At 39.0% G+C, this 72,089-nt stretch overlaps 2 pseudogenes; both read right to left on the bottom strand.

The window, feature by feature from the left end:
* Positions 1–37,531: 37,531 nt before the first annotated feature.
* LOC149228766 (elongator complex protein 1-like) lies at positions 37,532–38,929 on the bottom strand (annotated as a pseudogene).
* A 3,197-nt stretch (positions 38,930–42,126) lies between these two features.
* LOC149228765 (elongator complex protein 1-like) lies at positions 42,127–64,110 on the bottom strand (annotated as a pseudogene).
* Between the last annotated feature and the right edge of the window lie 7,979 nt (positions 64,111–72,089).

The following is a 72,089-nucleotide window of genomic DNA, read 5'->3' as shown; positions in this document are numbered from 1 at the left end:
AAAATTATAACTTCGAAATATTAATTTTATTATTTTTTTTAACTTTGCAAAAAAAATTGAAAATTCATTAAAAGAAAAAAATTAGAAAGAAAAACAAAAAATACAAACTTGAAATACTCTTAAAAAACAAATATTTCTAGAAGACAAAAGAAGAAGGCAACTTGAGAAATGGTTAAATAACCAACATTTAAAAAAACATGTGCATACTTAAGACATAAGAAAATTTAAAAGTGTCAAAAATATGCCCGCCCAAAAAAAAGTTGGTGTTGCATCAGCACTTTTCAAAGTGAGCATGAAAATCATCAACATTTAAAAAAAATATATCCATACTAAATACATTAGAAAAATTAAAGTGTCAAAAATAAGTCCCAAAAAAATGGGTTGATGTTGCATCAACAATTTTTGAAATTGACACGAAAATCTCTAAAATTATAAAAAAATGTTCATACTTAATACATAAGAAAATTTAAACTGTCAAAAATATGCTCCAAAAAAAATGTCGATGTTGCATCAACACTTTTCAAAATCAGCATGAAAATCATGTTTTTTTTCGACCTCTAAAAAAATGAAAACTTAATCCAATTCTCGTGAAGTTGGTAACTTTGTTATCCATGGAAACCCATATAAGAACATAAACATAATTGTTAAGAGATGGAAGAAATAGCCACCTCAATTGGGATTTGCTTTGAATAGTTGACACCATTGCAGCTTGTAGAGTTGAAGAGATGAGCTTTTAGCCTAGCTACCTCATCCCTTAGGTTAGCTTTCCCTTTCCCAATCTCATCCATAGACAATAGCATTTCATTATTGGCATCCTCCTTGTCTAGTTGAACCCAAGCTCACATGGATTTCATCCTCTAATACAAGTCTATGATTAGCAAGTATTGATTTTTCTTGCCTGGAGTGTGCTTCGGGTTGGGCTCTCATTGATGAACATCCTCCAAGAATTCATGACCCTACATGCATCCTTATTCACACACCACGCTATCTTCCAAGTCCTGCAATTTTTAATTGATTTCTGAGGGAGTCTAGTCCCTGAATTGTTGGGCAGATGCGGCTACATGCAACCTAACCCGAGCACCACCTATATCCCACAACTACCCCTACCTCAGTTGTTGCAAGTGCACTATCGAACCATTGTGACCAACCACCATCAATTGGGGATAATCCTTAACCCAACACTTAATGTTCCTAACTAGCATAAACCTTATTTCCTGCACAAGAAGCATAATATAAGGAGCCATCGTGGGTCTTTGCTACAAACAAACTTAGGCTAGCAAAACTTTGGGGAAATGTTATGGAAAAATTCCATCTTCCTTCCTATTTTATCAATGCTAATTCAAAAGTTCCCATACAACTCCTCTAAAACCACTTGTAACCTCAAGTATTTCACTCCAACCTGACTACAATTAAGTTTTTGTGTGTGTTGGGGTCCCACCCTAACCCCCTTATTTATGTAGTAGGATCGAGTCCTAGTTATAATTAAGTAAAGAGTCAATAAAGCCCATATTAATAATTGTAAGTGGTTAACCCGCATTGCAAATGGGCCATGGTATTAGATAGATGGTATTAATAAGAACCATGGTATTGATCCATGGTATTGCATGTATGAGTCATATATAAAGGATAGAGACTCCCTGCGAGGAGCATCGTGTCTTATTTTGTAATCGAGCTCTGCTCTATTGGAGGTTGCCCCCTCGAAGAGGCAAGTGAACATTGCTTTCTGAATAATAAAATACTTGTTGTTGTTTCTCACTATTCTATGTTCTGGGTATATTTCTTCGCATATTTGGTATTCTGGTATCGTCTTGCAGGTTAAGAGCATAACAAGTGGTATCAGAGCTCTTTCCAGGGCCGGTGGGATCTCCATTTCTTAGCAATTTTTTTTTTGGCTAGAGACGTGTTCCGGTGTCTTTAAACCACGGGATCTGTTGTTGAGCGCATAAACCTATGGATTTGGGGAGGCATGCACGTAGGAAATACAAGAGGTGGTCACGCTTGTTGGACTCCCTTATAACCCCTATGGGTACCCCTTCAAGTAGTAGCGCATTAAACAGAATCGCGCACGAACTGTCTTCCACGTACCCTCTGGGTATATTGGAAGCCCCCTAGCTCCTTTGAAACCTCGCCATAGATAAACTATCAGTCGTCTTGCTGCTACAGTACACTAAGAACAACACTCAGAGAGATTACTTGCCCGTACGATAGGGTAGTCAGGTTGTACAGCTAAGGGTATAGTTGATCCTCCTTAGTTAGAGCCTTGAAACATTGGGCCGAGTACTACTGTCAGACCCTTATGTATATTGCGATCTGTAGCACCTGAAACTCCTCGAGACCATAGTTCCCTTTTCTATCTCCGGATCACGCATAATCTCTGCCAGATCAGATCTCGCTAGTGGGGTTTGCAGCAGTAGCAGACATCAGTCCCGTAGTTCCGAGTTCATAGAACAACCATTCAGATCTATTAGATCCATCAAATCAGCAGCAGCAATCTGTTCCGCCACTCAGAGCTATTAGATCAACCATTCAGATCTCTCAGATCCACCAGATCAGCCATCCAGATCTGAGTAGTTGTGTGGGGTTCCTATACCAGGGCAGGATTTTCATAGGACTTTTGGCAGCATTGACCCCCCGGGGTGCTTATTGGTGATCTAGCCCATAAGAATCAGGACGACGAGCTGAGCAAGGTGGTACCATTCAATTGTTAGTGAAAAAAAAAAAATTCGGGCGGTCCCAAATTTCAAGTACATCGGATCGGTGCATGGTAGAAACTAGAGCTCAAGCTATGGCCAATGAGAAGATCGACAAACTTGAACAATCCTTGAAAGACATCCAAGATCAGCTTGACAAACTAACGAATGCACTCTCTAAGGGTAAGGCGGAATCCCGCGAGGAGGCGTGTATTGGCAATGAACACAGTGAGGGTGAGTCTAGCCACTCTCTTCACCTCTGGGGTACCCACAAACCATCCCGTCCGCGACCTCCCAAGCTAGATATGCATAAATTTGATGGTTCTCACCCGGCAGCATGGGTAGCACAAATGGAGTAGTATTTCAATCTGAATTACATCTTAGATAATGAGACTTAGCTTATGGTGGGGAGCATGTACTTGGACAATGAAAGATGGCAATGGTGGCAATGGCATCAACGTTGCAATGGAAGTTTTTTGACTTGGGACGCCTTCAAAAAAGCTCTTACAGAGTGCTTTGACCATGAATTTACTTTTTTGGGTCGTCTCACTAAGCTTCGACAGACTGGCACAGTGGATGAATATGTTACAGCCTTTGAAGCCTTAGCTTTCTGCACTAGGGGTCTCCTAGATGCGATCTACACAAAATGTTTTATCAATGGTCTTAAAGAGGCCATCCAAGCCCACGTCCGACTGCACCACCCTCCCACATGGTCGGAGGCTTGTAAGGTAGCTCGTAACATGGAACATGTGTTAGCGTCCCAGTCCATTCGCCCAAATTTCCCCGCCAAGGGTCGCCCCCCACAGGCTCACAGCACGACTCAAACACTTAAGGTTCAAAAGGTGTCACCTGCAGAAATGGCTGAAAGAAGAAAGTAGGGATTATGTTACTACTGTGATAAAAAATACTCCCTAGGTCATAAATGCAAGGAGCCCAAATTCTTTCAAATCGATGCCACTGATTATAGCTCATCGGAGGAAGCCCCACCACTTGAGGAACTTGAGGAAGCAAAAGAGGACAACAAAAAGGACAATGTCCTTGATGAACCAGTTATTTCGCTGCATGCTTTGGCAGGGATTTCTTCACCTCAAACTCTCAAAATCAGAGGTTTTATCAAGCATCGCCCAGTAGTAGTTTTGATTGATAGTGGAAGTACACATAATTTCATCCATCAAAGAGTCGCGAAAGCAGTACATTGTTTTGTACGAGCAGTTTCTAACTTCCAAGTCCAAATTGCGGATGGGGGAACAATGAAATGTGAAGGCCGTTGTGAAAATGTCAAACCTCAAATGGGGGATTATCAGTTGAAGACCCACATGTTTTCCATACACATGGGAGGGTGTGACATTGTCCTCAGTGCTGAATGGCTTCGCACTCTTGGGCCAATCACAATGGATTTCCAGGAGTTATATATGAGCTTTAACCAGAACAGCTCCACACATACCCTCCGCGGACTCCAAGCGGGAGCTCCCTCTATCATCAACTCACATAGGATGGAAAAATTGTTAAAAAAGGGCCATCATGGAGTTATAGCTCAATTTAATGCCATCCAGGCCATCGAACCTAATTCTCTGCCGATTCATCCTGAGATGCAACAGATCTTAAATAACCATCTGCCAGTCTTTGACAAGCCTCATGAGCTTCCACCCTTGAGAGGGGAACATGATCATAGCATCACCTTGGTTCCAGGGACCCAACCACCAAATGTGCGCCCATACAGATATTCGTTCACCCAAAAGAATGAAATAGAAAAAATAATCAAGGAACTTTTGGAAGCAGGCGTCATTCGTCCCAGCATTAGTCCTTATTCATCACCAGTGGTCATGGTGCTCAAGAAAGATGGGGGATGGCGTATGTGTCCAGACTTCAGGGCCCTCAATAAGTTGACAGTCAAAGATAAATCTCCCATCCCGGTTGTTGATGATTTGCTGGATGAACTCAATGGGGCTCAATTCTTCACTAAGCTGGATCTTCGCTCAAGCTACCACCAAGTTCACATGAAGGAAGTCGACATTCCAAAGACTACTTTCAGAACTCATGAAGACCATTATGAGGTCCTGGTCATGCCATTCGGTCTTTGTAATGCCCCATCTACTTTTCAGAGCCTTATGAACCACCTTCTCAAACCATATCTCAGGAAATTTGTCCTTGTTTTCTTTGATGACATCCTCATCTACAGTTGCACTTGGGCCGCACATCTTCAGCATGTAGATCTGCTCTTGCAACTGCTCCGCAAGCATAAATTATTTGTTAAGATGTCCAAGTGTTCTTTTGGCATGGAAGAAGTTGAGTATTTGGGCCACATTGTGGGGCGTGAAGGTGTCAAGGTGGACCCCAAAAAGATCTAGGCCATGCAGGATTGGCCTCAACCTAAGACCTTGAAGAGCCTGAGAGGATTTTTGGGTCTCACAGGCTACTATCACAAATTTGTCTACAATTATGGTCGCATTGCACAGCCCCTCACTCAACTCCTCAAGAAAAATTCATTCTTCTGGAATGATGAAGCACAATAGGCATTTACAGCTCTAAAAAATGCCATGTGTTCCACTCCAGTCTTAGCACTACCCGACTTCACCAAATCTTTTGTCATTGAATGTGATGCTTCAGGTACGGGTATTGGGGCAGTCTTAATGCAGGAAGGTCGACCCTTGGTCTTCACAAGCCAACAACTAAGTGGGAAGAATCTGGGACAATATACCTATGAGAAGGAAATGATGGCCATCTTACATGCGGTAGATACCTGGTGACCTTACTTATTAGGGCGATGTTTCCAAATCTGCACAGACCATCACAATCTTAAATATTTTTTGGAGCAACACCTATCCTCCCCACAACAAAATAAATGGCTCGCCAAAATGCTGGGATATGATTATGAGATCATTTACAAGAAAGGGCACGATAATATTGTAGCAGATGCATTATCTCGCCAATTTGAGGAGGAAAGTACCCTGCTCGCAATTTCCCTTCCCATTCCATAATGGATTGAAGAGGCTCATAGGGAATGGTTTTCACATCCCTGGCTCTCCCAACTCATTACTCAATTGCAGGTGGATCCAAATTCCACCAAGGGCTACTCGTGGTAGGATGAGATTCTTCGCTACAAGGACAAAGTCGTAATATCACCAACATCCACCCTCAAAAGCTGCATTTTGGCAGAATTGCACTCATCCCCCACTGCAGGACATTCAGGTTTTCAGAAGACGTATGCTCACACTAGAAGATCATTTTTTTGGACAGGCATGAAAAAGGAAATCCTTACTTTTGTAGCAAAATGCGATGTCTGTCAGCGCCACAAAGGGGAGACAGTCAAAGCACTAGGCACATTACAACCATTGCCCATCCCGGCATCAATATGGACGAAGGTTTCTATGGATTTCATTACAGGTCTTCCAAAGTCAGGAAACAAGTCAGTCATCATGGTGGTTGTGGACCGAATTTCTAAGTATGCTCATTTTTGCGCCCTACCCCACCCTTTTACACCGACTTTGGTCGCTCAATCTTTCATGGATCAGATCTTCAAATTACATGGCATGCCCACTTCTATTGTGTCTGATCGTGACCCGATCTTCACCAGTAATCTTTGGCAGGAACTCTTCAGGCTACAAGGCACCCAACTAAAACTCAGTACTTCCTAACACCCACAAACAGATGGTCAAATTGAAGCCGTCAACAAATGTCTGGAAACCTACCTTAGGTGTTTCACTTCAGAAAAGCAACATCTTTGGGTACAGTGGTTACCTCTAGCTAAATGGTGGTATAACACCAACTATCATGCCACCACCAAAGTGACTCCCTATGAAGCAGTTTATGGTCAACTCCCTCCTTCCCCTACTTCTTATATCAAGGGGTGCTCGAAGGTACAAGCAGTGGATCAACTCCTACAAAACCACACAACCATGCTCTCCCATCTTAGAGAGAATCTTCATCAAGCTCAAAACCGCATGAAGCAACAGGTAGATCAACATCGCTCAAAGTGCCAATTTCAAGAAGGGGATCAAGTATTTTTGAGGCTGCAACCATATAAGCAAACATCACTCAAAGACAAGGGTTTTCAGAAACTATCTCCAAAATTCTACGGACCATATCAAGTACTTCAGCGCATTGGAGAAGTGGCCTACAAGCTAGCTTTGCCACCCACTGCAAAAATCCATCCAATTTTCCATGTCTCATGCCTTAAGAAAGTGATTGGGAACAATTAAAAAATTCAAACCAGTCTACCTGAATTGGATGAAGAAGGGTCAATCTGGCTCCAACCTGAATAGGTCCTAGACACACGAGAACGGCACCTGCGTGGCCGCATGATCAAGTAAGTCCTCGTCAAGTGGAAAGACACCTTTTTGGAAGATGCAACCTAGGAACCAGCCACTATTCTTCAGCAGTTTCCGTAGCTTCAACATTGAGGACAAGGCTATTATGAAGGGGGAGGGCATGTTAGGGTCCCACCCTAACCCCCTTATTTATGAAGTAGGATCGAGTCCTAGTTATAGTTAAGTAAAGAGTCAATAAAGCCCATATTAATAATTGTAAGTGGTTAACCCGCATTGCAAATGGGCCATGGTATTAATAAGAACCATGGTATTGATCCATGGTATTGCATGTATGAGTCATATATAAAGGATAGAGACTCCCTGCGAGGAGCATCGTGTCTTATTTTGTAATCGAGCTCTGCTCTATCGGAGGTTTCCCCCTCGAAGAGGCAAGTGAACATCACTTTCTGAATAATAAAATACTTGTTGTTGTTTCTCACTATTATATGTTCTGGGTATATTTCTTCGTATATTTGGTATTCTGGTATCGTCTTGCAGGTTAAGAGCATAACCGTGTGACAAAGGATCTTGAGATACATTCCACTGAGCGCATTAACAACCTATTGTAGCAATTGCAATACCCTCCAAAATTTTGGCCTGCATCCAATTTTGGAGCCTTGGATTTTTCCTTGATGTTTGCAAGCATTCGGGTTCATCCCGTGAGCCCATGTTGAGTCTTTGCACCCTCCTTGCTTAACTGTTCACCATACATCTTTTTGCATGTTGGTCACAATGCCATGCTTGTAGTCATGTTCTGGCCATGCACTAAGTCTGCCTTTGTGTGTACACGTTGTATTTGCTATCTAAACATCTGTCGCACTCACACTTGAAGTTTTACACATTATCGCGCAAGTGTCGTCACTTTTGTTCAATGATCTATCACAAGTGTCGTGCTTGTAACTCACACCATCGGTCAGCCACACTGAGTGTATGTTGTCTTGATGGTTCGAGGTGTCTTATCGTCAATTCATGTCAAGTGTGTGTTCATAAGGTCATGCATGTATGAAGTCACTCTTTCACACACTTGGTCATTTTGTTGAAAATCTATTGATTGGACCATCCTCCAATAATCGGACATCCGCTTAGCTACATTGCGTAGTTTCAGCTCTCGGTGATCATGTACTGCTGCCTAGAATTGCGTAGATCTTGAGATTGCATCCAAGGCAATCTGAAATGCGCAATCATGGAATCAACTCAACCGATTGTCACTCAAAACAACGCAAAAGTTTCCCAGCAAGCCCTCTCAAACTGTGCTGCCCGTAAGCACATCAATCGAGCCTCTAGCTGGTCAACCGGAGAGTTTGACTGAGCAGTGACCCCGAGCCTCACTCCTCCAAAAATTACATAGAAGCTTCCAAGCATGCCTACTTCCGATGATTGAAGAAACTGTGCAGAAATGTCGAAAAGACACCCTGGGTTCATCACTGCACTGCTCTAAAAAATTGCACAATTTTTCCATCTAGTCGCCTAGTCAGTCGGTCTATTGTTCACATGGAAAAATACGCAGTTTTCATGAGTAGTCTCCCAACTGCCCAGCATCCCGCTCAGCTCAGAAACTGTGTATGGATATCCAACAAGCTATCCTCCCAGCTCTATGCAGCTTTTCCTAGCAGCCTCCCGCAACTCGCTGCCAGCTCCCCAGAAAAATTAAGCAATTTTTATAAGCAGCCTCCCACAACCCGCTACCAGATCCCGGAAGAAATTGCACAGTTTTTTCTCCCATTCTCCACCTACTACCTGCACTGTATCCCTGAAAAAATTGCGTAAATCCATCCCCCAACTGAGTCAGTTTCCGCAGATAGTCACTGTCGATCCAGATTTCCCATCTCAACCTCCTAGTGACCTCTGCACAATTTTCATGAATAGTGTCTGGAGCCTGCATCCCGGCTTGAAATATGCCTTGCATAGTTTCAGAGCCTTGCCCTCTCTCCTGGTTACGTGCATCCGAAAGTGAATGGCAATGCATCATGGTAGACTATGAGATTTCTGGATTTGATGTTGTCTCATCATGAGTGGTTACAGATACAAGTACATGAATGATACATGACGTGATGACGAACGGGATGAACAAGGAGCACATGCGGGGAGATTTTTTCGCGAACGGACGAACAAGGAATGCATGCGAGGAGATTTTTTCACAAATGGACAAACACATGGAGCATGCTAAAGTACAAGTGAAGGAGCGACATGCAAATGCAACATCAAGTGAACACCATGACCATCGAAGATTTCGCCCACCTTGCCATGAGAAGGTGAAGCTATGATACACCAAGATCACATCCATCACACAGTGGCACTACAACTCACCATGCACACCACCACTAGCTTGAACACACCAGCTTTGTTGTGTCGAGTCATGTCATGAGTCATCTCGACCACATCGATACTGTGGGCCACACTATTGTAATCAATGTAATGTAACGTGGAAGTCCAAGAGACCCACATATAAATCTGGAGAGTCATGTAAAGTTGAAGAGTCATGTAAGTCAAATAGTCATGAGGGAAGTCGGACAATCACAAGGGCCAGTTTTACCCTTCTCTATAAATACCCCTCATTTTTACATGCAAAGGACTTTTTCACCTTGGCTCCTCCTACATATCCTTAAGAGTCTGTAGTCTTTTCTTTGAGGAGTGAGCAGTGGCTCCAATGCCCCACTTTCGGGGTTAGTGATGTATCATGTACTGATGTGTCTTGGAAATTTCGCTTAATTCAGAAGCCTAATAACAGGCCAATACATTTTCACACATGTATTGTATTTGTTTGTAAGACTATTTTTTGGACACTTGTAATACATGTTGCTTTAACCTGTGTTAAAATAGTTGAACTATTTCGGTTGTTATAATACATATGCTTACGAAAATGTGTTGTATAAGTTGTTAACATTGTCTTGCCTATGTGGGATATCCCGCCGAGTACTGAACAAAACCATTCCCAAAAACTTGTTATAACCACTGTATCACTCATGTGGACTACTCCATTGGGTTTTGTACGTGTTATCCATTCATTGTGTGTTTTTTACTGCCGCATCCATGTGGACTACTCCACCAGAAGTTGTGCATGTCCTTTTATGTTGTTGTTACACAGTATTTTGTCACACCTCCCGCACTTCCCTGTGACATACCCTGAAGTGCCCGAAACATGACTATTATACAGTATACTCATCCATGTGTACAAATCAGATCCCTCCTAAGACTTTGATTGGAAAATGCTTTGAGCTTCCCTGAAGAAATAGCTCTTAAAACCATAAAATGAGAATCATTTCTTTTATAAGGCTTAAAAAAATGATCGTCGCCTGTTGCACTATACTTGACTAGCGAAGGCATTGCTCTATTCCCTTGCATACCCATGATGATCCCAAAAAGGTAACTTTCCCAATGAGGATGAGAAGCTTTGTGATAGATGAGGTCGAATTCTCCCAACTTGGCCTCTTTGTCTTACCCCTATGAGCTACCTCCTTGAGATGAGGGCCTAATCCTATCTTTGGAGAAGTCCTAGCTCCCTTTCCCAGCCTATAAATTCATCCTCTCCCATTCCCAAATGGTTGGTCTATGTCTATTTGCATCCTTATGCTAAGATTGTGCTTAAAGGCGATTCATTTAACTTGGAGAAGGAGTGCTTGGAGATTTCTTGGCTTGGATTAACACTCAAAGAGAGCCCTTCGACATCAAGGCTTTGGTTGTAAGATTCCCTTTATTTCTTAATAATATACAACTGCTAGTTCATCTTCCCAAAATGCAAATGTTGATGTATCATTTAGCTTGAAATTCCTTGATCAGTTAAGTAGGTTGTTATTGTATTTGCTATTTGTTTTGGAATGCTTCATTGTGTTTTGATCACTTGTGCAGAAGCATAAACACTGAGAGAAGCAAGAACAAGCCCGTGACATAAGCGATTCGGAGTCTTCAACAAAGGAAGTAAGAATAGCATCAGAACGTGATATGCCATCTCTTTCGTTCTTCTTTTCAATTGTAACCTAGGAAGATGTCTAGTTGATTGTCACTTCAGTTGCTAGTCCCACTCATTGGGCTAGAGGGATCGTTTATTTCCACAAAGAGGATTAACCTTGTCAACAAGGGCTACCTTTGCAATAGCAAGGGAAAACATTGCAGCAACAAAGGCAACTGTTAAAGCAGCAGGGGAAACCTTTGTCGCAGTTTCAACAGCCTTTGCAGCCGCAAACTCAGTTTGTTCAGTAGTCTACTCAACCTTTGTATTCTAAAGGCCAACCTTTGCAATAGTAAGGTCAACCCTTGCAAACACAAGGTCAACCCTTGCAACAACAGGGTCAATCTCCTTAGCCAAGGTCAACAAGTTCAACAACCTTATAACCCGTATGCCGTGTACAATGATTATCAACGGCCTATGGTAAGTCAATATCAAACCTACCCTAGGAAAAATCTACGTTATGGTTAGGGTAATCCTCAGTGGGGGAAAGATCAAATCCCGTATGGGAAAAATCTTCCACTGTGGGGGGAAAATCCTTACAAGCAAGGTTGGAACTTGCAATTTGGGTTTCCTCAAAGGCCCTATATGTTGTTTAACATGCAATTTCCTTTCTTGGCTATGTTGGAGCTACTTGATGTCTCGAGGCTTATGAATGGTCCCATTCTTCATTCACCTTACTAGCATCCAATGCCAACTAAAATTCCAAGCGATTGCCCCAAATTCGAAGGAAAATCTAAGGAGGACCCGCAAGGCCATTTGATAACATATCACCTATGGTGCTCGTCCAATTCATATGTCGATGATTCTATCTATCTTCTCCTCTTTCATAGAACCCTCATAGGTGCTACCGCAAAATGGTATATCGAGTTGCCTCGAGGTACCTATGTTGAATTCAACTCTCTAGATATGGCCTTCCTCACCCTCTTCCAATTGTCGGTTCGATGTGAAATTGACACTCATTTTCTTACATCCCTTAAGAAAGACACATTGACCCACATTCCCGATCATATCCATGAATGGAGACGTTAGTGTCGTCTCATCAAATTCGATATTGCTGATGATTTGTTAACTGAATGGTTTTCAAAATCATTTTTTAACAAGATTTCTAAGGATATAGCTATGGGTGGATACTGAAGAGCAAGTTATCATCCGTGCCCAGTATCTAGACTTAGTCTATTCACAATCTGGCATGTTGTATGAGTTGTTCCCTGATGCTCCGAGACTATCTTCAGATATGACATCATCAAAGTATCCTGATGTACCACCTGTTGATGGTGTAATTGCTTCCGTGTCTCAAACTTCCATGAAAGCTTCTTCAAAGCATAAATCTGTTTCAAACGCTAGTTCCAATAATCTTTTGAAAAATTCATCCATTCTCGGTAAAACCTCTAAGGTGCATGTTGTTCAGTCTACCACAGTAGATAAGGACTCTAAAGGTAAGAAAAAGGGCAAAGGAAATGCCAAAGCCGATGCCCTAAAACAGGATTCACCCAAATCATCTATTGATGATGTTTCTAAGAGGAAGCCGAAATATCCTTGCCTCATCTATGAGGAAGATCATTAAACCAAGGATTTTCCTCGATGTTCTGAAGTTAATCTCTTGTTGAAAGGGACTCCAGCTGTTTTAAAAGAAACTTCTCCATCTCATCAGACACAATTGGTAGATCAACCACAATCCTCTGCCTCTTCTGGTTCCCAATTTTTCATGATGCGAAGTTCATCACCTATTTTGATTGCTACTTGAACAAAGGACTATCAAACCACGCATAAGAAGATGGTGGAGAAAGAAGTCACCGATATCCCTTCTACTTCTACTCCATCTAGTTCCAATCTGTCCATATTGAGCACCCTAATAGTGAGTCTATAATCCAACCACCTCCCAAGGGTGTACTTCAGAAGTCATCTTATAATCTAAATGCTAGATCTGCACAACACTACAATATTGTTGAGGATTTAGCTCAAACACCTTTGGCGATGTCTGCCTTGGAGGTTCTCCAAACCTGTCCAACGCAGCGGATGTCACTATTGTCTGCTATAGGTGCTATTGATCCTTTCGATTTGAGTTTGATTACCTTTAATCTTGAAACCCATGTTCCTCATCTTCCTCATCAGATTTCCTTTCTCATACAGGTTCTTATTAAAGGAAATAAGATCCATCGAACTGTTATTGATGAAGGTGATTCTATCTGCATCATGTCTGTTTCGTGTTGGAAGGATATTGGGTCTCCTCTTAACCAGTCCCTGAACACCTTGGAATCCTTTGATGGTAGAGGCTCCCATCCATATGGTATTCTCACGAACTTTTTGATTACGTTGGAAGGCAAGCCTGTTGAATTAAAAGTGAAAATTGTAGATGAAAATCTAAACTACAACCTTCTTCTCGGGTGAAGATGGACCCATGCTATGTTTTGTGTGGTTTATTCTTTGTTCTAGGTGCTTCGTTTTCCTCTTGAAGGAAAAAGTATCACCGTCGATCAACTGTCTTTCTTCTCTTCTAGTTCATCGAACGACAATGTCCCTTACGTGGGAAATTTTGAGATTCCCTATGAAAGTGTGGTGGTAGGTCTCTTTAAAGACTTTGCTTGAATGGGTACTTTTACTCTCCCACCTCCGAATGTTACTGCAATCAATATGATCTTGGTTTCTACGGATCCTTGGATTATTCCTACTCTCGATCAAATTGATTCATTTGGCAATTCTATGCCTTTAAGTCCATTGGAGAAAAATTATCAAGAAATTGTCTTAGCTTCGATGGTCGCTTCCAAAAGTCATACTGTTTTCAGTCTGAACCTAGACACTTATGTGCCATCTCCTTGGCTTGGTTCTTGGGATTCTTCGGATCCTTTGAACGAGACATTCCCCACCAACAAGAGTATCATTGAGGTCATGTCTCTGGATGAAACTCCTTGGAACGGTCTCCATCATCATTCCTCCTTCCTTCCCAGCCTCAATGAGATGTCTTCCTGTCTTGAAGCATTTGTTTCTCATTGCCCCATGCCTCCACTTCAAACACTTGTCCTGGTGCATGAAGTCCCGCCGGAGGGTAACATGGGCAACATCACTACTACTATGCCTCTTGGCATTTCCATTAAACTTGGAATTGTCAAGAACATTCATATTGGGGTTTCCTGTTCTCCAGATGTGATCAGGGTTTACACTCAACTTTTTAAAGAATTTCAAGATGTCTTCACATGGTCATATGAGGAAATGCCTTGTATTGACCCAGAAATAGTGGTGCATAAAATACCGACTTATCCTGGTGCCAAGCGTGTTCACCAACGACTTCACCCCGTGCATCCTCGAAAGGCTGCTGCTATTAAAGCAAAAGTAGAGAAGCTTTTAAAATCTGGTTTTATTTATCCCATCCCATTGACAAATTAGGTGTCTAACATTATCCCTATTTCTAAAAGGCAGGGCATGATCCATGTTTGTGTTGATTACCATGATATCAATCACACATGTCCAAAAGACAATTATCCCACTCCATTTATCGATTATATCATCGACGCGTGCACTGGGAGTGAGATTTTCTCATTCATGGACGGTTTTTCTGGCTAAAACCATATCAACATTTCACTAGTTAATCAACATAAAATGACCTTTATCTATCCTTGGGGCACTTTTGCTTATAAAAATCTTCCTTTCAGTTTAAAAAATGTTGGCGCTACCTTCCAAAGAGCAATGTCTTATGCGTTTCATGACATTCGACACATTTTTCAGCCTTACCTTGACGACTTACCAGCTCATTCTACTAAGCGTCATGACCATCTGGATCACTTAAGATCCATATTTTTGTGATGTTGGCATTATAACATCCATCTCAATCTGCACAAGTGTGTGTTTTGCATTGAGTCTGGCTAACTCTTGGGTTTTGTGGTGTCCCACGAAGATATATGAATCAATCCTTTAAAACTTGAGGCCATTGTCAACTTACCCCCCCTACCTCATTGTTGCAATTGCAAAGTCTGCAAGGAAAGGTTAACTTTCTTTGTCGATTCATTCCTAATTATGCTGAACTCGCCAAGGGTTTTACTTGCTTACTTAAGAAGGGGATCCCTTCCATTTGGGATGAAGTTTCCCAGAAATCCTTCGATGATTTGAAAGACACGCTTATTAGTGCTCCTTTACTGCATCCCCCTTATTATCGGCACGATTATTTCCTATATTTGGCTGCAATTGATACTACTATTGCTATGGTGTTAGTTCAAGATGACGACGACATAAATGAGCATGTGGTTTATTACTTAAGTTGAAATCTTCTTGATAATGAGTCTCGATATGCCCATGTCGAGAAGCTTGCCTTGGCAGCAGTCCATGCTGTCCAAATATTTTGACACTATATCCTTTTATGGAAAACCACAATGATTTCTGATTGCAACCTGATGACCTATATACTGACTCGTTAGTTACTGAGGGGAAAATACTCCAAATGGATCATTATCCTGTAGGAGTTTGTTTTGGAGTTTACTACTTCCAAATCGAAGAAATTGCTCGTTTTTACTGAGTTGATATGTGCCCTTCCATCTGCAAGCACTACGACTGATTTTACTGAGTAGATTCGCCATGAAACTCTATTTCTAATTAGCACTCTCAACCCATGGTATGGAGATATTATTGTTTATATTCAAACCCAAACCTTCTGATCTGATTTGTCTCGATTCGACTGACGCCACATCTGGCATCAGTCCCAACCTTATCGGATCCTTGGTGATACATTGTATCGGTTTGGTGTGGACTCTGTTCTTAGTAGGTGTCTCATCCTAGAAAAGGCTGAACGGTTCTTGAATTATTGCTACTCTGGTGCCTGTGGTGGTCATATGTCACATTACACCACCGCTTAGAAAATCCTTTGCATCGGTTATTTATGGCCTTCTATCTTCAAATATTGTATTCTAGCTGTTTAAAAATTCCATGAATTGCAGATTTTCAACCGCAAAGAGCACGCCCCACCCGCACCCTTACACCCAGTAGTTACCACTGGCCCATTCGCTAAATGGGGCATTTATTTCATGACGTGTAACCCTTGCTCGTCCGAGGGGCATGGTTATATAATTTTCGTCGTCGATTATTTTACTAAATGGGCCAAGGTGATGCCTACATACAATGTTGATGGTATTATTGTAGCTCATTTCTTTTTTAACCATGTCATAGCACGTTTTGGTGTTCCTCAAGCCATTATAACTGACCTTGGATCACATTTTCATCAGTACATGATGGCAGAGTTGACTGCTCAGTTGGGCCTTCGTCATGATAGCTCAACTCCTTATTATCCATAGGCCAATGGCCAATTTGAGGCAGTTAATAAAGTTTTTATTACTATGCTTCAACGTACCGTTGGGAATCACAAAAAAGGATTGCCATTTTATGCTATTCTTAGCTCTCTGGGCTTATCGAACTTCTGTTAAGATGACCACTGGATTCACTCCATTCCAGTTGGTGTATGCTTTAGAGGCAACTCTTCCAATCGAATGCAAAATCCCTTCACTCAAATTAGCTATAGAACCTCTTCTGGATACCTTGCTTGAAGAGGAATGGCTACTGTATCTTAAGAGGCCTGACGAGACTCGTCACATTGCTGCGATGGTCATCGAAGCTCAAAAGAAATGTGTCAAAGCTCATTTTGACTAGATTGTTTCTCCCCACACTTTTGCTAGAGGCGACTTAGTCCTTCTTTATGATCAAGTCAACGATAAATTGGGAGCAGGAAAGTATGAGCCCATGTGGCATGTGCCCTACATCGTCAAGCGTGTCTGACAAAAAGGTGCCTACGAGCTATGTGATTGTGAGGGAAATGCATTATCACAACCCCACAATGGGTTGTATTTGAAGAAGTATTATGTGTGAAATTCGTGTAATGACTTTTGTACATCAGTGTGTCAATTCATTGGTGTGCATTTTTGAGTTTTGGTGTGTTTGTTTACTTTACAGACATGTGTTTTTCTGCTTACCCTGTGTTCCACTTGGTTTGCAGATGTCGTCAAGCCATTATGTTGGTTTTTCTTATGGTGCTTGTCGTAGCACATAGAACCTGTCTTCTGCAGCATGCGTACTCTATGACCCTAATGGCGCGCTGATTAACTTACAAGGTATATGCCTTGGTCAAACAACCAATAATATTGTTGAATATAGTGTATTTATTGAACTCTTGTGAGAAGCAGTTGCTCTTGACATTAGGGATTTAGTTGTCAAGTTGGATTCACAGATCGTTGTGTTATAGTTAAACAATCATTACTCAGTGAGAAATCCACAAATATTGCGTATGTATCTACATGTTAGATTACTGGAAAGAAATTTTGATTTCATCACATATCAACATATTCCACGTAATTTAAATACATTAACAGATGCATTAGAAAATTTTGTTCTTGATAGGAATTTGCATCATTTATAAAACTGATCATATTATGGACACATAAGTAGAAAATAAAACATGCATACATATATATATATATATATATATATCGTATCTATTAGAGTGTTTACATGAAGATATCAAAAATAGAGTGTTCTGGGACACTTGGCTTTCAAAGCCTACAAAATGTGTAAAAGAGCTAGAAAAGCTATCAGGCTGCACAGTTCTCATGATAGCATGAGACCGCTCTGATCACTCAGCCTAACAGCCGAGGCAGTCTCACAGATACTTCCACTGTGTGTCTTTTCTAATGTAGTGGAACATCGTCAATAGTGGCATACTCTAGGACTCTTGGAGTTATCGCCTCTACGTTGCGCTCCATCTTAGCTAAGGGGTCTGCCCATTCTTCATAGTCTGCGCCCACTATATGATGAGAAACTCACATGCTATTGGTGACATGCCAGGTGGTCTCTCTAGTCCCACATCTGCACAGTTATCACAAGTTGAGTCTCAGTTTACACTTTTACAAAAAATCATAAAACTTGAAAAAACACAAAAAAACATTTTTACCTGCATTGGTCAACTGTTCTCCCGGCGACAGAGGTAGATTTGGATCCCACTTTAAATCTATGACAACATAAGCATAGTCGCCAACCACGAGTAATTGGTGTTCTATCCAAGCGAAAAATTATTGTGGGTAATGCATACGCTGACCCGTTCCTCCTCGAGGCATGAGTTGACTCCATCTCACTAGTCTCGGATCTCGGGGGCTAGGATCTGGTACCTCTGCCCACTGATACCAAAATAAGGGCACTCGCTCTAAAAATAAGGTCACCAGTATCGAACCAAAATTGAATTTCTTCAGATGTCCATGCTTCCCCTTAGTCAGTTGTCTTTTCATATTTTCCAAAAGGCCTCCACACCAGTTAAATATGGTGGGAGTCAAACATGCAATAGCATACTGGAACTGGGATTTTGAAGCCTCATGCAAGGCTTGTGTGCCAGATACACGCACCATAGTGAACAAGATTGTTCTCAAGACAAGGTTGTTGGTGATTGTTGCTATCTTCACCTTCCCTCCATTGGTCATTTCAGCACCTGGACAATGCCTTTGGACTAGAGTTCTTGTACTTTCACCTCCTGGGCAAGATCCAAAGAGTTGGATCGCTTCCCCTTGTCGGGACAATCCCGTGATGAAGTAGATATCCATCTCCTCAAGTTCTAGTTCCTGGCCTTTTATGATGAAGATCTCTCTATCTACATCCCAGAGACTGATCAAATAGGGCAACAATTCCATCATGGCGCTTAACCCTGTGGTCTTGAAGAACTTTAACAGTCTGCAATTCCTCAGAGTGTTTATGCATTCAATATTTTGAGTTGCTTGGTGGTATTCAGCCTCATGGCCTCTTTATTTCCACTGCAAAACCATGATCTCCTGCAAAACATCATTTAGCACCAATTAATGCTTTTTTCATGGATTAAAATAAAAAAAAATTGCTTGAAAAAATGTTTTTTCTTCCAAAAACGCCTCGGTGCCATCGCATCTATTTTTACAAACATATCGATATCATCGCGCAAGCCTTTTGGCTTGAGCGCGATCATTTCTGGTCTGATGACCATACCTGCAATGATCATCGCGATCATTTCTGGTCTGATGACCATACCTGCAATGATCATCAGCGCCCTAAAAATTAAAAATCTTTCCTTATATCATATAAATTACCGTTTAAAATGAATAAAAAGGTGATAAAATGCAAGAGTAGGGATGGGCCTTTTACCTGTTGCAGACAGTTCGCAAAATGGAACTCTAGATCACTCATAACGACCACTTGAAAATCGAGAAAATTAGGGCACAAATGCACTTACAGAGCTTACTATGGTAAAATGGTAAAAAAATAAAATTACTTTTGGTTATTTATAAGTTTTGCAAGTCATTTTTGTCAATATTTTCATAATATTTTAATATTTTTTCTTGATATCGGTGATGGGTGCATTTCTTTGTGTAGTTATAGGTGCCTTCGTGTGAATAGTGATCATTACTGACTGATTCTTGTGATTTTTATTTTATCTCTTTTTCAGACTCATTAAATAAAGGAAAAAGGAACCCCCGAGAAGTCATCTTTGATCTCTTTTCTAACTCTCAAAAAATGAAAAGATTGCTGAGTACTTGTCATTTTGAACTCGTTAAAGTAAATGAATCGACATCACCTCAATATAAATTTACCCCTTTTCGAGCTAGGATCGACTATTTACGAAAAAGGTACACCTTGATCGACATCGTTAAGAGGTTCTCTTAGATATTGTTTTCTACCTTTTTGGATTCGAGAGACAAATTATGAAAAGGGACATGATGGAGTTTTTTTTTCATCTCTTTTTCAAACTCTCTAAATGTGAAAAATATACTAAGTTATTCTTACTTCCGACTTGTTAAAACTTTACGATGAAAGACTCATCACCATGATGAGACTGAGCTTCTCCTTCCTAAGGCTCGTAAAACTTACTAGGATGGATTCATTCGAAGAATGAACTTATATGACATGCATATGCTATCCCCTTCAAGCTTGTGATAAAAATAATTGGGGTACTTGCTAGAAATGGCAGGGGAAAAATGAAGATGAAACATCCTTTGTATAGGTAGCATGTTGCTCTTGAACATAACACTTTTCTGCTCTCGTGTTGGGTTTGGGATATCCTCACTCAGTCACTTTTCCTCTTGGGTTTGGGTGATCCATTTTTGCCTCTCATTTCACTATTCCATATTGTCATCATGACCTTTAGTCTTATGTCGAGTCAAATGCTGCCACACTCCGCAGTCATTTCACCAATGTTCAAGAGAAGTCCAATCTGCAGTTATATACCTATAAATTGTTTGATTCATTGTTATAGTCTTGAAAATTATTGCACTTTATTCCTTGTTTCGTTTCGATGATGGGGGATTCATCATTTCCCTCCTTCGACGGGTCACTTCCTATCGAATTCAGCTCATTATCCAAGAAGATGTCTTAGAAACTCCCCATTAGTACCTTAGAGCTTGCATGCCTTAATGGAAAGTTCTTCACATCCAACGACAGGTCTTCATCATTGGCTTTCAATCCGGTGATTCCACGAGGGTTTGACTTCAAATTAATTATCACATTCACGGATTGTACTATTGTACCTTAAGAGCCATTGTCATTATTGGTGGCTTCTCTTGTACCTGTTAACGATCAATATCATTGGTTGTAATCAGGTGGTTTTCTAGCATGTTCAACTTCAACACTTTTATTCGCATGTTAGGATTCGTATGTTGATTGGGTCGGGATGGAGCACAAGGCCCTGAGTCTTTTCTAGTATGACTCTAGTTGCATGGAGTTATATGTTGTTCATGATTGTATATATTTTTCTACTATACGAATGGGTTTGACCATACCGTCAGACTTTATATTCCTAATGATCCTTCTCATTCGGATGGCAGTACCCATAGCATGGATCTTTTCATATAGTCTTCATCATCCAAATGGCTACGTCCATGCTGTAGATTCATGTTTCTATCTCAGATTTGTATATGTATATGTGTCCTTGATTTGTAGGTCTCCTAATTGTTGTGTCCTCGTCCTTACCGAAAGCTCGTAAAGCATCTCAGCCATCACTCCTCCTTTTGCCTTCATGCTTTAGAGGGCATCTGTTACACATTATTTTGTCTCACCTCCTGCAATTCCCTGTGACATACCCCGAAGTGCTCGAAACATGACTATTATACAGTATACTCATCCATGTATACAACTCAAATCCCTCCTAAGACTTTGATTGGAAAATGATTTGAGCTTGAAGAAATAGCTCTTAAAACCATAAAATGAGAATCATCGCTTTATAAGGCTTAAAATAGTGATGGTTGCCTATTGCACTGTACTTGACCAGTGATGGCATCACTTTTTTCCCTTGCATACCCGCGATGATCCCAGAAAGGTAATTTTCCCAATGAGGATGAGAAGCTTTGTGATCTAGAAGCTTCTAGAGCAGTGAGGTGGAGGTTGTTTCGGATAGATGAGGTTAAATTATCCTAACTTGGCATATTTGTCTTATCCCATGAGGGCCTAATCGTATCTTTATAGAATTCCTAACTCCCTTTCCTAGCCTATAATTTCATCCTCTCCCATTCCCAAATGGTTGGTCTATGTCTATTTGCACCCTTATGCTAAGATTCTGCCTAAAGGTGATTCATTTGACTTGGAGAAGGAGTTCTTGGAGAGTTCTTGGCTTGGACTTGGATTACCACTCAAGGAGAGCCTTTCAACATCAAGGCTTTGGTTGCAATCTTCCCTTTATTCCTTAATAATATACAACTGCTGGTTCATCTTCCCAAAATGCATATGTTTGATGTATCATTTAGCTTGACATTCCTTGATCAGTTAAGTAGGTTGTTATTGGATTTTATATTTGTTTTCGAATGCTTCATTGTGTTTTGATCACTTGTGCAGGTGCATAAACATCGAGAGAAGCAGGAACAAGCCCATGATGCTAGCGGTTCAGAGTCTTCAACAAAAGAAGTCGGAATAGAATCAGAACAAGGTAGGCTATCTCTTTCGTTCTTATTTTCAATTGTAACCTAGGAATATGTATAGCTGATTGTCACTTCAGTTATTCGTCCCACTCATTGAGCTAGAGGGATCATCTCTGTCCACAGAGAGGATTAACCTTGTCAATAGTTGTGTGTCTTTGATAGAGTTGAGACTATTCCCTTTTGACCTGAGACTCACTTCCATCCTCTCCCTCTGCAGTGAAAGAACCTTGACACAAGTAACTTTAAGCACTCACAAAGCACATGAACCTCATTGTTCGAAGACAAAGAATACCACTACCATGTGCTGACAAGCAAGAACTAAGGCAAACATTTAAGATAATGGAAACCAGGCCATCATACCGGATGGGACTCCTACACTAAATGGTATGAGGTCTAGTTGGAACTTCATATCAGGGAGATCCCCTGAATGTTGGCGGGTCCAACACCATCAACACCACCAATCCTCAAGACTCATAAACATTGATTGCACTCCACATTTATGACTAAGGGGCATGTCACCTATGCTCATGGATCTATGTGACAGGTCCTATTATAGCTTCCCTCCTCACCCCATCCGGGGGAATGAGATCTTTGATGGCTATAGCTTGAAATTATTTCTTGTGTCCCAATGAAGGAAATCCTTGCCAACTATAGTTGAATTCTTGAAAGGAATCTAAGCAACCCATTTTTAGTTTTTTATCTACCAATTTATTTCCTTTATGTTTGACATGAGATAGAAATACCCCTATAATTTCCATTAGAAGGCTTAAAATGATATAAATGAGGTGTTATAATCTCCATCTCATGGCTACTTTGCTTGAGTGAGTTCCATTCAATATCTTCTTAATTATTGAAACAACTACGTGAGATTCTATTTTAATGAACAATTTTTGGAATCCCATATTTGTTAGCAATCTAGCCCTCGATGTAATGGCTGAAGTTTGAATAGATTATCAGTGTATATTCCTAGATTTCATACAAATAGAAGGAGCATGGAGGCTTGATCATCATATAAAACCCCTCCATAACCCATAGTAGTTGGATTGTCTTTTGAAGCTCCATTGATATTGAGTTTCATAAATCTTGTTAGAGTCAGTGACTAGAAGTCGGAAGAGGCTGGATTAGTATGTCATGTTGAGGGAGAGGGGGATCCTCTCCATGGAACCAAGTTAAGATGTTACATAATAGATGCCTCTAATGGGGCAGCTCTCCAATTCTCTTCTTTCTAGAGTTGCAAATGAATTTCCTCTCTGATGCTTTAAGTAAATTTATCACAATTGTACTTCTCTGAGGTGATGGCATTCTGAAATATCCTCTCATTCCATTCCTTTCAAATTTTCCAAAGTAAAAGGCATGGTAATATAATCCATGCTCTATTGAGGACTTAGTAGTTGAATTTAAACTATATGTTAGTATTATAGATAAAGCATCCAAAGAAATTAAAATCATATCTATTTTAGGATAGATTTATAAACAACCCAAATGAACCAAGAGTATGAAATAATCCTTTTGGTTAATGGTCCAACAAATATTCAGTGGGCTTTAAAAATTATTTCTATTATTTTTAGGTATTATATTTGTATAAGAATTAATGTAGGAAATAAACTAGCCTAATGAGTATGAAGAATTCTATCACTAATGGTGATCTACAAAAATAGTCAATGAAAAACAATCTATAGTTTTTAATTCCTTAAGAAATAATCATATTGAGAATTTATTATTGCTAGATAATATTTAGGAAACATAAAGTATCTAATTAAAGAAAGAGATGAAAATTATATGATTAAAATACATAGGAATAATTCTATAGTATTCCAAATAGAAAAATATGAGCTAATAAAGAAAACAACCGTTCACTAAAGAGACCCACTAATTCATTCAACCATATAATATAACTTAATAATATTGAAATTATTACTAGAATCTAGTGGCATTTAACGAAGAGTAAAATAATCCATAATAAACTCTGAGCGCATAGATATCTTCAACAAACCAAAATTTATTGACTGCAAATAGAGTTTCTGAGTTAATATTTGAAATATTTCACTAGTACAATCCTTGCAAAATCACCTTTGTGCCAAAAATCCCCCCTCGTCGAGGATAGTTCTTTAATTTATAAGAAAAAATTACATCTAAAAATGGTACAAGAAAAAAAAATAGAAAAGGCTAAAAATATTGCATACCAATTTACCTTTGATGGTCTCAACAAGTCAATGTATGTTTAGCATCATATGTATCCTATTTCTTGAACAATTCTTTGCACAGGAACAAGTATGGGAACAAATGGTGATCTATCAATAAACTAAGGCTCTCATTATCATTCTTAAGACACTTAACATACTTTTATATTTTTAGAATAATCAACTCTAGTCTAGCCATTGTATTAACTTCACCAATAAGATATTTCTAAATGTCGTCACACACTTTTTAAGTTATTCCCTTGATGTCATGCTCCCTTTTATCAACAATTTGTTTAAGCTCAACTAACACCTCCTCTACCATCCAAAACCCTTTAGGTTGACCAAAACTAGGTAAATGATTCTAAGAAATGATGTCATACACATAATTATATGTTTTAAGCATGATGACCATTCATTATTGACTTGATTTTGTTATATTATATCTAATTTTGTCAATATTACACTAACCTTAACATTTTGGCTAAATTCCCTTCTTTAACCTTAACATTTTGGCTAATCCCTTCTCTAACCTTAACATTCTGGCTAATCCCTTCAGGTTGACCAAAACTAGGTAAATGATTCTAAGAAATGATGCCATACACATAATTATATGTCTTAAGCATGATGACCATTCATCATTAGCTTTATTTTGTTATATTATATCTCATTTCCCAATATTACACAACCTTAAGATTTTGGCTAATCCCTTTTCTATCAAAATCCTATTGTCATGATATTCTTTATGAGAGGCTTTCTGGATCTCCTTGATATATTTAATTTGTTCCTATATAATAGCTTTATTTTCATTCCATCTTAGGATTTCTTTGTGTATCACTAACAATTGTAGGTTTTCTTCTTGAAGCTCCATCACCTTGGTTATAAAATCCACTTTAATCTTCTCATGCATCCTAACCTCCTCCAAAAAATCTTCAACAAAATTAGACACATTATTTTGGGACCCTTTGCATTAAATCATCTAGTTTCATCAAGATGTAATTTTCCTCTTCATACTTTCCACCTTTCTCTTATTAGCTTTGGATTTGGAATTAATGGCATGCAAAATCACCACTCTAGTAGAGAGTACATCATTGAGTTGTTCTGTCTTAAAATGTAGCAGATGCTCTTTTATAATACAAATTATTGCACTATATGCATCTCTCATCTTTCCCTTTTATGTTATTTTGGAAATGGCCTACTTCTATTGTCTATAAGAAGACTACTCTAGATCAATAATCTCATCTAGGGGATGTAGAATTGGTTAGCCACCCCATGATATAATATTCTTAGGGCTTCTCAAGGTATAAAACTTCTCAATTTCTAGTTAGTTGGTATTATCAATTGCTTTCTTTACCTCTAGCTTTTTAGTTTGATCAGTTGCTTTAGGGAAACTTTACTCAACCTTATTGTCCAAATTATTCACATCCTCTTCATTGATATCATTTGGTTTAGGAACAATATCTTCATCCTCAATCAAATCAATGACTTCCTTTACTGATCTTGTACATTTTTATACTTTTTTCTTCTAATGTCTACTTTATTCTGCTATATTCTTTTGCAGTTGTGTTTTGTTGCAAGTTTTTCTCATGTCTTTCCTTCATCTCCTCTTCTTCTAGCTTTCCTTTAGCTCTTCTCTTCTCGCAACTCTTGTAGTTTCATTCTTTGTTCCTTGAATATTACATGTTTCCAGTCTTCTTCTTTATTTTTAGATTCCTTTTATTATTGAACCTTTTTCACTTCCAATGTCATTTCTAACTCTTCCAATTCCCTTTGTCTCTACAAATATTTCTTTATATATTCTATCTCAATATCCTTCCTCTTGCAAAATATCTTCTTGTTGTTTCTTCTTAATTCTTCCAATGTTTTTCTCTAAAGTTCTTGCTCTCATTTTAGGCTAGCCTTCTCCTCTTGAGTAGACTTTAACTATACTTCTTCCTTTATTATTATTTTTTCCAACATCCCAACTTCTTCAACTTCCCTCCTAGCTCTCTCCATATCTAAGCCTATTTGTAGTTCTACAATCCATTCATCAACGGGAAAAGCCCTAAAATTTGCTATATGAGGGTTTTCTATATCTTTCTAAGAACCTAGTCACAAAAATTTTCAAAGTATAATTCAACTTCCGACTTCTCATCAATGTAAGGCCAAGCTCTAAACACTTGATTACAATGCTTAGCAATTGGGCCCTTCAGGTCATGCCTTCTTAATTGTCGCAATGGCAAGTTATATTCTATATCGTTGGCTACGTCTTACCTTACATGTTTAAAATCCTTTATGAAATAATGAATTAGCTTGAAACCATAAGGGATAAAGGTTATTTTATTTCCTTTCTTTAACAATGAAACAATGAACCCTTACATAATTGTTTGATAAGTTGCTTCACCTAAAAAATTCTTATTTCACACATACTTAGGAAAAATATGAGGCATTGAAGTTTCATCACAAATCCTTATGTAAGTTAGGACTTCTTGCAAATACCAATTACTAATAATAAGTTGTTTTGTATCAACGGTTAATCTAGAACACTCTTACCAAAAATTGATGCAATACAACTATGCCATTAAATAGTTACAAATGTTTGAATAGGACCTTCGTTATTTTAAGTTCCATAAAATATGAAAATAAACATGTAACATCGACCTATGAAACATCCTAATTGATTTTAAGGCCTAAAAATATATTTGTGGCACACATAACATCTTAAGAATCCATATAAAAGGAAGGTATAACACAATATTTTTCCTTTGCATTATAAACTCTCCCAATTATAATACAAGTTGGTTAGATAAAATGGCTACCTAATTGACCAATGCTCTTGGCATGGCTACTATGTAAGCTAGTGGAAACTTTGTATTTATGAACTATGAATAATCTTCCTCACTATACAATCAAATAACAATGCCATAACATATATGTATAGTTCTCTCAAGCCTATGATATTGTAAGTTCTGTTATCACTTAAGAATTCTGATTTCAAAACCGCTCACATTAGTTTGATGGTTGCAAGTTTCAAGAAGAGCCAGGTATTCACAGTCATAATGATAATTGTATTCATTGCATGAGAACAAATCTGCAAGCTTCCAATTTGAATTCATTAAACACCAAGCGAGGCAGCTATCAAGTGAGGTAGAGATCAAAGATTGAAACAGTTGCCACTCAAGAAGAAAATCAAAGATCTGAAGATACAGCTAAATCAGCCTGAAGGCCATCCTCAACCAAGAAAAACTACATAGCAAGTAAGGCTTAATCCTAAATTTGATATAGACTATCTTTGAAGTTTTCCTTGAAGAATGGTGTAAAGTTACTTAGTTTTGAACAGCCTCATGTCATATGGAAGAGTCATTTCAAGGACAAGAAAGCTCAAGAAAACTAAATTTCAGCATTAAACTGTGTTTTTGGAATTACACAGCAGTTTCGTAGCGCGCTACGAAACTGCTGTAGGTGATGCCTAATACACAGCAGTTTCGTAGCGCGCTACGAAACTGCTGTAGCTGCATATTATGACTTGATGGACCAATTTTGAGAGACAAAAAGCAAATATTTGTTAAGAATGATTTCTGAAAGGGAGTATTTACAAGGTTTAAACATCCAGCAAGGGCAAAATAGGTAGCAGAAGGTCGAAGACAAGAATAAAAAGAAACTCTAGAAAAGAGGAACTTTGTCTCCTAGTTTCTACCAGTCAACTTCTAGAAGAGTTTCTGAGCAGTGGAAAACTACTCTCTGAAAAGTGAAAGAGGTTTTCATTCCTAAGATACTAAAGTGAAAAAACCTCTTCCACTTTCTTCAAATTGATTATGAGCTGGGAGAAACGGGTGACCAAAGTTGCGCTACGAAACTGCTGTAGGTGCAGTTTTTCATCTCCTGTTTGACAACTGTTTTTCAAAGACTTATTTTGGGTGGTAGGAACGATGTTTAAAAAACCCAAGAGAGGTTTTTGTTCAAAATGGATTAATTCAAAAAATCCTCCTTCAGTTTCCTCAAATTCATTATGAGCTGGGAGAAACGGGTGACCAAAGTTGCGCTACAAAACTGCTGTAGGTGCAGTTTTTCAAAAAATCAAAATTTCTTGTTTTACACGTCTTCTTCAAGGATCGATTCTGGGCAGCTGGAGTAGTTTTTCAAAAAACCAAGAGATTTTTTTGTTCAAAATGGATTGGTTCACAAAAACCTCCTTCATTTTTTCCAAATACATTTTTTACGAGAAGTTATGAGCTCTGTCCCAAGACCTATTTTTCAGCCAGAACAGAGCAAGGGATAGTCTCCTAGTTTCTAGGAACAGTAAAAGGATGAGTCATCAGGGGCCAGATGGAAGGTTATGGGCTTCATAAAATTCGACTTCATGGATTTTTAGGTGTCAAATAATGTTTTAAATGTTTAGATAAGGTTTTTTTAGTCATAATAAGGAGTTACACTCCTAGTTGTATTAGGTCTCTAGGACTCCTAGTTAGCTGTCCTTTGTATTAAAAAGTTAGTTTTATGGTTAGAATAGGGGTCACTGATGGAAAATTAGAATTCCCCTCATGATGGAGGAAGGAATCCAAGCATGTAAAGAGCTCTATATATAGAAGAAGAGCTGATGTACACCAGGTTGGAAAACTTTATGGCAGAGCATTGTTTTGGCTTATGTAAAGATAGAGTTTCAGTAATATAATTTGGCTGCTTTACTTCTCAGGATTCATGAAGGATTTCTATGTTCAGAATGTGTGATTTTATCCTTTCCTTAATGTCTTTTACAGTTGCATAGATGTATAATCACTCAGAATTCACTGATTGTGCTCTGATTTACTGTATGCATTTATGAGCTGTGGTTCCATATGTGTTATGTTCTGAATACTCAAATGCTGAATGCCCTGATTTCTATGTAAAGGCAGTATCATTGTTTACTGAGGTGTTGTTGACTCCATAGGCCCAATGGAAACTTGTTTAATGTTTTTCCAGCATCCATATTTATCACAGATATATCACAAAGAGTTAGCCATCTTATCTTAAACAAAATCATTAACCCATTTAGAGAGAGCCCTCTCAGGTTGAGGAGGCTAAGCCTCAACCTAAAGTAGGTCTGAAATAGTTACTTGAAGTCTTCCTGGTCAGCAGCCTTCCAGGGCCTGATTTTGAGATAACATTTTGGTGCGTCTGCCGGGAGCCTGAAGTCTATTCATTCCCGAAATCATGAAGCTGAACTTCTGAAGGTAGCAGGAGCTCAGAAGGTTTTTTGAGGCTGCAAAACTACCTTGGCGACTCCACACATCAAATAAGAAATTGGAAGGTGACTCCACTGCTAGAAGATCAGTAACTTGATGAAGTTATAAGATGAGTTCCACTGCAAGAATGAATGCCAGGTATGCTCCTATGAGTCGGTCTCATATCCCTGGTTGGAGACCAAAAGTCACAATAAAGCATGAGTTCTCTAAAGATTTTATAATAAAAATAAATAGGCCTTTGGTGCATGAACCTATTACATTATTTGGATTTAATATCCATTATATAAAGAGGCCATGGGTCTACATTGAAAGGAGTTAACAAAATTCATAACCAAGTTATTATGGCAAATTCAATATTGAAAGCATTTTTTTACACCTACATAACAGGTAGAGAGAGAGATCCCAAAAAGGATCAATAAGGACCCTCTAGAGGAGATAGAGAATGAGTTAACCAATGGCCGGTTCTTCTGAGCATCTCATAATGGCCGGTTCTTCTGAGTATCTCATAAATTCCTTTGTACCTTGCCATTGGTAATAAATATATACTTTATTCATGTTCATTTTTTTGGTTTTTGTTTCTATTTTGTTTGGTATTATATTTTTTTTGCAATATGGCTAACCCACTAACCTTTTGATATATCTTTTTCCTAATTGTGAGTAGTGTTAAACCTTTCCACTACTTAATGTATATTTTTGCTCGCATTAGTGATAATTTTCTCTTAATAGACACCCCATGATATGATATTATTCAGGCTTCTCGGGTTGTAAAACCTATCCATTTCTAGTTATTTCCCTTATTAATTTCTTTCTTTACCTATGGCTTTTGAGGATGGTATTTTTCTTCAAGGGAACTTTCTTCAACCTTATTGTCTAACTTAGGAACATTTCCTTTATACTTAACATCTAATTTAGGCATGGTCTCCTTATCCTTAGTAAAATCAATGACTTCCTTCATTGGTCTTGTACAATGTTGATCTAGTTACTCTTTTGATGTCCACTATATTGTGCTTTTCTTCTTTGTAGTTGTCTCTTGTTGCAACTTATCTTCATACCTTTGTTTTAACTTGTCTCTTGTTACAACTATTCTAATTTTCTTCTTTGTTCCTTGACGACCACGCATTGTTATTATTCTTTTTTAATTTTGGTTTCCAATTATTAATGAACCTTCTCCTCTTCCAATATCCCTTTTAACTCTTCATTTTCTCTTTGTCTCTTTATTTTTGTACTCTTCTTCAACAACCTTCCACCTGGATTATAATTCATCCTTTTTTTTTTCTCTATAGTTCCCAGTCTTATTGTGGCCTAAGCTACTTCTTAAGAGTATCCTTTAACATTGCTTCTTCCTATAGTTTGATTTCTTATGGCCTCCTAGCTTCTTTAGCTTCCCTCTTATCTCTCTCCACAACTATTCCTCTCTCTATATTTATACCATATATTCCAAAATGGACAGAGCCTTAAAAATGATTATATGATTTTTTAATGTATTTATAACACCTCATACTAACAAAATCATTTTCAAAGGATTATTCATCTTCCCACTTCTCGTCACCATAAAATCAAGCTATAAAAACTTGATCATAATGCTTAGCAACTGGGCCCTTGGGGTCATGCCTTCTTCGTTGGCCTAATGAGAAGCTACACTTTAGATTGGTGGCTACTTATTTCCTTACATTGTTCATATATTTTATGAAATAATGACTTAACTTGTATGGAATAAAGGTCATTTTCGTTGCTTTCTTTAATAATGTGTTGTATCCTTGCATAATCGTCTCACAAGCTACTATTTGGCACACACTTGGTTAGAAGGTGAGGCATTCTAGTTGCACTGCAAAGTTAGGTATTCTTCCATATACCAATTAACAATATAGCCTATAATTTTATTTGCATCAACGGTTAATCTATGACACTCTTAATAAAAAATGATGCAATACAATTGTGTCAAGAAATAATGGAAAATGATTGTATATGACCTCTTATATTTATTATCCCATAAAATATTAAAATAGACATGTGCAATGGCCTCTAAAAAATTTTAATTTGGTTTAATGCCCAAAAATAAGCTTGTGTCATATGCAACATCTAATAAAGAAGAATCCATATAAAAGGAAGGTACAACAAAAGGATTTTCATTTTCCTTATAAACTCTCTCATTCATAATATAAGTTGGTTGGATAAAATGGATACCCAATTGAATAATTCTCTTAGTTTGGCTACTATGTAAGCTAGTAGCAACCACACACCTATTAACTATGAACAATCTTCCTCACCATACAATCAAGGGAATAATGCAATAAGATACATGTATGTTTCTCTCACATATGTGATAGTTTATGTGCCTAGAATCCTTTTATTATGCCATTACAATATTCATAAAATATCATATAACCATTTACTCAACTATGATATGTCAATTTCATCCCCTAGTAACTTGTGACAACCCCAGGCTAATTCCCCTTCATTAAAAATATTTCATATATTTGATTATAATTAAAGTCTTGAGAATTGGGACACAGATTCCAAAGTTTGAGGAAGGAGATTGCTTGGGATTTGAAGGAACCTTGATTGATTTCATGACAACCATAGAAGGTTGGTAGGTGTGCCTTAAATAGATAGTTTTTATAAATTAATTGAGCATGAAATAAGTATAGAAGAGCCATTCCTGCCTTGGATAATCCATAAGGAAGAGAGGAAAATTTTAAGGAGGATGGGTTACACTGACAACTGGGACAGCCTGAAGTCAAAAAAGAAGAAGTGGAAGGAGTTGATGCAATAACATCCCTACAACCATGTGAAGTTTTAACCACCATGACTGAGCTGGGGGAAGGAAACAACTAATATTTTCCCATGCAAGCAAAAGTGGTTGCAAATTTGTAATAGAGGGGAGATCCTCACATTTCATGCACTGGGGAGGACAACATTCTGGAAAATAATTTTGTTTCTCACACATTGAGGAGAAACCGTTGGATACAGAGAAAACAGAGAACACAAGAGAGTGCAATTGAACAATAATAAGAGAAGTATCTCTAAGGAAGTATAGAGAAGGAATGACTGCATTGTAGAGGAAGAAAAGAAATAGCACATAAAGGAAAAGGAGTAGAAATATCTATGTTGATATCAAAATTTAGGGAGTAGAGCCATCATTTGGTTGTTAATGAGGAGGTAGAATAATAGATCTCACGTGAGAACAATTTTCTCTAGATTCCTTGTAATACTAGAGGGTGGAGATGGTTTTCTCTAGATTCCCTTTATAGCTTGGGTGGAGGAATTTTCCTTGTATTCCTAGAAGGAGACTTATTTAGCCCCCTCTTCTTGTTTTCTTGGTTTTTACAATGAGCTTTGGACTCCCCTTTTGGTTTTAGGTTGGAGGTATAAACCTCTAGATTCCCTTGTTGATTTGAGGGTGGAGGTATAAGCCTATGGCTTCCCTTCCTGATTTGAGGGGGGAGGTATAAGCCTATCGATCCTCTTATTGAATTGAGGGTGGAGGTATAAGCCTATGGTTTCCCTTGTTTTGAAAAGAGTGGAGGTGGGACACCTCTGGACTCCTTTGATAAGTTGGTGGGTGGAGGAGAGAGCCTTTGGATTCCCCTATTTCATCCTGTAATGGTAGAGCTATAATTTTGATTAAAGTAGTTTAAGGGTGAAGGTAATGGACCTATGGATTCATTATGATATTTTGGTTGCATGAATATCTAGTGGGTGGAGGTGGATGGTCCTCTATAATCATTGTTTCAGATGAAACAGTTGGTTTAATCCATTAAGCACTAATCCTTAAGCTCTAGAATTTGGCTTGGGGATAGCTACTACAAGAAATGCTTGATTGCAGTGTGTCTAAGGTTGAGTGGAGAGTTGAAGTCCCAATCTCAATTGTTGAGCACATCTTCTAAGATAAGTGTATACTCATTCCTTGTACCTTGAATGTTAATCATATGTATGATGTGTTGGTTTAAATCTTGTATTGGTATTAATTCAATGTTTTGGTCTAATGCTTGTGTTATAATGGGGAATGTGGTTTCTTGCATTCATGACGGATGTGTAATATTATGTGATATGTTGAGACATTTGTATGCAATTATTCTTATGGTATGAAGGATCTGGAGATCCCTGTAATTGTAGATATACTCTTGGTTAATTTCATTATTTATCATATGTTTGTTAAGCACTCAATTATTCTTCTATGGTGTGTGTGACACTCCTCAATATGATTGTTATACTTAACTGAGGATATTTTTGTTTGAGCATTAAGGATCTTTTCGTCTAAAATATATTATGAGTTAACATGGATCCTTGTGTATGCAGCGAAATGTTGCTTTATCTACTTTATGATTAATGAATGAGTTAATGAATTATGCATGGAAATGTCGAGAGACATGATGGAGTTGTTTAGAGACTATTTTTAAATAGGTTTGATGTTGTTTTAGTCGGAATTACAAAGTACCATAACCATGGAATTGGATTGATCATGATGCCTATATGAAAGGTCAATTTACATCATCTTGTCTGGCCCAATGGGCTTAAGTATGATTGAATGGGAAAATGTCTTACAGGTATTGGCTACCAAGCCTTGTTTTAGCACTATAAAGCTCAGGAAGGATAACATTTTAAGTACATATATATATATATATGTGTGTGTGTGTGTGTGTGTGTGTGTGTGTCTAAATATCCATATAATTTCAAGTTGGGCCAAAGCCTTGATGAGCTTAGGAGATGTTGTTGGGAAAAGTATCCATTCAGAATGCCCCTATCCCACTCTAAGGTGTGATAGTGCCTTAGCAACAAACAAGGAAAAGTACTTGAGTATTCTTCTTTATGAAATGTAAATGAGGAGAAAGGATGTAACTAACCTGTGTCTTTCGCTAGTTTATTGATCCAATCACTCCTCTCTTCAATAGCTCCCAGCTCCCTGCTCCCTTACCGGCCTAGCTTCACCGAATTCCTGCAAGATCACAAGAGAGAGAAACTACACGAAGATATAGATATACATTCATAAAAAGCTCAGGATCAAATTAAGCTAAACATGCAAATATAACAAAACATCATTGATACATAGCATGTAGGAGAAACTCAAATAATTTTATTGATATGATAAGAAAGTCCAAGAGGAGATACAACCAAGTGAGTCCCGATCCAGCATCTACCTCCCAGCAAAGGAATCCCTTCCTCTCCTCCAACAAAGCATAAATCACCCAATGTACTAATCTCAATCTCAAACCAACAACAATTCTCTGCAAAGTACAAAATTCCAGCCTCCGGATCTCTGGGATGAGGGATCCATATATAGATGTAAGCAGAGAGGATGAGTCATCTTATGTTTTGAATTGTGGCTTCTCTCTGTCAATTCTTGCTTCCACTTGGAGACTGAGAGCCTCTTACTCATCACTTGGTCGAATTCAGTGAGGCAAGTGTCATTGGAGAAGATTCTGGAAGCTTCCATGGTCTTTCCACTTCGTTGAATGACTCTGCCACTTGTCATTTGCCGCTCAACGCACCTGGGTAGTGCATTCAAGTGCGTTGCAACGCACCCAGCTAGTGTATTTGGGTGCTTTGCAACGCAGGCAGCTAGTGGATCTTCTGAATTGATCCTGATTTGACTAGTTTTGAGCAATTTCTGGTGGAGAACTTCTGGGAGGAGCTGTCATTGGTTGACCTTGTTCCTTTAGGAGCAGTAACAACATCTTTAGGGACTTTGGATCCCTTGGATTATGGACATTTCATGCTTATAGCTGTAAGGCACAAAAATGTCTATAACATGAGAGATGGTGCAATGCTTATTATATTTGTTACGCAAACATGCATAGATATAACTGTATTTAGCTAGCAGGGTCAGGCCCTGATAAAATCTTAGGAGTGTTGGCATTATGACGCATGTGTTGTACTTGATGGAAACCCACTTGTAGTAGAACAACTCACTTGTGTATGGTAACTAGATTAATCTACATAACTAGATGAACTACAGGAGAGATATCAGATGTGACAGAATGCATGGCAATTGTGTTTACAAATGTGACAAAATTCATGGCATTTTCAAAGGAATCATTTCAGAAGTAATATGGAAAATTAGAGTGTAACAGGTCTATTCAAAGGTAACAGGGATTTGCTACAGAAGAACAGGAAGATGGAACTAAGGTCTTTTGATCAGAATAATGCAGGTGAAGGAAAAGGTTGATGAAAAGTAGTCTAAGAAGTATACGCAGGTCCTCTTAGTAAAAACAACATATACACGCTGGTCCACGGAACAAAAGGAGCGTATATGTATACACACATTCCCACAGGAAGAAAAAGCACGTACATGATTGGAAAATGAAGGTTTTGGTCCGAGGTATTTGGTCTATGGTATTGACCCTAGGTATTTGGTCCGAGGTATTTGGTTCATGGTTTTGACCCTAGGTATTTGGTCCAAGGTATTGACAAATGATCCAAGTATATAAGGAGGAGAAGATCAAGGGCTAAATGTATAAGTAATGAATATCTTATGAAGTGTTAGATCAAAAGAAAATATGCATGTTATGGGTTTTTGATGCTTTGCTTGATCTGAACTAAGTATCCACCTCAGTCTTTGATGATGGATGAGATCTAATGATGGATCAGGATCATAATGACTTCTTATTATGAGATCTGATAATGGATATGTTAGAGCCTAGATTGACCTCATGCTGAAGGGAGGCAATCCTAGGATAACCACAAACCAAGCTTAACCTGGTAGCTAGCCCTACCAGGTCGAGAGAGGGCTCTCTCCTTGTCAATATCAGTTGAGATGACTGAATCAAATATGGATTTTAGGCTAGGTATAGTAGGTCTAGGGTTTTTGGTTGAAAGTTTTGGGTCGAAACAACAAAAGAAAGGATGATTTGGTTATGGAGTCGATGCTAGTTTCTGCCAGAAAACTTGGGGCAAATTAAGTGCCATGTTTAGCCAGATAAAGATTGTGAATGTGAGTACCATAGGGGAGAAAGCCCGCTGCCCTGCAGGCATCAAAAAAGGGATGGATCTGTAGTAGCAACTTTAGATGAAAGAGAATAACGAGGCTTCTCAACATAGCATCTAGCAATGGATGAATTCTGCTAAGACTACCATTACAACTAACATCAAAATCATCTTGAAAGGAGCATCATTATGGACGAATTCCTAACATATCACTTAGATAATGCTGAAACAAAGGAGAAAAACATAATGTGTAAATGAATTACAGGAGAAAAGACATATTGAACATTTAAGCACCGTGATGAATCCCAAGCCTAAAGGGCAAAAACTGCTTTATTATGATATTCAATAAAATTTTACACAGTCAAAATGCTTCTTGTTGTTGCAAAAATCGAACCTCTATCTTTTAAAAATAATCCTATATATAATATTACATATTAATTATTGATTCCTAAACATAGGAATCAAAATAATAGAAAAACAAACAAAAACCTAAATATGTTTTTATGCAGTCAAATTACCTAAATTAAATTATAACAAAATAACTAATTAAATCTCAAAAATAAAAAGTAACAATTAATTTGTTGTCACAAGTCGAATTGCCAAAGTCTGTTGTGAAACATCGGTGGAAAGCAGGAATAATCTGGGGTGTTGATCAACTCATCCTCTACCTGTTCCCTGTAGATGCCTCGGGTTCCTGAAATAGTTGCCATTTTTTCGTTGAATAATTTGAATACTACCACCTCTTCTTCAAAAGCTCAATGTTGTTGATCTGATAGCTAAAACACTTGTCATCGATTCCTAGCAAATATGAACGTCCAGGAGGAGATGCGAAGTCAGCTCTACAAAAGGCAGCATTAGCATGATCAACTTCTCTTAGCACATAATCGAGATAATTCTGCTCTAAAACATGTTCTCTTGCTCTTTTACGATTTAAATATTCAAGCCTTGGATCTACCACATGATAATCAATATCAGGTAGCAATCCATTCCTCACAGGAAAATGGATCAGCAGGAGGCAGAGCCTGTCTCTGATACGCAGAAGCATATGAATATGATGCTTTCAAAGCATAAGCATTAAGAAATGGCGCACGCTGAGGCAATATTGTGTCAGGTCAATATAATGGAGCTTAGGGAACCTGATAAAAAAATGGTACATTTCTTGCTGCTCCAACAAAATATTTCCAACCACAGTAATCAACTATTATATTGTAATTTATCCTATGTTGCTTGACCAACGAAACTGCATATTTGAAACGATTATCTACCAAATCCCCAGCAATGGCTAGAAGAACCAATTTTTGTGGATATATTGTTTCCAAGTTCCCATGAACTATTTGTAATATTACTGCAGCTTCATCCGCATTGATGATACCAATCAACTTTGCCCCCCTTTCCTATACCTTGAGCCTGTCATTATTTCCTTCCCTCATAATTTTATTCTCACTTTGCAATCTGCCATCTTCATCAAGTCCAAATATCAAGACCTTCAACTTTCCATAATAATAAATAGGAATAGCATGCATCCATGGGAAATATGACAAAACCCCTTCAAATTGGTTGCTTTTTATACAGATCTTCAGGTGAAAATTTTATTCCCTCTTTTCACATTTTGTCATAGGATTTGCATCAATGGCTGCAACTGAGCTTTCTATAACATTATGCATCGATGACTTCACAACCAACCACCAGATGACAAACACCCTAGCTCCACCTCTTCCACATTGTTGCAAACAAGTTCTGTTTCGACAAGGATACTCACTTCATTATTTCTCTCACCCATTAGAGGACACTTTCTCTAGTTATTAGAAATGAAATCTGAATATAAAGAAGGTTGATCACCATCACAAGGCATTACCCCAAGAATAACATAAGTGTCTAACCATGTTAGATGCTTGAGATCACCGAACTCTATTTTAATAAGACTACCTGGATCAACATTTACACTTTCATATACAGTGCCTTCCAAATGATCCCACATATCCATATTTGGAAATTTCACAATTACTTAAATTTCCATTTGATAGTCCTATAACCAAATGACTCTCTAAACCTCTAGAAGTGAAAGTGACACTCTGAATATAGACTAAAACTTGACATTGAAGTGAGACATGAGAGGTGGCATAAGAGATAAATATAGTGGTGTGACAAGAACATTCACACCATCAATCACAATGGCTATAGACTCATCATAAACAACACTACTCCAACAGAGATTTAGCAAATGAACTAATCCATATGCAGTCCAACAAATAGCACGCATTGGTCTTTCTGGGTCCCAAGCAAACATTAAGTTGTTCTTTCCCAAGTACCTCCATTCTTGTTTCAGATACCAGTGATAATTACTAAAACTCCAAATTTGGATGCTAGACCACTCATCATATCTCACCAATGCAGCAAGCAGCTCCGAGTTATAGTTCCACTTCAACATGTCAATTTTGGCTTCTGTTGTTCCATATATGTTGAATGAACCTCTCTCTAGGCCATTTTTCTCAAAGAAGGCAACTGAAGCACAATTTTTAGTTTTTCTTGTATTACAAGTAGTCACCACTTTGGCTCCGTTGGGCATCCAATCCATAGCTGCCTCCATAAAAGAGTTAGGTTGTAGAAGAGGAATGAAATGTCCCAGACTCTCTTTCCCAAATTCAGAGTCACTGCAAGCCTTTAGAATTGCCTGAACAGTGCAATGTCGCAAAGTACTTTCCATCTCCTCGCCATGAAACCCACACTTGACAAAATGGACTGGATAAGCCAGAAATCCCATCTGCTATAGTCCCTCCAAATAAAATATCCATGGACCAACTGCAAGAGCAATAACCATATGAAGAATAACAATTGAAAATTTGTGAACACCAATAGCCAAACCTTGAACTCTTCCAGCATCTATAGTAATATTCAAGTTTTGTTACTTTAATTCCACCTTCTTCCCCTATTGATTTTAGTACTGTAGTTAGTGTGAGCACCAACACAATTATAATTACCCTCAATGGGTTTCGAGCTGAATGAGGTGAAAACACCATCCATTTATGAAATTCTCTTAGAATGTAGTACGTAACCCATAATTGATCACCAGATGAAATGCTAAGTGAAACTTTTAAAGCGCTCAATATGATAAGAAGTTTGGCCCTCTGAGAGCAATTTATTCACAGCTAGAGTAATCAACGTTTCACCGATAGATATTTTGTCAAAATAATATCAATACTACCAAAAGTAAGCTCTTTTTATTGCTTGAACATTGAAGAACAACCTGCTGGTCATGTACAATATCTTGGATGTAAAAACAACTTGCTACATATATCATTGATCATTCTAGTCGAAACATCTTTGTTCCCCTATTTAATTAGAATGCAGAGACAGAGTAAAGTTATTCCTTTGACGGGAATGTGATGAGAGAGAAATAACTATTGAAAAACAAATTATCTCCATATTAGCAATCTTTGTCACCCTTGCTGGCACATCAAGAACCTTGAGACTAGCAGCTAGAAAATTTTCACCAACAATATCCTTGTCAATGATGTACAGTGCCCTATGCACAGATTCATGGATATCTCTTTCAATCAAAGTAGAACAAGTTCACCATATGTTGAGATTGGGATTAGCCACATGGCAATAGACCTCAAAGAATATGTTCTCTCTTTCTCTATCACAATCTAGCCACAAGACCAACCACTGACATATCCTAGCTTCTTCTAGATCATTCAATACCTGAATTGCTGCACGGGAGATCTTTGACTCAACCATTCACTCGGTCATATCTTCTGATCCGGGCGCCAGTTTTTGGAGTGTGATATACCGTTGGAAATCTCTTTCCGAGCTGCTCTTGATGGATAGACTTATGACATGTTTTGTGCTGAATATCATGTGAAAAACATCTGACAAAACCAGACATAGTAAGAGCTCATGTTGATCTCTGGTGATAGGCTGTGAAGACCGAAACTAACATTGGCTCCATTGGGGATGGCAGCTCCTTGGAGGTGTCAAGAACACCATAGACCAAGTGCCTCATCCATTGGGCAATACGGTCAAACAGCTACAAACTCAAAACAACTCATACCAATCCAAACATACACATACTGCAACTTGTACATAAACAAATATTGGAAACTGACATGATGCCTTTGGCAGCTTATTTATTTACAAATCTACCCTACTTTGATGCAAAATCAAAAGATCAAGTACTGCTATAATTCCAGAACAACCATTCAAGCAATTGTGACAATGATTCTATTGTTTGATAGTGTTTGAACCACAACATAGTTGGAAATCCTACCAACAATATATACCCATAGTACCTCTAGCTCTATAAAAGGCAACCTGGTTTTTCTTTCAACTTAAAAATATATTCCATATATGCTGCTATGGGATCATAGAAACGAGATTCTATCTGCTGCCCCAGATCATTAACATATGATTTTGTTTGGAGATTGTCATATCCTTGCTATAAATCATAACATCCTTCAACCCAACCATCCAAGGGCAGCCTTATCTTTTCTTCTTTGGGCGGAGGGAGAGTTTCCAAGAACTATTTAGGGTCTTGGAACTCATGTGATTTAATTTGAACATCCAATAATTCAATTTCATTTTCCAATTTTTCAACCACTAAGCCAAGCAAACAATATTTATTCTCAGGTGTGAGTTGGCTGGATTTCAAGCTAAGAAACAATGATGTTAAAAAACTCTGATCAATCTGAAATTTTGCTATCTCATCCCTTAAAATCAATAACATTTCACTAGATAACGGATTTTCCACATACCCTATCATCAGTGATTACCATCAACGTTCTGAAAACTGGATTATTTGGCAGTGAAGTCAGCTCAGGATCTTGAACATTGGAGTCATCAGGTGGATGATTTCAGCCTTCATGTGTCTGATTGATGTCCATCATCAGTAATCAGATCTGCAACTTGAATGATATTTCCCAGAGAAGATCTGTCACCTCTTCTCCAGTATGGTCGCCAATATGTTAGAGCCTAGATTGACCTCAGGCTGAAGGGAGGTAATCTTAGGATAACCACAAACCAAGCTTAACCTGGTAGCTAGCCCTACCAGGTCAGGAGAGGGCTCTCTCCTTGTAAATCTCAGTTGAGATGACTGAATCAAATATGGATTTTGGGCTAGGTATAGTAGCTCTAGGGTTTTTGGTTGAATTTTTTGGGTCAAAACAACAAAATAAAGGATGATTGGGCTATGGAGTCGATGCCAGTTTCTACCAGCAAAATTGGGGCAAATTAAGTGCCATGTTCAGCTAGATAAAGATTGTGAGTGTGAGTAGCATAGGGGAGAAAGCTCGATGCCCTGTAGGCATCAAACAAAGGATGGATATGCAACAACAACTTTAGATGAAAGAGAATAATGAGGTTGCTCAATAGAGCATCTACCAATGGATGAATTCTGCTAAGACTACCATTACAACTAACAACAAAATCATCATGAAAGGAGCGTCATTATGGATGAATCCCTAACATATCACTTATATAATGTTGAAACAAAGGAGAAAAACATAATGTGTAAATAAATTATAGGAAAAAAACATACTAAACATTTAAGCACCGTGATAAATCCAAGGCCTAAAGGGCAAAAACTGCATTATTATGATATTCAATAAAATTTTACACAGTCCAAATGCTTCTTCCTGTTGCAAAAATCAAATCTCTATGTTTTAAAAATAATCCTATATATAATATTACATATTAAATTATTGATTCCTAAACATAGGAATCAAAATAATAGAAAAAACAAACAAAAACCTAAATATTTTTTTATGCGGTAAAATTACCTAAATTAAATTATAACAAAATAACTAATTAAATCTCAAAAATAAAAAGGAACAATTAATTTACTGCCACAAGTTGAATTGCCAAAGTCTGTTGTGAAACATCGCTGGAAATCAGGGATAATCTGGGGTGTTGATCAACTCATCCTCTACCTGCGCCCTATAGATGCCTTGGGTTCTTGAAATAGTTGCCATTTTTTCGTTGAATAATTTGAATACTACCACCTCTCCTTTAAAAACTCAAAGCTGTTGATCTCATAGCTAAAACACTTGTCATCGATTCCTAGCAAATATGAACGTCCAAGAGGAGATGCGGAGTCAGCTCTACAAAAGGTAGCATTAGCGTGATCAGCTTCTCTTAGCACATAATCGAGATAATTCCGCTCTAAAACACGTTCTCCTGCTCTTTTATGGTGTAAATATTCAAGCCCTGGATCTACCACATGATAATCAATATCAGATAACAATCCATTCCTCACAGGCAGTGGATCAACAGGAGGCAGAGCCTATCTCTAATACGCAAAAGCATATGAATCTAATGCTTGCAAAGCATAAGCATCAAGAAATGGCACACGTTGAGGCAATACTGTGTCAGGTTAATATAATGGAGGTTAGGGAACCTGATCAACAAATGGTACATGTCTTGCTGCTCCAACAAAATATTGCCAACCACAGTAATCAACTATTATATTGTAATTTATCCTATGTTGCCTGACTAATGAATCTGCATCTTTGAAATGCTTGTCTACCAAAGCCCCAGCAATGGCTAGAAGAACCAATTTTTGTGGATATATTGTTTCCAAGTTCCCACGAACTATTTGTAAGATTACTGTAGCTTCATCCCCATTGATGATACCAATCAACTTTGCCCCCCTTTCCCATACCTTGAGCCCGTCATTATTTCCTTCCCTGATAATTTTATTCTCACTTTGCAACTTGTTGCCAAAACCTATAGGTGACTGTCCATTTCCCATCAACTCATAATGTCCATCTCCATGGAATATTTCATCTATATTTTCCACAATGAGCATGTCCTGCCTTGTAGTATAAATAAGATGGGTTACCACCTCTTGTACCTTGCCTGCAACACTTGCATAAAATGCAAAACTAGTACAGATACTACAAATTACCTGACCATTCACCTGCAATCTGCCATCTTCATCAAGTCCAAATATCAAGACCTTCAACTTTCCATAATCATAAATAGGAATAGCATGCATCCATGGGAAATATGAAAAAAACCCCTTCAAATTGGTTGCCTTTTATACAGCTCTGCAGGTGCAAAATTTATTCCCTCTTTTGACATGTATGAAACAATATCACCATTCCCGAGTTGAATGAAAGCTTCACATTTTGTCATAGGATTTGTAGCAATGGCTACCACTGAGCTTTCTATAACAGTATGCATGGATGACTTCACAACCCAACCACCAGATGACAAACACCCTGGCTCCACCTCTTCCACATTGTTGCAAACAAGCTCCGTTTCAACAAGGATACTCACTTCATTATTTCTCTCACCCATTAGAGGACACTTTCTCTAGTTATTAGAAATGAAATCTGAATATAAAGAAGGTTGATCACCATCACAAGGCATTACCCCAAGAATAAGATAAGTGTCTAACCATGTTAGATGCCTGAGATCACTGAACTCTATTTTAATAAGACTGCTTGGATCAACATTTACACTTTCATATACAGTGCCTTCCAAATGATCCCACATATCCATATTTGGAAATTTCACAATACTTAAATTGCCATCTGATAGTCCTATAGCCAAATGACTCTCTAAACCTCTAGAAGTGAAAGCGACACTCTGAATAGTAGACTAAAACTTGACATTGAAGTGAGACATGGGAGGTGGCACAAGAGATAAAGATAGTGGTGTGACAAGCACATTCACACCATCAATCACAATGGCTATAGACTCATCATAAATAGCATTGCTCCAACAGAGATTTAGAAAATGAACTAATCCATATGCAGTCCAAAAAATAGCACACATTGGTCTTTCTGGGTCCCAGGCAAACATTAACTTGTTCTTACCCAAGTACCTCCATTATTGTTTCAGATACCAGTGATAATTACTAAAACTCCAAATTTGGATGCTAGACCACTCATCATATTTCACCAATGTAGCAAGCAGCTCTGAGTTATAGTTCCACTTCAACATATCAATTTTGGCTTCTGTTGTTATATATATGTTGAATGAAACTCTCTCCAGACCATTTTCTCAAACAAGGCAAATGAAGCACAATGTTTAGTTTTTCTTGTATTACAAGCAACAACCACTTTGGCTCTGCTGGGCATCCAATCCATAGCTTCCTCCATAAAAGCAATAGGTTGCAAAAGAGGAATGCAATGTCCTAGACTCTCTTTCCCAGATTCTGAGTCGCTGCAAGCCTTCAAAATTTCCTGAACAACCCAATGTCACAAAGTACTTTCCATCTCCTCGCCATGAAACTGGCACTTGAAAAAATGTACTGGATAAGCCAGAAATCCCATCTTTAGTACTCCCTATAGATAAAATATCCATGGACCAACTGCAAGAGCAATAAGCATCTAAAGAATAACAATTGAAAATTTGTGAACACCAATAGCCAAACCTTGAACTCTTCCAGTATCTATAGTAACAGTCAAGTTTTGTTACTTTAATTCCACCTTCTTCCCTTATTGATTTTAGTACTGTAGTTAGTGTGAGCACCAACACCATTACAATTACCCTCAATGGGCTTGGAGTTGAATGGGGTGACAACACCATCCATTTATGAAATTCTCTTAGAATGTAGTACACAACCCATAATTGATCACCAGATGAAATGCCAACTAAAAGCTTTTAAAGTGCTCAACATGATAAGAAGTTTGGCCCTCCGAGAACAATTTATTCACAACTAGAGTAATCAATGCTTCCCCAATAGATCGTTTTTCAAAATAATATCAATACTACTAGAAGTAAGCTCTTTCTATTGCTTGAACATTGAAGAACAACCTGTTGGTCGTGGACAATGTCTTGGATGTAAAACCAACTTGCTACATATATCATTGATCATTCTAGTCGAAACATCTTTGTTCTCCTATTTAATTAGAACACAAAGACAGAGTAAAGTTATTCCTTTGATGGAATACAATGAGAGAGAAATAACTATTGAAAAACAAATTATCTCCATATTAGCAATCTTTGTCACCCTTGCCAGTACATCAAGGGCCTTGAGACCAGAAATTGTAAACTTTTCACCAGCAATATCCCTGTCAACAATGTATAGTGCCCTCTACACAGATTCATGGATATCTCTTTCAATCAAGGCAGAACGAGTTCACCATATGTTGAGATGGGGATTAGCCACATGATAATAGACCTCAAAGACTATGTTCTCTCTTTCTCTATCACAATCTAGCCACAAGACCAACCACTGACATCTCCTAGCTTCTTCTAGATCATTCAATACCTGAACTGCTACATGGGAGATTTTTGACTCAACCATTCATTTGGTCATATCTTCTGATCCGGGAGCGGGTTTTTGGAGTGTGATATACCGTTGGAAAGTTCTTTTCGAGTTTCTCTTGATCAGTATACTTATGACATGTTTTGTGATGAATATCATGTGAAAAAAAATTGACAAAACCAGACATAGTAAGAGCTCATGTTGATCCCTGGTGACAAGCTGCGAAGACTGAAACTAACAGGATAGACTAGATTTGATTGCTAATGCATGTTTTATCCTTCATAAGTGATGATTTGGGTATGTCTGAAGTCTATAATTGCAGTGAAGTTATAAGTAAGTATTTGTAGATCTATTCGCTGGTTCACTTTGATGAAGTTGCATATACACGCTAGTTTAGCTCTTCCAAGTAGCATATGTAAAAGAAAAGCTTGATGTTCATGGGTGACTGATCTATCAGATTTGTGTTGCTGTTTTTGCTGTATATCAACGACGTCTTCTTAGACCTTAAAGTAGAATTGAATGAATAAGGAAATTGAGTCTGATTGATTGATTGATTGAGAAAGAAGGGTGATCCTTGTTGCTATCTATTTAGAACTCTATAATATGACAGTAGATCTTCAGAATGTCACTGATTGGTACAGTTTGTGGTTCAAAGGTTTTATGATTCAATATATTTAGAACTATACGCAGGTTGGGAAAATGGAAGTAGCGTATACACGTAGGTTTTCCTCATTGAAGGAGCATACACATTCTGACACATGCCTTTTGAGGTTACAGTTAGTTCTGGTTGTTGATGCAGCGTTTTGGGTTCAGATCTGTGTATTGGTTATAGTAATCTATATGTTCCAGTTGATTGGTTGAATTTGATTAAGTTTGAATGAATGGTTGATTAAGTTGTGTCAGAGGTTCAATGATTTTTTGATTTAGAGGTTCAAAGGTTTCAGTGATTGATTGTTTCAATTATATCAAAGATTGATGATTGGGTTTCAGTGATTGGTTGATGCAGATGTATTTGATGGTTGTGTTATAGTGGTGATTGATTTTGAGATTCAATGTTACTAATAGGTCTAGTGTGAAAATTGGATGAAACATGGCTTTCATATTGTAGTATTGTGTACCAGGAGCATCTAGTCTGGAAATTCATGAAACGTAGTCCCTGGAGGATACTGAGGGTTGGAGCCTTCAGTGAGGAAGTCGAAGCTTCTTGCCAGTCTTGGCTGGTGATTTGATCAGGGGGTTGGAGCTCCCTTCCAGTAGCATCTGGAGAATGAGTGAAGGTTGTAGCCTTCTGTAGGTCAGAGCCTACGTACTAGTAAACATATCGGCTAGTACAAGAACTAGGGGGTTTTAGCTCCCTTCCAGAAGAAGCTGGAGAATGGGAGAAGGTTGTAGCCTTCTGCAAGTGGGTGCCTGGGTACTGGCATGAGTCTGCACCAATACAAGATTGTAAACAGATTTTTTTATTATTGAAAGAAGACAGAGACGACAACAATAGGTGGTTTTCACCCACATTGGGTTTCCAGCTTAAATCTTGGTGTCCATGTGTGTTTCATATGTGTGATGGTTTATTCTATTATTACTACACATGGTTACTATTTAATGTTTAATAAAGAACTGATGTGGTGATTAAAGATCAACATGTGATGAATTAACTGAATCATAATTTCATTGGATATATGTTGGTTTCCTTAATAACAGTTGCGTGCGCACGCACATTCCCTTCACTGAAGTAGTGTATATAAATATGGTTATGGAAATGAAAAAGTTATTGATTCACCCCCCCTCTCAGTATTATTTCCAACAATTGTTATCAAAGCAGTTCCTTTGGCAGAAGCTTGATCACTTGAAGGAGATCCATGGTAACAATGGGAAAAAAATTAAAGAAGAAAGCACCCCAAAAGAAGAAGACATCTCAAAGGAACTGTGACAGTGGGAGAGATGATTGGCCTTTATGTAGAAGCAATTCTTCAGATTCAGAATCACCTCAAAATGAAGATGAACAAGCAAAATAACTATCAGGTATGAATTTTTTGTCCTCTGGTGATACATTTCTCTATTCATTTGAAGATAATGAAAGTGACAACGAAACCACTGCATTTTATTTCATGGGTGAAAGAGAAAGAAATCAGATAGAGGTAGAATTTTAAAAATTCCACAGACACAATTAGAGATCAACAAGATTTATTGGACAAAAGGAAGTGTACCTGCAAAGAAGGGATTACAAGGTTAAAGGCTCAGTTAGAGGAAGGAAACAAAGTAAGGAAACAATACGAGGAAAAGGAAGATCAAAGTCAAAGGTTGTAGGATGAAGTGACATCATTGAGAAATGAAGTGAATGGAAAAGACACAATAACCAATGAACTTATAGAAAGAACCAACTATTGTGAAGGTCTTGAAGCTGTGGCCGTTTCTCTAAAAGAAGATCTCAAAAATTTGAATAAGAAAAATGAAGAACTACTCCAAGCATTTGAAGAACAAGAAAATGAAGTTCTCGAATTAAGGCAACAAGTGGAAGAAGGAAGAAAAGTTGAAGAAATCATGAAGAAGTAGTATCTTGAAAAGGAAGAGCAATATCAGGTTGAGGTAAATATCCTAAAAGGTAAATTGGAAGAAAAGGATAAACTTTTATGATTTCAAGATAGTACTAAGATTTTGGATAATATTCTTAGTATTCAAAGGTCTCCTATCATCAAATTTGGTCTTGGTTTTCATGAAACTGTCGAAGGTGAATCTAGTTCACAACATGAGGCAGGGAACTCTAATGGAAAATCTGAAATGCTCAACAAGGGGATAAGAGGTCAACCCCATCAACAACCAAGGAAAGAAAGACTTCAAAGAAAATCATTTACTCCTAACCATGGAAGTGATAATCAAATCTTTCCTCTAATGAATAATGTTGAATGTTCTGTATGTCATAATTTTGGACATGTTGTATCAAGATGTAGAAGTAGAATGGTTCAAGCTAATAATCGTCACATCGAAAGATCATTAGCTTCTAGGTACTTTAAGGGATATTGTTTTTCTTGCAACATGTTTGGTCACAAAGCCATTGACTGCTTTAGAAGGAATATGAAACATGTGAGATGTTATGATTGTAACAAGTTTGGGCATATAGAAAAATAATGCAGGAGAAAATTTTGGCCAGCATACCAAAAGGAACAAACATCATCGCTCTCCAAGGTATGGAAGAAGAAGGAATTACAGACTGAAAGATGTGGCATAGCTCAGTATACAGACAAAACAGACTCAGAAGGAATTGAAAGTATGAAATTTCAGTGTCCTATTCTCATACGCATTTATCATGAAGACAAGTTGTGTATATTCGCAAGTTAGAAGTTGCACAATCACGTATATGTTGGTTTGATGAAGAAGCAATGGGGCAGACTCAGAAAAATGATTTGATATGGTTCAAACAATTATCAATTATCTTTTCTGTCTTGATGATTGATGACGACAATATGTGGATGTTATTTAGAAGCACTGTTGTTCATGACTTGATGTATATTTGATTCATGATGATGCCTTGATATTTCTTATTGATATATGCAATGATCAGACATCGCAGTGAACAGGTGGCATAGGTTCAGGGGGAGAATATGTTATACTACTAATAATGCATTGTTGGCATTATGTCTTTGGTACCTAACGATTTTTATCAATGGTGATGATTATTATATGGCTAAAGTGTTTAAATGATAAATCATGCTATGTTGCGGTTATGAGTTGCCTATGATGGTGATACTTGTATTGCTTGGGGTTACATAGTTGTTATTCAGATCAGATTTATGGGTGATTGTGAATGACTTTTTGATGATGCATACAATACATATATGATTCTTACATGGTGATCTTCATAAGGACAAGTAGAAGTACAAAGCTTGAGTGCACAACTTCATTTTTTGATGATGAGCCACTCATTTCTTTCATGTTGTTGTCATCACACCTTCAAAGATGCATAAAGTTCATATGGTGCAGTTATGATGCAGGATTCCTATAGTTCTTTGCTCTCACATGGTTGAGGATTATTTTTATTGATGGTATCAAGAAATATTGACCAATGAATATGAGCTCATGGTTTGATAGATACATATTGCTATCTCTTTGATGGATATACAGTATGCTGGATACATGGATGATTACTTAAGTTGCATATTGATAAATATTGTTGGTTGGCCAAGAGAATGGTGTTATTGTAGGCATGGCTATTTGAAGACATGGATATTCAGAGACATGGCTTAATGATGATGACTTCTTACTTTATGATGATAAGTTTGATACTCACACTTGTTGATTATCATGGTTGATGCTTATCAAATGTGGGATGTTCCCTAGTGATGATACATGGTTGATATATTGAGGGCTCTTGTGGAAAGATCATGCAGTTCTTGATGATGATGTTATGATTATAGATAATGACTATGGTGTTTTCACATACATATGATGTGAATGATTTTGTGTTACTGTTTGGACATGGAAGGTTATGATAAGGCTCTTTCTTCTAAGGAAATGAAGCAAGTTGATCTTGATGAGATCAAGAGGATGAGTTGATATCTATATGCGACATACTTTGTCACAGGTTGATGATATTTACCTTGTCATATATTGAAAATTGATGATGGACATATACATGTTGTTGGTCTGGATGTTGCTAACAGATGCTTAAGGAGCAGATCATATATGGTGTATGATAGTTGCTGATGACTATCATAATCTTGTTTAGATCTTTGGTATCTGTTATAAATGTCATGTATATCATTTGATGTAAAGGTCATATAAATACCCATGATGTAATAATTTGTCTCTGTCTTTTGTAGTCTTTTGATGAGTCCTTTTTTCTCATATGATGTAATTTTTACCCCCACTATGCATGGGAAGGATGATGTAATAATTTCTATATTTCAATCATGTATAAGCAATTGGTATATCCCCACTTGGTTGGGTGGATGAGTCAAATTTGGTATATCCCCACTTGGTTTGGAGATTGATGTATGTATGAGTCATTGGTGATAGGAAGGTAAAACTCACATAGTTGAGTTATAGAGTCATTTTATTCTTTTGGAAAATATTTTTGCAGATTTTGCATGTGCTCAGGGGGGCATGGATGGTTTAGTGCATCACAGCATGTAAAAAGGGGGAGTTTAATTAGAGAATTCAGCATGTGCCTAGGGGGAGCATGATCAATATTCTGTTGTTCAGATATGAAAGTATTCATTTTGGTTAGCCCTTTGCCATTGACATCAAAGGGGGAAAATATATTGGTCCGCCATCTCAGTATTATTTCAAACAATTGGTATCAAAGCAGGTCCTTTGGTAGAAGCTTGATCGCTTGAAGGAGATCCGTAGTAACAATGGGAAAAAAACTAAAGAAGAAAGCACCCCAAAAGAAGAAGACATTTCAAAGGAACTGTGATAGTGGGAGAGACGATTTGCCTTTATGTAGAAGCAACATTTTAGATTCAGAATCACCTCAGAATGAAGATGAACAAGCAAAAGAACTATCAGGTATGAATTTTTTGTCCTCTGGTGATACATTTCCTTGTTCATTTGAAGATAGTGAAAGTGACAACGAACAACTAAATTTTCTTTTATGGGTGAAAGAGAGAGAAATCAAATAGAGGCAGAATTTAAAAAGCTCACAAACACAATTAGTGATCAACAAGATCTATTGGACAAAAGGAAGTGTACCTGCAAAGAAGAGATTACAAGGTTAAATCCTTAATTAGAGGAAGGAAACAAAGTAAGGAAACAATATGAGGAAAAGGAAGATCAAAGTCAAAGGCTGCAAGAGGAAGTGACATCATTGAGAAATGAAGTGAATGGAAAAGACACAACAACCAATGAACTTATAGAAAGAACCAACTACTGTGAAGGTCTTGAAGTTGTTGTTTCTCTAAAAGAAGATCTCAAAAATTTGAATAAGCACAATGAAGAACTACTCCAAGCATTTGAATAACAAGAAAATGAAGTTCTCGAATTAAGGCAACAAGTGAAGAAGGAAGAAAATATAAAGAAATCATGAAGAAGCAGTATCTTGAAAAGGAAGAGCAATATCAAGTTGAGGTGAATATCCTAAAAGGTAGATTGGAAGAAAAGGACAAGCTTTTACGATATCAAGATAGTACTAAGATTTTGGATGGTATTCTTAGTAGTCATAGGTCTCCTATCATCAAATCTGGTCTTAGTTTTCATGAAACTGTCGAAGGTGAATCTAGCTCACAACATGAGGTAGGGAACTCTAATGGAAAATATGAAATTCTCAACAAGGGGATAAGAGGTCAACCCCATCAACAACCAAGGAAAGACAAACTTCAAAGAAAATCATATACTCCTAACCATGGAAGTGATAATCAGTTCTTTCCTCTGATGAATAATGTTGAATTTTTTTTATGTCATAATTTTGGACATGTTGCAACAAGATGCAGAAGTATAATGGTACAAGCTAATAACTGTCACATAGAAAGATCATTAGCTTCCATGTACTTTAAGGGACATTGTTTTTCTTGCAATATGCTTGGTCACAAAGCTATTGACTCCTTTAGAAGGAATATGAAACATATAACATGTTATGCTTGTAAAAAGTTTGGGCATATAGCAAAAGAATGCAGGAGAAAATTTTGGCCAACATACCAAAAGGAACAAACATCATCACTCTCCAAGGTATGGAAGAAGAAGGAATTACATACCAAAAGATGTGTCATAGCTCAGTATACAGACAGAACAGACTCAGAAGGAACTGAAAGTATGAAATTTCAGTGTCTTAATTCTCATACGTAGTTATCATGAGGACAAGTAGCGTATATACGCAAGTTAGTAGCTGCACAATTGCGTATAAGTTGGTTTGATGAAGAAGCAGTGGGACATACTCAGAAAAATGATTTGATATGGTTCAGACAATTATCAATTATCTTTTATGTCTTGATGATTGATGACCACATTATGTGGATGTTATTTAGAAGCACTTTTGATCCTCATAAGTTTTTGATGACTTGATGTATATTTGATTCATGATGATGCCTTGATATTTCTTACTGATATATGCAATGATCAGACCTCATAGTGAATTGGTGGCACAGGTTCAGGGGGAGAATATGTTATACTGCTAATAATGCATTGTTGGCATTATCTCTTTGGTACCTAATGATTTTTATCAATGGTGATGATTATTATATGGCTAAAGTGTTTAAATGATACATCATGCTATGTTGCAGTTATGAGTTTCCTATGATGATGATACTTGTATTGCTTGGGGTTACATAGTTGTTATTCAGATCAGATTTATGGGTAAATGTGAATGACTTTTTGATGATGCTTACATGGTGATCTTCATAAGGACAAGTATAAGTACAAAGCTTGACTACACAACTTCATTACTCATTTCTTTCATGTTGATGTCATCACACCTTCAAAGATGCATAAAGTTCATATGGTGCAGTTATGATGTAGGATTCATATAGTTCTTTGCTCTCACATGGTTGAGGATTGTTGTTATTGATGGTATCAAGAAAGATTGACAAATGACTATGAGCTCATGGTTTTCTAGATACATATTGCTATCTCTTTGATGGATATACAGTATGCTAGATACATGGATGATTACTTAAGTTGCATATTGATAAATATTGTTGGGTTGCCAAGAGAATGGCGTTATTGCAGGCATGACTATTTGAAGACATGGATATTCAGAGACATGGCTTAATGATGATGACTTCTTACTTTATGATGATAAGTTTGATAATCACACTTGTTGATTATCATGGTTGATTCTTATCAAATGTGGGATGTTCCCTAGTGATGATACATGGTTGATATATTGAGGGCTCTTGTGGAAAGATCATGCAGTTCTTGATGATGATGTTATGATTATAGATAATGACTATGGTGTTTTCACATACATATGATGTGAATGATTTTGTGTTACTGTATGGAATGGAAGGTTATGATAAGGTTCTTTCTTCTAAGGAAATGAAGCAAGTTGATCTTGATGAGATCAAGTGGATGAGTTGATATCTATATGTGACAGACTTTGTCACAAGTTGATGATATTTACCTTGTCATATCTTGAAAACAGATGATGGAAATATACATGTTGTTGGTATGGATGTTGCTAATAGATGCTTAAGTAGCAGATCATATATGGTGTAAATAGTTGCTGATGACTATCATAGTCTCGTTTAGATCTTTGGTCTCTGTTATAAATGTCATGTACATCATTCGATGTAAAGTTCATATAAAGACCCATGATGTAATAATTTGTCTCTGTCTTTCGTAGTCTTTTGATGAGTCCTTTCTGGTCATATGATGTAATTTGTACCCCCACTATGCATGGGAAGTAATTTCTATATTTCAATCATGTATAAACAATTGGTATTTCCCCACTTGGTTGGGTGGATGATTCAAATTTGGTATATCCCCACTTGGATGGGAAATTGATGTATGTATGAGTCATTGCTGATAGGAAGGTAAAGCTCACATAGTTGAGTTATAGAGTCATGTTATTATTTTGGAAAATATTTTTGCAGATTTTACATGTGCTCAGGGGGATCATGGATGGTTATAGAGTCATGTTATTCTTTTGGAAAATATTTTTGCAGATTTTACATGTGCTCAGGGGGAGCATGGATGGTTTAGTGCACCACAACATGTACAAAGGGGGAGTTTAATCAGAGAATTCAGCATGTGCCTCAGGGAGCATGATCAATATTCAGCTGTTCAGATATGAAAGCCTTCATTTTGGTCAGCCCTTTTCCCTTGATATCAAAGGGGGAGAATATCTTGGTTTGCCCTTTGCCCTTCATGTCAAAGGGGGAGAGTATTTTGGTGTTGCTTGTTATCTCTAACAGTTTCTACAGCTCGCAGTAATCAACACCAACATGGTTGCCATCAAGTCCAAAGGGGGAGATTGTTGGCATTATGATGCATGTTTTGTACTTGATGGCAACCTGTTAGGTAGCAGAGGTCCCGCGTAATAGTTTTGGGGCTCAAAGCCCACAATTTTGGGAAAGATATGGTAAGGACTCTGCAAAGTGCGCAGAGCGTGAATTGTAAATAAGTTAATTCAAAGGGTTGTCCACCAAAAAATAATTTAAAATAATAGGAAGTAAGTTGGCTTGCCCATGATCTACGGACCATGGGAACGTATAAATAGAGCAAGGCTCTAAGGGTAGAAAGTAGCTTTTAGCATGTACTTTTGGATCTGAAATGTAATGGGTTTTTGAGGAGCGAAGTCTTGAAGCGTCTGTAAGTCCAAGTCAAGGGTATTGGTAGGTAGATAGAGGCTCTGCAGCTGTGTGTACAAAGGCCTAGTAGAGTCCGCAGCTATGTGTGCAGACCCCCCTAGCTGAGAGCGCAGGGTGGATCTAGATGTATTGGTGAAAGAAGTGAATAAAGATAAGTTAATTCTGAAATTCTGTGTTAAATCTGAATTATTGCGGATCTGGCTAACTTATGGTTGATATAACTATTTGATCTATGTGCTTATCTTTATGTTATGAGTTTATACAAATATGTATGTTTTCTGGGTGTGCGAACTGGTTATTTTTGTTAAATGTTTGCTTAAAGACCATAAAGTAGATCTAATCTATAACAATGCATTAATAAGTATTAAGGATTTTCCTGGGTCCGGATCTATGTGGAGCAGAGTGGCGCGTAGCCATAGAATGGTGTGCAAACCTTCCAGACCACATCAAGACATCCCAAGGGTGTGAAAACCTGGTTCAAGCACCGTCCCCTGCTACATCGAGTGAGACCTCAGTCCGCGCTCCGTGGGCGATTGCCGAAAGGGCCGGTATCTATAGGATTTGCTTGGCTAAATAACTCTTCTGAACCTAGGTCAGGCCCATATAAGCTGACAAATGGTTCCGTTGCTAGGAATAGGATCTGCCTAAGGGATGTCTGATGTTGGAACACTGGAATCCTACAAAGAAAGAGCTTGAAGATTAGTTGGATCAGAAGCTTCACGAATTCGTGGTTCAAGAAAATAGAAACTCGCAGATATCGGAGGAAGTGTGGTTGGATCATTACATATACACAGATATCCACGAAATATTCTTTGTAACATTCTCAATAGAGTTGTACGAGTGGATCGCGAGGTTAGCCGACAGTGTGGGAAGGTGTAGACTAGATCAACCTATTGTGTGGACCCCAGAATTGTTGCGCGGGCTAGAAGCATCCGAAGATAAAATCACACATGCAGTAGATCAATAATTGGATTGAGTAATAGGACGGTTTATTACTGAGTTTGTGATAGACACAACTGTGAGTTATAGCGAAGCAGAAAGGCACTTTCTCCAGGGACCCCGGGGTAAGTATATTAAATCATTGAACACTTGGATTAAGATGTTGTTGTGTGAAAAATAGATTATGCGCATTTATTGATTCTTGGCGTAACGCAAAGTGGAAGAGGCTACAGAGGAACCGAAGGATTAGAGAACAGTCCACTAATTTCTATTTCACGGGAGAGCGAGGAGGAGCTTGCGAGGTTCTCTCCAAGAAGCACGGTCCGATTGATTAAACAACGCTTTCCACTGATACCACGTCCATTTATGCCATCACCTACTTCACTGATGTCAAATCCATCTTCATCCACTCCACCTCCACCACCGAAGGATGGGATGGTGAGCGCAATCAAGTTGCCGGTATTTAAGGGTGCAGGAAATGAGGAACCAGGTCAGTTCTGGTTTATGGTAAGGGTTGTATGGGAAGCCCAAGGCATAACAGATGATAACATAAAAAAGGCTACCCTGGTTAGCACGCTGTAGAACCATGCGTTGAAGTGGTATATAAAGTACTCAAGCGATCATCTGAATGTGGGAATAACGGCAATCCAGGACGCCTTGAACAAAGAATTTGGTCGACCAAAATCAGAGACATAGTCAGTCATTGGGTTCAAAGAGATAGCGATGTTACCAAGTGAAACCCCGTGGGATCTGGATCAGAGATTAAAGAGCACAATCCGTGAGGCTAACATGACATTGACAAATGTGCAACACTGCGTGTGGTTTGTGGCGTCCTTAACACCACATCTAAGGACGGCACTATCACAACAAAAGATCTCAACCCAAGCTGAAGCATTAAAGACCGCGATGAGATTGGACGAAACCCCAATACAGGATCTAGGGTTGAGAGTTCAGCAAATCCACGTTCAATTACAAAATGTATGCTTAGAGATGCGAAGTTTGGAACAAGGACAGGCGCCGTGGTCAGAAGGGCACGAAGAAGTATGGTGCATCAAATGTAAGGGCCAGGGCCACAACAAGGAACATTGTCTGGTCTTTACGAACTATGTGGTGGCAGGGGGACCAATATCATTGCGACCAGAGGTACAAGTAAGGCCAAACGCGACGCCTACACTTTGGTGCGTGATATTTTATGTCAGGAGGGAGGAAAGCATGCCACGGACAACTATCATCTATTACAAAATCTGAGACAACCCCCCCCAAGCAGTTATTTTGCAACTTTTGTAGGATTATGGGCCACGATGAAAGAAACTACCGAAGCTACAAGATGTTGATGGATTGAACACCTGCTTATAGCATGCAGATGGAGGTGTGTGGGTAAGATCCTACCGCAGCAATAGCGTGGGGTAGATTCCAAGGACGCGGATGGGGCCGAGGGGGAATGTGACCCGGACGAGGACGAGGACAATTATTCTACTATAATTGTGGAGGAACGGTGCACTACGCGCATGATTGAATGAACCCGACCAGACCCTGTTGCCTGTATTGTTACCAATTTGACCACAAAGCAGTCAATTGACCCACGCTAATTGCCCAGATGCGGGAAAAAGGAGTTCTTCTGGCTACCCCCACTCAAAACAACCAAATGATGAAGGCTGAACCACGCGCGGAAGACCCTAACGTGAATATGATGCTTAGAAGTGGTGCAACTACATGAGAATATAAAGGGAAGCAACCTGAGGAGGTGTTGTGCTCTACAACAACCCCCCATTTCATATCATTCTATTCACAAAACTATCATATGAAATGGGTCCCTTTAGAGTTTGATTGGTATCAATTTTGTATTATTTAAAAGGGTCCGGAAACCAAATGATAACATTATAAAACCATTTTTGAAAAATCCCATTTTCATCAAATAAATCAATCTTTATCATTGTGATAAAGCGATCGTAAGATCGCATATCGCAATGACATAAGGTACATAAGTAAGTGGCACATTGGTTTCCGCCGATGCGATATCGCTATCGGCTATCGGCAATACTCTATGCACATTTTTAAAGCGCCCCCATGCCATTCGCCCCGATGCGATGCAATATCGCTATCGGCAATCGGTGATATACTATACATGTCTCATATGATGCCAATACTCCCGATGCGATGCGATATTGCTATCGGCGATCGGGGTTTTCGAAAGGTGTCAATATAAGAGGTTAAGCTTTCCCCGATGGCCGATTGCGATAAAGCGCAAATTTCAAAAAGCCGTTAAAATGAAGAGATATCACGATCAATTCATATTTAAAGCTCGATCCGCCCAACAATGATTCACCTGCGCTCAACCGCCAAAACATCTACAGCACGCTTAAATGAATCATTCGACCGATTAATGATATAATGGGCATTTAAGGGTTGGCAGGTTTTAAACGACCATTTAATGTAATTGTAAGTCCTGAAATCTTCCCATGGATTGTATCCGCGCTCATTTTAAAAGTTAATCTCTTATCACGCATCGGTCGATATATCTCATCCATTGAAGTTTCATTGCCAATTCTCTGTGTTAGGATTATTTTCGCTTTTGCGCAGAATTCATCCAAAGGAGAAAGCTCAAACAAAATGGGGAAGAAATCCAAGAAGACCACAGGCGCTTCTGTTGCGCCAGCCGCAGGACAAGCTGTCGCTGATCCCTCAAACAAAAAGAAAGGATTGATTTCAGATACCACATGTTCTGGTCTCGGAAGAACTACTTGGAAAAGCACCTACAACTTGATTGAGGTTGAAGAACCCAAAGTGACAATAGTAGAAGCTACTACAGATTCTACTCGGAAATCTGATGCCACTCAAAGGACTTAGCTGACTCCTTCCTCCATCGGATAGCAGGTAGTGAACAAATTCTCCCATACCCAGATGTAGTGCAGTGGGCAATTGAGGAAATCCCAATCCTGGATAGAACCTTCAGCACCAGAGACGGGAGAATTTTCAGGTCGTTCAAAGCCGATGATCTAACGCAAATGTATCATTTGCCTGAGCCAGAGAAGACATACAATAAGGCGTTCCTGGAAAAATTCCGAAACGAGAACGAAGTTGAATCCGAACCCATCCAGGATTGGAGACAAAACCCAGCTAAGCACAAACATGAATCTTCTGGTAAGTACTCGGTTGATTCCTTCGCTTCTCCTTATTGCTACGCTGGAATAATGATGTGTAGATTGTGGGGATTGCATGACTCTTCTAATTTCACTATAGAAATGGTTCCCTTAATGGAAGCTGCATGCAACAGTATAATAATGGATTGGGCCACTATTCTCTCAGATAAACTAGCCAAAGCTGTTCTTGAGTTTAGGAATAAGACTCGCATCTCTGAAAGGATAATTCCCCCATTTTATTACAGTGCCTATATTCTAGATACCTTTTGTTTCAATTCTGAATTTCCTGTGCTCGGCTAGAGGTGGACGCCACAAGAATCCATGCCTATTCACATTTACCACCAGAAATTGTGGAAATCCTCTTACAAACACCATCTGTACCAAGTCTGCAATGGCTTTATGTTGCCTATTTATTATTCCATTTTTGATAAACCCATTCCCAAGATTTCCTACCAAGCTGGAATTGATTTAACAGTAGTAGGGAGATGGTTTGGAGAGGAGAAGTTCACTTATATAAGAGTTTTCGGTAGCCAAGCCGAACCTCATGTTCTCCCTTTATACATATCGGATAAACTATTGGCAAGGGAAATCTCTTACCAGATTATTGCTGAGAGTGTTACACAGACTCTCAAGAAAAATAAGAAGCAGGGCTGGCCCTCGTTTCCTTTGAGATGCGGTGTCTATACTCTGCATGATCTCAAACATGCAGAAAAGGAAGCTACGAAGATTAAATCATTAACTCTTGCGACTCTCCCAAATAGGTAATTTGACCCAAACAAAGTTGCCTATAATGCACTAGAGCAAGCCAAATTGTCAAAATTTGATCATAAAGAAGATATGTTTGACGACCTGTTCTCTTCAGCTGAGTCAATAATGCAGGTTAAATCATTGGCCAAAATGAAATATCATGATGAAGGGTTGACTGAATTTAACACACTTAGAGAACAGAGGTTGCAAACTCTGCCTCTAGATCTACTAGCGACAACCCCAACGACATCGTCAAGCGAGCCTGATCGGCAACAATCAAAGGAACCTCCAGTTACAACAAAAGAACAAGAGAAGCCACAGGAGGAAAAACAGAAGAGAGAGCAGGAAAAAGTGCGGGAGGAGACCCAAACTAAAAAGGCAACAGACACACAGGAAATCACTTCACCACAGGTTCTAAGTGGAACCAGCGGCCCACCCATTTCTAAAGAGGTAGAGATAATACCAAAGGACCCCTCTGACCAAATCATTTTGCAGGTAGAAGATATTCCTCCCCTGGATGTCTTCTACAGCCCAAGGCATAAAGCTGTGGTTAAGCGACAAAGGAAAAGAAGAAGGACTGATCAACCTTCCCTTTTACTAGAACAGACTGTCATGGGCAATGTGGTTTGGAAGGAGGAATTTGACCCCTCCGATGACCTGACAAAACTGTCACAATATGTTGGAGCTTATTCGGTAGCGACAATAGATAAGGCATCGGAGGTAAGCCTTTTACTGAAAGCAAAGGATCAGGAGATTTTCTCGTTACAGGCACAGCTAAATGAAGCAAAACAGAAAGCGGAGCAGGCAGAGCAGCAATTGTTGATGCAACAACAAGTGAACAGTCAACTAACTCAACAATTGCAGGCAGAAAAACAAAGGATTGACCAAAGCGCAATCCAGAAGCAAAAAGAATTATCAGAGGCATTGGCACAATTGAAGGTAGCGAATGAGAAAATGGTGAAAACAAAAGATGAGCAAATTGCTCAATTATCATCACAGCTCGAGAAAACAAAGGGCGTTCCACAAGTGGCTGAATTTAGAGCAGAAGCATTACAAATAAATACTGCATTAATATCCCAAATTAAGCTTCTGTGTCAACAAATCGCCCAGGCAGAGCCACTATGTGAATTAACGGCATCCATAATTAAGCAAGTAGACAAGGCCAGGACTGAATTGGATCAAGCTGAAGAAACGATAGCTGCATTTCTCGACTAGAAAGATTCTGATCAAGGACAAGCGGTGAATTTACCCAGGATCTTATAATCACACAAAGATATACTCTTCATAGAATGGCAGTCCCAGTTAATGAAAGCAGAGAGGGCGGTTTCAAGATGTAAATCAACTTCTAGCAATTTAGTTGAATTAGTCAATAACACTCTCTACTTATCAAACATGATTTCCCAATGCACACCAGGAAAGTTGACAATGATGAAAACATTGGAGCAATCATGTTATCCAGATCTAGAAGAAAAGGGGAGATTAATCGCTGGGATTAACAATTTAACCTGGGACACTTATTGGTTCTTCTTGGTAAAGCCGCACACACAGAGAGCTGCCCTCAAGTGCCTTACGGATGCAATCGGGTATATTATCCCCGATATTCAGGATGCCACCTATGCCGCCCAGCTCAGCTCGCGCCTCAACAGACCACCTGAAGTGGAGCCAATGCTTGTGATAAGTCAGCTCAGATTTAAAGTCAAGCAGCCTACATGATGATTCATGTCACCGACTGCCAGATTGCTGAAGAAAATAGGATCAAAATTTATTGATACCAATTAAGTAGGATTTCTGTTTTATAGATAGGTAGATTAATTAAGTATTTATAGACCCTTTCATTGTTTTGGAAAGGGTCGTAAAGTTTTGTACCTGACTTAAAGACTGAAGTTGCACTATTGTGCTTCAGCCATATTCTTTTATGAAACTGGACCAGTTGTTCTAAATTTGACAAGGAAACTTTTTATACAATTGTGCACTATTGTCTTTGTTTGAAAGTCTTTCTGCGTTGAAGGAAGAATCACAAGTAGCGATTGATATTGGGAGTGTCAAGCAGCTCATATGGTATTTCTATCTATGTCTGAATTCATTCCTTTCATATGAATTGTTATTTGATTATCTTTGCTATTGTCGATTATATGTATGCGCTTTAACAACAGTTCTGTATTCCTTCCACTATTGGATGTTTATGGTGTGCTTTCCTTTTAATCATATATGTGTCGATGATATAAATGACAAGTGTAGTAATATTGCTTTAATCGCTTTGCTTAACTATTTAAGTAAAGTAATTCTTGAATGCATTAATGTCTATGTCTGTTAGATGGAGTCATCTATATGCCTGTCTATAGACATAGATCATCAAGCACTACAATTCAAAGCTCAATATTTCCCGGGATAAGTCATAGTTCTTGTATTTTTATTGATAAATTTAGTTATTCGCCTATCATTAGATTAGTTAATCAATTATTCATTCATCCCGTGTATCCATTTCTGGGAAACTGGTCCCATTATCCCCAGTCGAAGCCATCATTCCAAACGGAAAAGGAGCTGTACTAAGGTCCGGACCGGGTGGTTATCCCCAATGTTGTTGCAGCGAATTTTGAGGCATCAACAAGAGGATGCATGGGTTTTCAAGGCTCCTGCAAAACAACTGGAGTTTGATCTAGAGCGTGCGAAGGAAACATTTATGGAGGCCAAGAAGAACTTCACAGAAGCTTCCACTTTGGTAGCACGGATCAAACAGAGTTAGAGATGGATACTTCTATGCTAACTACCTTCTTAGAGACATGCATGAAGCTACTCTGGGATACCAAAGTGGTGAAGGGAATGCAAGAGTTAATAACTAGGTGCACAGGATCGATCGAACCTCGAATGGTACAGAAGTTGGGAAAACATGCATTGCGAACGAGGCGGGAAATGTGATTGATTGCCCAGATTGGCGACTATGAGATGGACCAAGTTGTTCTGGACCTAGGTTCAGACGCAAATGTCCTACCTAAGCAAACCTGGGAGTGCATGGGCAAGCCCGCACTACAATGGTCCACTATCCAGTTGCGGATGTTGAACCAATAAAAGATCTTTCCTGTGGGAGGACTACAGGGAGTTATAGTAGACATCGACGGTGTAAGCACACTAACCAATTTTGAGGTCATAGAGATTGTGGATGACAGTAACCCATATCCTACATTATTAGGGATAGACTGGGCAACAAATATGAATGGAGTCATCAACCTAAAGAAACCAAAAATGATATTCAAGAAAAAATCTCTCCACATAGTGGTTCCACTAGACCCAGCCGAAGGATCACGTTATACTGAGCCAGTTTGCAACGAGAACAACGATGATGAGCTAGATTGTATTTAACAGATCACCACACAGGATCAGGATCGAGTGAATCCGACCACGGATGGATGAATCTCATTGGATCGTGATAGTTCTTGCACATCGGACTCAGATGAAGAGATTGAGTGGTGGTAGAACCGATTGCATGAGATAACGACACTAAATTGTAATATGATGGTTAGATCGTTATGCCGTGCAACAATGGAAGCAAGGGACAAGCCAACAGATGAGGATGCCACGCAGGTGGAGGCACTAGTCGACCAGTACGAAATGATGATTCTGAGACAAAGGCTGCAGGATGACCCAGTGGATACACTGTGCGCAATGATTGTCCATGAATGGAGCACATGCCCATAGATTCGACAAAAGTCGTGTGGATATTAGAAGCAGGTATGCGCAAGGGTTAGGGGGAAATCCCATTTGCTAGCAGCCCGTCACAAAGTCAGCAGGGGAACAGGGGGAAGTTTGCTCAACGTTTGCTCAAGAAAACGACCCACCGGGAAATTGCAGATACCACGGGTTCAATGGGCCTATACCAGAAGGGAGGCACATATGATTGTGTCAACAAGTAAATGGAGAGGAGCCCAGAATAAGTAGGGTAGCAGCAGGCCTCGCGAAATTGAGAAACTATGGGCATGGATAAGGAAGAAAAGCACGCTAGTGGATGAAGGAAGCATAAAAATGAAAGGTAGTGATGCTCACAAAGGCCGCACGAGTCTGTGCATAAGGAAATCAGGCCAGGCCGGGTATCCCGCAAAACACAAATGCACCACGACCCTACTATCATGGCTACGCCCACACCTACAGAAGGATACACCCCACACAATGGTGCATGAAGAGATAATGGCTACAAAGACACTCGGAAGGTGCTCGCAGCCCGGGCTAGCAAGGAAGTTCTGAAATTGCACCAGGGATGCGACCACCTAACTAGCTGTCGGAAGCACAGTCCTAGCGCCCCAAGCAATTGAAAGAGGGCGAGGGACTATAAATGAGTCTGTGGGAGGCCGATGACACAAAATGATTCTCTACAGAGTCATTTGGTCATCAACATCGCGGTGGCACCTGGGTGACAGTGCTATCATGCAAAAAAGTCGAGAAGTGATCGTTAACACCACTATTCCTGACAAGAAATTCAAGTTACGTCAAGGAGGAGCGACCGGCGGGCCATTAAGATGAAAGTTTTGAGCTAGATACGAAAAGATCTACTGCATAAATGATGCTAATAAGCTGGAAGGGGAGGGAAGGGATTCATTCAAATTTACATGTTCATCTAATAACCTCTGTATGGCACTGAGATGTTTGGGATTAGAACCAGTAACAACCAGCAAACACTCGGCTACCAAGGTTTCCATGAGTACCATGGCGAGAACCCGAGCACGGTTCGTGGAAGAACTATACTCAACCCAGGAGGCACCAGATGAAGCCACCACGGTCCCCAAAGTCCAAAAATCCCCATGCACATCGCGGTCTTGGGAAATAAGCAACCGATAGGGCTAGTCAGGATATCTTCGAGGTTTAATAAGTTATCAGGAGCTGAAAAGGGCAAAGCAATCACCACTGAACCTGAGGAGGACGACAAAGATTTGCAAGCGTTGATCATTCAGATTGACGCACAAGATGAGGATGAAGAGGATGCTTTCCAAATCCTGTCACGACCCCCATATATCCCCCCATGGGCTAGCACGGTCAAGATACCAAAGGACGTGGATGCTGCAAAGAATACGCTCCAGAACCCGCTTCTTTCGGATGAGATAAGGTTCGATGGGCTGCCGCTGGGCCGAGTCCTGAGTATCAATTTCGAAGACTGGGACCTTGTAGATAGCGACAAGTTCCCCGAATTGGCTGAAGACAAATTACTACCATGAAAGTGGTTACTAGGTGTGGAGAAGGTGGGGTTACTTACCCTAAGGTGGATGCCTCACTATCACCGCACGACCCTCACCATCTGTGTTATCCGACAGTTACTATGTCTAGTGCATGATGGGTTTCTCTGGTTTGAGGAGCCGATTTCAATCATAGCTGATTTAGTACACGAGATTTTCCACTTGTCGATAAAAGGGAATGACCCCACAAACATAGCTGGAACAACTAGCGATGCAGGTCATGCCGAAACAATGAAGGCTAAATATAAGTTGGAGAAGCAGAAGCGAGGGTATGCAATAACAAGCATCAAAGACCGAGGGGTGTGAATTGCTACCCAGTTACTAGCTGGTAAACTAATGAGGAAATGTCGTGCAGATGAGGTGCTAGCTCTCGTCATTGCGCTTGCAGAACAATGCGCGACAGGGGTTCAACTTAACTGGGCACAGTTCTTATGCGACGAATTTTTGACAAACTATCAGGAAGCATAGGATAAAGGTAAGACATTTTATTATGCATGGTTGCTACTATCAATCCTTCTGGTTGTAGGAGAACTATCGCAAGGTAGCCAGTTTCCCAACATTGAAGACAGCCTATCAGAAGCAGTGCGGTATACTTCGCTCTGGGCTACGAAGGACGTAGCGAGGGCTTCTGACATCAGGGTTTTTTGGAACTTCATGGAGGGCACTATCCAGATACGGATCACTCATAGGCCACGTATGTCTCCAACAATCTACAATAATTTGCAAAGCACAACCGAGTTCAAAGCAGACATGCATAAGTTATATATCCAGGAGCGGAAGGATCCGAAGTGAGCATGGGTCATGCTTTCGTTCATGGCAACAGACGATGCTATTTATGTGGTGTTAACAACATGGCCCCCAGAATGGTGCACCCCAGCCAAGGTTGTACTAAAAGGAATGGAAGTGCAGTAGCATAAAAAGGACCTCTAGCAGCGACTCACTAACTTGGCAGAAAAGGCCCATCAAGGACAATAGGCAGCTTCGCAAAAGGAAGCACCTAAGGAAGTGCTAGCTGAAGGAACCATGACAGATCAGGAAATGGCCTCAGACCACAATATGCAACAGGAGAAGGAGATACAGGAACACACGGACCATCTTACCGAATCAACCCCTGTTAAGCGACCGCACAGCACGGAATCACCGCACACACGCAAAAAATAAAAGACTTCCAAAGCTTTGGAGGAGTTTCTTGACAGTAGAAAACCACTAAGTAATGTCCCTACCGATGCATTGACAAAACTGATCACTAAGCAGACAATTATATTAGGGAGATCTGAACACAGTTGCAGGCGTTACAGGTGTGACCCTCGGGCGAGGTAAGCCTACAATTAACTGAGGGCACAGCTGCAGCTGACCAAATGGTGCGTACCAATACAATGAACACCTTAGCGTTGCTAGCAGGCATTGTCTTGGCTGAACTAGAGGGGAATGTGCAATGTTGGGGATTGAATCTGGCCGCTCTTTCTAGAGAAACCTTATACCAACTACAGGATGGGGTTACCACTGAGCTTCATGCCTGGGAAGGTCGTGCCCTTCAAACAGTGATGGAGCACAAGGAAAATCTGGAGCAGGTCAATCTCCAGCGAGATGATTTGATCTCACACACCCAGGAAGTGGAACAAGTCGTGATGGCTGCTTGCACCAAGGTCCTGGAGTTAGCTATCCTGGCCGAACTTCCAACCACTGACAAGATTCATCGCATGGCCACAAGATTCCGTATGGCCCAAGAGGAGGCCGCAAAGGCTCAATGGGAATTAAATATATAAATTGCAGAGCTAAGACTGAAGGCACAACCGACAACACCGTCGGAAATCTGGGAGCAGTACTGTGGTGAAATTAAAGCAGGATTGGAAATGATAAAGTGCATTGTACGAGATTTCTTGGGAATGTTAGATCAGTCCCTCCTTACGCTCACCGCCCTCTAGGAAGATCCAACCATACAATAGGTAGAAACTGAAGCACAGGAATTGTAGTAGGCTTATGACACAGTCTGAGGGACTATGTAGACGGTTGCTATCATGCAGCGGTTAGTTAAAATAAAGGAGGCCCAGGCTCTCAAGGCACAAGTTGACGTCGCGCGGCAAAAGGAGGCAGTGCTTAAGGAATACATCTAGCCTTGGATTGATGAAGCATTCACGGTCTCCATAGCCATAGAAGGAAAGATAGTGCACATGCAGGTAGTATGTGATCCCGGACAGGTAACTCCAAGTGATACGGATGCATCAGTAGCTCGCGTAGAACAGGTACAGAAGCTAGCGGCCGAGTGTGTTGCAAGCACAAGCAACATGCAAAAATTGTTGAACGACCTCTGTGCGAAGATTACCAGACCAACCAAGTGACTCGGGATGAGTCACGATGATTGTGTTGGGGGACTGTTGGGTAGCAAAGGGCTTGCATAACAATTTTGGGGCTCAAAGCCTGCAATTTTGGGAAAGGTATGGTAAGGACTCCGTGAAGTGTTCAGAGCGAGAATTTTAAATGAGTCAAGTCAAAGGGTTGTCCGCCCAAAAATAATGTAAAATAATAGGAAGTAAGTTCGCTTGCCCATGATCCGTAGACCATGGGAATGTATAAATAAAGCGAGGCTCTAAGGGTAGAAAGTAGCTTTTAGCATGTACTTTTGGATCTAAAATGTAATGGGTTTTTGAGGAGCAAAGTCTTGAAGTGTCTATAAGTCCAAGTCAAGGGTGTTTGTAGGTAAATAGAGGCTCTATAGTTGTGTGTGCAGAGGCCTAGTAGAGTTCGCAGTTGTGTGCACGGACCCCTGCAGCTGAGTGCACAGGGTGGATCTGGATGTATTGGTGAAGGAAGTGAATAAAGATAAGTTAATTTTGAAATTCTGTGTTAAATCTGAATTATTTCAAATCTGGCTAATTTATGGTTGATATAATTGTTTGATCTATGCACGTATGTTTTATGTTATGAGTTTATGAAAATATGTATCTTTTCTGGGTGTGCGAACTGGTTATTTTTGTTGAATGTTCGCTTAAAGACCATAAAAAGTAGATCTAATCTATAACAACACATTAATAAGTATTAAGGATTTTCCCGGGTCCGGATCTACGTGGAGCATAGTGGCGCATAGCCACAGAATGGTGTGCGAACCTTCTAGACCACATTAAGACATCCCAAGGGTGTGAAACCTGGTTCCAACGCCCTCCCCTGCTACCTCGGGTGAGACCTCAGTCCGCGCTCCGCGGGATGTTGCCGAAAGGGATAGTAGCTGTGGGATTTGTTTGGCTAAATAACTCTTCCAAACCTGGGTCAGGCCCATATAAGCCAACACAACCCACTTATAGTAGAACAACTCACTTGTATATGGTAACTAGATGAATCTACTTAGCTAGATGAATCTACATGAGAGATATTAGATATGATAGAATGCATGGTAGTTGTGTTTACAAATGTGACAAAATGCATGGAATTTCAAAGGAATCATTTCAGAAGTAATATGGAAAATTAGAGTGTAACAGGTCTATTCAGAGGTAATAGGGCATTGGTACAGAAGAACAGGAAGATGGAACTAAGGTATTTTGATCAGAATAAAGAAGGTGAAGGAAAAGGTTGATGAAAAGCAGTTTAAGAAGTATACACAGGTCCTCTTAGTCAAAATAGTGTATACACGTTGGTCCACGGAACAAAAAGAGCATATATGTATACACGCACTCCCACAGGAAGAAAAAGCGCATACATGATTGGAAAACCAAGGTTTTGGTCCGAGGTATTTGGTCTATGGTATTGACCCTAGGTATTTGGTCCGTGGTATTGACCCTAGGTATATGGTCCAAGGTATTGTTCCTAAGTGGTTTTGGTCCAAGGTATTGAAAAAGGATCTAAGTATATAAGGAGGAGAAGATCAAGGGCTAAATGTACAAGTAATGAATATCTTATGAAGTGTTAGATCAAAATGAGATATGCATGTTATGGGTTTCTGATGCTTTGCTTGATCTGAACTAAGTATGCACCTAAGTGTTTGATGATGGATGAGATCTAATGATGGATCAGGATCATAATGAATTATCATTATGAGATCTGATTGCTAATACACATTTTATCCTTTATAAGTGATGATTCGAGTATGTTTGAAGTATGGAATTGCATCGAAGTTATAAGTAAGTATTTGTAGATCTATACACTAGTTCACTTTGATGAAGTTGCGTATACATGCTGGTTTGGCTCTTCCAAGTAGCGTATGTAAAAGAAAAGCTTGATGTTCAGGGATGATTGATCTATCAGATTAGTGTTGCTGTTTTACTATTGTTTGTCAATGACATCTTCTTAGATCTTAAAGTAGAACTTAATTAATAAGGAAATTGAGTCTGATTTACTGATTGATTGAGAAAGAAGGGTGATCCTTATTGCTATCTGTTTAGAACTCTGTAATATGACGGTAGATCTTTGGAATGTCACTGATTGGTACAATTTGTGATTTAGATGTTTTATGATTCAGTATATTTAGAACTGTACGCAAGTTGGGAAAATGGAAGTAGTGTATACATGTAGGCTTTCCTCATTGAAGGGGCATACACATTTTGACACATGCCTTTTGAGGTTACAGTTAGTTCTGGTTGTTGATGCAGTGTTTTGGGTTCATATCTGTGTATTGGTTACAGTAATCTATCTGTTCCAGTTGATTGGTTGAATTTGATTAAGTTTGAATGAATAGTTGATTTAGTTGTGTCAGAGGTTCAATGATTTTTTGATTCAGAGGTTCAGAGGTTTCAGTGATTTATTGTTTCAGTTATATCAGAGATTGATGATTGGGTTTTAGTGATTGGTTGATGCAGATGTATTTGATGGTTGTATTATAGTGGTGACTAATTTTGAGTTTCAATGTTACTAATAGGTCCAGTGTGAAAATTGGATGAAACATGGCCTTCATATTGTAGTATTGTGTACCGGGATCACCCAATCTGAAAATTCATGAAATGTGGTCCCTGGAGGATACTGAGGGTTGGAGCCTTCAGTGAGGAAGTCGAAGCTTCCTGCTAGTCATGGCTAGTGATTTGATTAGGGGATTGGAGCTCCCTTCCAGTAGCAGCTAGAGAACAAGTGAAGGTTGTAGCCTTTTGTAGGTCGAAGCCTACATACTAGTAAACATATTGGCTAGTACAGGAACTAGGGGGTTGTAGCTCCCTTCTAGAAGAAGTTGGAGAACAAGAGAAGGTTGTAGCCTTCTGCAGGTGGGTGCCTGCGTACTGGTATGAGTCTGCACCAATACAATATTATAAATATATTTTCTTATTCTAAAAGAAGACAAAGATGACAACAACAAGTGGTTTTCACCCACATTGGGTTTCCATCTTAAATCTTGGTGTTCATGTGTGTTGCTTATGTGTGATGGTTTATTATGTTATTACTGCACATGGTTACTATTTAATGTTTAATAAAGAACTGATGCACTGATTAAAGATCAACATGTGATGAATTAACTGAATCATAAGTTCACTAGATATACATTGGTTTCCTTGATAATAGTTGCGTGCACACGCAAGTTCCCTTCACTAAAGTAGCGTATATAAATATGATTATGGAAATGAAAAATTTATTGATTTGTAAATACTGATTCACCCCCCCTCTCAGTATTATTTCCAACAAGGAGATATGGAGAGAATAATATATATATATATATATATATATATATATATATGAAAATCTCAGGAGGGATAGCTCTAAGAGCTTTACCACCATAGGATGAAATTAAGGCGTTGGAGGGGAAGCTTGGGAGGAGTAAGGAGGCTTGAGCCTTATATGACATATGGCTAGGAGCCACGACCAAGGGAGCCCAAAAGGGGAAGATCAAAGCCATTGAAATTTTAATGCCACCCATGTGTCTAAAAGTATTTCCCTGAATATGTTGAGGGCCTTTTAGGACAACGCAACCAGGGTTTATCCATTGGGACAACATAGCACAGTGGGGTCGGTTGTTAGGCTTCCAATGTAATGGGATGAAGGACAATGAAACATTTTATAACATGAATTAAAACCTTACCGTGAAGTTGAATACTAGTGGAAAGCATGGCCAACGTGGCAGGTGATGTGGACTCATGGTGACATGGATCCCTGCAAGGAGGACATGTGTTGGTTGGATTTGAGAGTTTCATGGGGCTAAGTGGCCTATAACCGACTGACACATGGAAATCATGGAGTGGATCCATGTGGAGGGTGTGATGTCACCCCAACAATATAAGCCATTGTTGTCACCTTGATGCCCTGACCCTAGCAATTTCTCTTGGAGCTAGGTACAATTCCACCCAGATTTTATTCCTTGGGCAAGGTAGATGTGGTGGGGCCCACTTGAATAGGTGTAAGGGAGCATGACCTATGTGATTGGTTGAAGCAGAGTTAATGTGAAAATGGCCAAGTGGACTTCCATGTCACTCCAATGATAAGGATGGGTGACAACACCCTAGAAGATTTGAGTGGAGGCATAGTCTCAAGGTGATGTGGCACTAAGGGGCCCACTCAGATGAAATTTGTATAGGAGGAAAGTCCATGGAGGTGACAAGACCTTATTTAATTGGTTTAACATGGCATTCCACATAAACCCATCCCTTTTTCCTCGGAAGTGTTAATGAGGAACCACAAGGAATACTGTTAGGATTTTATTCTTGGGGTGATGTGGTTACGAAGGGGCCCATGTGTCTATTAGACATGGTTGGTAGTCCTTGATGTATATTAAACCACCGCTAAAAGGGAATCGTTGGCACACATGCCATAGTATGAATGAGTTAGAAACTGGGGTAGTGCTTCCATATGGCATTGAGGTGGTTGACTGGGGAATCCATGTGGGGACCACGTGGGTGCCATGTGGTAGGTTAAATGATGTGGCAAGGCCTGGGAGGAAAAACTTTAATCGTCCATATATTTTGATCTGGGATACGAACTTAAGAAAATTTATTTCATTGGAAAGGTCTCAATGAGACAAAAAGAAATGATGTCATCCATTTTAAGTTTTGAGGAAGTTTAAAAAGATAAAAAAATTAGACCCAATGTCCATAACTAGACTTTGGAGTCTGGTCATCATAGTAACTCACCTCCTTTATACCTTTGGTAAGGGGTTAGGGATAGTAGGGAGTGTGTTACATCACCCTACTAGTTGTAATTCCTTCACTAAGGTACTCCTAGTGCTGTAATGATTTTGTATCATGAATGTATAATGCATACTACCATGATATGCAATGTATAACATAAGAAGGAAAACAATTAAACATGCATAGCCAGATATAAGCATAAATAGCATATGTACACAATATAAGCACAAAAGTTATAATCATAATACTTATCTTGTGTAAATGCAATCTATTAGCTACAAACCTTAGATGTTTCACCTTGTTGTAGAAATTGTTATTCTAGCTCTCTCAACAATAGGTCACCCCTGAGATGGGATATGAATCCATCATGGCAAGGTCACTCCTTTATGTCAATGAAGGGTTCATAGTTAATATTTAGTTCAA

Source organism: Pinus tabuliformis, chromosome J (genome assembly GCF_031772625.1).
Source record: "Pinus tabuliformis cultivar Carrire ecotype Pingquan chromosome J, CPIR1, whole genome shotgun sequence".
Taxonomy (NCBI): domain Eukaryota; kingdom Viridiplantae; phylum Streptophyta; class Pinopsida; order Pinales; family Pinaceae; genus Pinus; species Pinus tabuliformis.
The sequence above is the reverse complement of the archived record's forward strand: the minus strand, read 5'-3'. Positions and strand labels throughout refer to the sequence as shown.